The sequence below is a fragment of the Mus caroli genome, chromosome 11 (genome assembly GCF_900094665.2).
Source record: "Mus caroli chromosome 11, CAROLI_EIJ_v1.1, whole genome shotgun sequence".
Classification (NCBI taxonomy): domain Eukaryota; kingdom Metazoa; phylum Chordata; class Mammalia; order Rodentia; family Muridae; genus Mus; species Mus caroli.
Window position 1 is genome coordinate 39,576,650 of NC_034580.1, and position 72,089 is coordinate 39,648,738.

A 72,089-nucleotide genomic window follows, 5' to 3' on the forward strand; every position below is an offset into this window, starting at 1 on the left:
TAGTTTGGATGGACAGACAGGTAGATGGAGCAAAACTCCCCAAGCCAAACAATTCAATCAGCTCCTTTATTTCTGTTCTCTAGTCTTTTTATACCTTCTCAGACAAAAAGCTTTTTAGAAAGTTATCTCAGAAATAAAGTGTTACATAAAATGAGGATTATAGAAGGATATTGATAGTAAGTTCAAAGCAGTGTTTCATTATAAAAATATTCATTTTAAGTTCAAAGCAACAGTTTTTACATGGCCTTGCCTTCTCAAGGCACCTGTGACTTTATCCTTGGACCTAAATGTTTTTCCTTGAACACAAAATTGTCCCATGTCTATTTCTCTTTTTAGTGTGGTTATGAAAACCCATTGTGTTTCTTATTAGGCAGCCCTTACTTGCTATTCTGAAGAGTGGGCACATTCTAGTCTTGATTCTAACTTTATTACATCTTTCTAGCAACTAAGGCCATCTCTAAAAACTTTCTTCCTAAAATTATTTGAATCAAATCAGGAATTCTATAGAATTATTATCTCTTTGTCTATATAGCATCACTACAACATAGTACATCTTTGTAGGTCTGCAGAGATCTGCTCAAAAGGGTTGGCTAATAGCTAGTGCTTGTTATATATGTTTAGTAATAGCATGAAAGGCATATTAATAGCAGGAATCTTTCCCAAAATGGATTTCTTCAAGGCCTTACCTACTGGAGCAAATCTGTTATAGATTTTAATCCAAGGCAGACCCATCTCAGGAAGATCATCTAAAAGTTTTTAGCTTCTCCTATGATAGCTCCGGACAAACCTCCTTTATAAGCTCTTCATTATCATATGTCTCTTTGATTGATATACTGAGGGCTGGTGGCAAAGCTTATATCATTAGGTCTACTAAAGCCCAGGCTCTGACCCCAACAACTTCAGTAACATGTTCTTCTTTTCTCTACAACAACTTTCTGAGAGGGATACTGTTACTACCTCTGTCTTACCGATTGATGTAGAATCTATGGCACAAAAAAGTTAGCCAATTGCCAATGTCAGTCAATATGTGTGAGGTCCAAACTTAGAGCTGAGAAATTACATTTCAGAACTGATGTACCTCACTAGTTACACTGGAGGATGACCTCAAGGAAAGCCTTTTTTGAGAAGATGACATAAAAGTTTAATTGAGGCACACAGGCCAAGGGGACAATTACCTATGAAGAAAAGGAAGCAATGTGTGTCAGTGTACGTGGGAATAAGTGACATGGGAGAGCCTACATGGTCTGTGATCTTTTAGAAGGCCTGGGAAGGTAGGCAGGGTTCTATGTTATTCTTGGTATTCTTTACAAAGCTCCAAGGCACCCTATTTATGCACATCTGATCATTAAACAGCCTGGTAATAGCAACTGAGTGGATGTTATGACCTATATCCTGGAAATGGCATATAATATTTCCAGGAACTTATGAGTGGAGATGAGCCTGGACTGTGTCAAATGTTCTCTCTATTCAGGCTCTCTGCTGAGGGGCAACTTGCCACTTCATTGTCCCTGGGATTAGGCTTTCAAACATATCACTCTGCATCCCCAGACTCTCTTATTTCCCTCTCTGTCCTCTTCCCCTACCCCAAGATGTACTTCTCCAGATGCCTCAACAAGTTCATTCTTAGGGAAGTCTGATAAGCAAGTTTTCCCTCATCCTCTGAAGTGATAAAGCTGTATTGGAACTGTGGCCAACTTGTCTTCACTTCCCTGTAAGAACTTCCAATAGTTTTCCCTTCCTCTACTTGCAAGTCTGCTTCAAGCTGCTAGCCTTGCCTTCTCTGCCAAAGCTGAAGTCATTAGTTGATTAATGGTATGTTCCCAAAGGAATATAGCCACAGTTGGAGCCTGGGGCCCTTGGTGAACAGGTGGAGGTTTTCAGAGGCCAAAAAACAAGCATTGTTCCACCCAGCTAAGTTCTTATCTGTGGAAATGATCTCACTTGCCTTGGAAACCAACTCTAGGAAAGGGGAGCTGTAAACACAGTTTCCCCAGAGCTATCAAGTTCTCAGTGTGAGCTCCAAACACTGCCTTCCTCTCTGCATCAGCTTGTTGCTCTTTGGCTCTGACCTTGGCTTCCACAGCCACCAGAGCCTTCACAGCTCAGAGCTCCCCATGTTATATCAAAGCTCCATGCTACCTTTTTACATTGCAATGCCCTCTCTTCTTCAGCCTGACTCCCTCACAGATGAAACACAACTCAGGCACCACCATCCCGGGAGGCTATCCATGCCTACCCACATCTCACTGGGCCCATTAGACCCTTCTCAGAGTTTCCATAGCTATAGTGAATAATACTCTTTGTGTGTCCACAACACAATAAAACCACTTAACATGGGTGACCCCTCTGCATGGATCATCTCAATCTGGTAACAACTCAACTGGGCAGCATCTAAAATTCTACCCTGTGAGAAAATAAACAGAAGCATAATGTTGCAAAACTTGGAGTCACAGTCTATACCCCCAGGAACTCAAGTTTCACCATCAGTCCTCAAAAAAGCCAATTCGAAACACCCAAATTAATAGCAGAGAACAGGAAAGGAAGATTTGTTCAATATGGCTTGTGGTGGTTTGAATGAGAATACACACACACACACACACACACACACATGCACACTCAGGCTCAGATATTTGATAACTTGGTCTCCAGGTAGGGACACTGCCTGGGGAGGCTGTGGAACCTTTAAAAGGTAGAGCCTTGCTGGAGGAAGCACATCCCTCGGCGTGGATTTTGAGTGTTTATCCCCCACTCCATTTTCAATTCACACTCTCTACCTACTTGCATTGTGAAGATGTGAGTGCCCAGCTTTCTGCTCCTGCCTCTGGGCCTTGTTGCTATGTATGCCTCTCCACCATCAGGAACTCTTGTCTCTCTGAAATGGTAAACCAAGACGTTGCAAGCAACCCTCTCCTCCTTAAATTGCCCTTGGTCATGGTGTTTAATTACAGCAGGAGAAAAGTAACTTAGACATCAGGAAGAGAGATAAAGAAGTCATGTGCCCCTCTTTAATACCTCTTTAAGGGCCCTGAAGAGAGACTGAAGTTTAAATAGAGAACTAAGAATACATACATCTAAGCAGTACTGGTCAAAACGGGGTCCTTCCCACTTTGACCTATCATTGTTCCAAGATGCACATCTGACAAGCTGTCAACACTATGTGGAAACTCTTTCCAGAACACGAGTGTCCTCTCTGACTGACTCCAGGCTCATGGTATTTTCCTCCTCCTAGCAAGAGATGCCTGGGGAAATTCCCATTTTGTTGGGGGTCAATAGTCAGATTGAGAGACGACATGAGTGTCTGTCTGTCTAAATGTCTTCATGCCTGCCAGGGCAGTTTCAAATACGGTGTGTTAATGTTGCAACATCAAGTGCAGCAGGTGAGATTCGAACCCAGGCAGTGTAAGGGTAGGAGGTGTCGAACCATCAGAATTCCCACTATCTGCTGGGTTCCCAGATAAGGAGTGAGTCTCATTAGACACTTCCCGTTTACCTCCCAAAACTCTCGGTCTTCACCACACACTCTCATGGAACTTTCATGAGAATGAGGTGCAATATAGTACTTACATGGCAGCTCTTGCTCTGATCTCCATTTCAGGAGGAGGAGAGAAGAATAATTATTTACAGATTTCACCAAACTGAACTAACACCACTCAGACAAGCTGAGACCGCTCCTCATCTTTTCTTAACATCTACCCCTTTTTTTTTTCTTTTTCATTTTTTAAGATGTATTTTCTTTTAACTTGTGTATATGGGGCACAGAGAGTGTGCATTTGAGTACAGATGCCTATGGAGACCAGAAGAGGTCATCAGATCTTCAGGAGCTGGTGTTACAAGTGGCTGTGAGTCCTTTCATATGAGTGCTGGCAACTGAACCTGTAAGAGCAGTCCCGTGCCCTCCCCAAGCCCCCTGCCTTTTCTCTGTCATAAGAACAAAAACTATGTTGTTGGAGATAATGTGCCCAGCATAAAAAAGAGGGCAAAGTTCAGACAACCTGGACATCTCCCTCCCTTGTAGGTAGATTAGAGGATAAATATCTGTCAGTATTTGTGGGATGGGCTTTTCAAAGAAGTGGTCTGAAATAGATGTGCTCATCTAACACCATTCCGTGCTTGCTCTTCTTTTTCTTCTGACTCAAAATGCAAAATCAGGATCACCAGCAGCCCTTTTAGCCTGGAAGCGAAATTACTGAGCAGAGCAGAAGCAGACTTCCTGGGGACCTCACCAAGCTACCAGCTCAGCTCCGAATTTCAAGGGATGAAGAGTAAAAGAGCTTTTTTAACATCTCTATCCCTTGGACTCTCTTACTTGAAGCTCAACACCATTCTTCACACATTTGCTTTGCTGTAACTGGGGATCATCTCTTCCGTGTATCTCTGAGTTCTTCATCTGGTCTGAGTTGGCATGGATGTCCCTAACATAGCATCTGGTCACCACATTCCTGAAGTAACTCTGACTTGTGACCCTGACTCTCTCACTTTCTACTCCCGTATGAGTGAAGGAGGTTAAGCTAAGAAAGTAAACATCTGCCCTGTAGAAGCTTTAGAAGCAAATGCACAAACATAATGGGAGGATTGAAGGATGATGTAGGAGTGTGGCTCCAATCTGGGCAGGACAATGGGAAGATCCAATGTAGTTAAGTGTGAGAGATGCTCTTGGTTTTCTCTCTCTCTCTCTCTCTCTCTCTCTCTCTCTCTCTCTCTCTCTCTCTCTCTCTCTCTCCTCTCCCCGTTCCCCCTCCCTACCCCCTGCAAGACAGGGAGCCTCTGTCTCAAACAACAGTGGTTTCATCCCTGTGTCTGAAAAGCCAAGAGTCAGGAGTCAATTGAACGTGAAGGGTGAAATCAGCAGACTGCTTGAGCCAGAGCTGGCTTAAAGCTTCTATGAAGCAACCAGCATTGCCATCTGAGAGACTCTGGAAATTGCCTCACACATCTCCTGTTCCTTCCCCACATCTGGATTAGTTCCACAGGGTCATTAAGGCCCTGGAGCTGTCAGGCTTCCCAGGACCAGGCTGTTGGATGAAGACATTGGCTACTGGAGAGAGCAACCTCCTGGAACCTACGCTCCCTCAACTACACAGGAGAATTAACGCTATCATACTCTGCCTCCCAACAGGGGCTGGCAAGAGCATCAAGGGTAAAGATGAACAGGAAAGTCATCTCACAAACGGTCACCCACACCCAAGTCATGTGTGTGTGTTTGTTTTTCTCAGGCCTCTGCTTCCACAAGTGATACAAAGTTCCTTCCAAAGCCAAATGTGTGTATTCACAGATGTCTTTTCAACACTTGGGCATCAGTCACTGATAAAAGGCTGTTTTTCAAAAAAGGCGTTTTCAGACATGGAAAGAGTAGTTAAAGGATGGGGTTCTACAGAATCCTAGGGAATGTACCCAGAGCTGTGGTGGGGAAAGCCATATGCAAGGATCACGAGAAAAGCAGAAAGTGTTTGTCTTTTTTTGGTTTCTTGCTTGCTTAGGTGTGGCTCTTCTAAAGACACTCTACTCCAGCTGCAGGGGCCTTTTTTAGCTTAGATGGCAACTTAACTTACCAATAAATTAACTTAACAGTAAACTAATTTACCAAGAAATTAACTTAACAATAAATAAACTTAGTACTATTTTGGGAGCATTAGGGTGGGGTTGGGAGTAGGCAACACTCTTTTACTTTTTATTCTTTTCTAAGACTTTGGGTGTTTTGGGTTTTTTCCCCCAAAATGTATGTTTATATGTTTGTCAAGAGCTTAAAAATTAGCTATGATGAAAGGTCTTGAAGACTGTTCTAGTTTTTACTGCCCTATTAGTTTATCTTCATTATCATAATGAAGTGCCTGAGGTTGGATAACTTTTAAAAGAAGAGAGGTTTGTTCAGGTCTCAATTTTAGAAACTGAAGGTTCAAGTAACATGGCACAGGCTCTGATGAGGGACTCATGGTTGGTAGTTTCATGATGTAGGAGAAAGAGAGAGACCTCATGATGTAGAAGGAAGGAGGACAGGAGAGACCAATCTTGCTGCTTTTAACTATGGTAGCAGGAACTTACTTAGTACCTTGAATTTTTTAGAACTACCAATAACCTAACTACCTCCCACTAGGCCTCAACTCTTAAAAGGATCCCTCACCTGCTGCACCTTCACACTGGAGACCAAGCTCTCAACAGGTGAATTTTTGAGGGACACACTAAAGTCCTCATCCAACTAATAGCACCCACTGTGCCCCTTGCGAGGCCATCATGAAATTAAGAGATTTGGAGATTTCTGTCCAATAACCAGGCTCTAGCCTTATTGTGGGTGCCATTCTTAGGAAGGTCAGTTGACAGCTCTCATCCAGCCTTGCCCAGGGCCTTATGAAGATCAGGAAACCAGAGGTTGGGTGTGGCTAGAGGACTGCCAAGCACAGTGTGAATTCCCACCGTTTGTCAATCAGAAGGGAAGCAATACTAACCTAATAACATTATGTCACAGAAGGAGTTGCCCATTAGCTAATTTACCCATTAGTAGCAATTAGCTTAGTTGCTTAGCTCATATTCCCACCCACTCCCACCAACAGAAAGAAGAACCGGAAGAGAAGGGAAAAGAAGATTTTGTAGTAGAAAAAAAAGAAGAAAGAAAAAAGTTAATTTCTTGAACATTAGGCTCATAGGAGCTTAAAGGGTGAGCCAGCCAGGGGAGTGAGCACTAAAATGTTCCGACTGTGTTTATTTTGTTTGCTCATTGTGCTGGCTAGTTTTATGTCAACTTGGCACAAGCTAAAGTCATCTGAGAGAAGGAAACCTCAATTAAGAAAATGTCTCCATAAGATGGAGCTGTAGGCAAACTGTAAGGCATTTTCTTAATTAGTGACTGATGTGGGAGGGCCCAGACCATTGTGAGTAAGACCACTCCTGAGCTAGTGGTCCTAGGTTCTATAAGAAAGCAGGCTGAGCAAGCTATGAGGAGCAAGCCAGTGATCAACTCTCTGGATTAGTCAGGGTTCTCTAGAATCACAGAATTTATGGGTAGTCTCTATATAGTAAAGTAATTTGTTGATGACTTAAGGTCTGCAGTCCAACTCCCAACAATGGTCAGCAGCAGCTGTAAATGGAAATCTAAGGATCTAGCAGTTGCTCAGTCCAACTCAGCAAACAGTGGAAGGAGAGAGCCTTCCTTCTTCCAATGTTCTTATGTATGTCTCCAGCAGAAGGTGTAGCCCAGATTAAAGGTATGTGCCATCACACCTTTAATTCCAGATGGTCTTAAACTGTCCTCTTGGGTTCTCCTTGTCTTAATCTTCTGGAATTCATAGCCACTATGCCTCAAGCTCTCCATACCAAGATCCAGGTCAGAAACTTCTATCTCCCAGCCTCCAGATTAGGATCACTGGTGAGCCTTCCTCTGCATCAGCTCTTGACTCCAGATTCCTGCCTTGTTTGAGTTCATCGCCTAGCTTCCTTCAGTGATGAACAGTGATATGGAAGTGTAAGCCAAATAGGCCCCTTCCTTCTCAACCTGATCTTGACTATGATGTTTTATCCTAACTAGGACATCAGTGTACTGATGCTTCCACAGCATCGCCACACAAACACCAATCCTTCTTTTCTCTTTGCTATCAGAGATAGCATTCCACCCTGATTCATTTTTCATCTTGTTCATCTCTAGATGTCAACAGTTAACAATGGTCCAAAATTAAGCAATTCATAAATTTCAAAGAACTTATAGCATATTATTACAACTGCTCTATTATTTATTGTCATAAATTACATTCTGTCATGGATCATTATACATAGGAAAAAGAAGGTGTGTATAGAGCTTACTGACACTGGTGGTTTTAGACATCTGCTGAGGGTCTTGGAATTTATTCCCTGTGGACACGAGGGGACCATTACACCTAACTCCCTTCTTATAATCAGGTTATCTCCTGGGTCCTGGAATGGACCATGCCAGAGATCCAGAACCTTGGTGCCTATTCTGGTGTTCTTGGGTGAGGGGTAAGCATCTAAATCAATTACCACAAGATGTCCTCAAGAAGGAGGGAAAACCTAAGAAAGAAAGGATACTAAATAAATAAATAAATAAATAAATAAATAAATAAATAAATAGGTAGGTAGGTAGATAGATAGATAGATAGATAGATAGATAGATAGATAGATAGATAGATAGATAGAGCAAGCAGTCAAAAGGATTATAGCAGACACGCCTTCTCTTAATCCTGGAAATCTCTGAGCATCTTTTATAAAATGAAGTTGATTATGTCCAGCTCAGAGTTGAGGAACATCTAATGAGAGTGAGCATGTGGTCCAGGATGCCAGAGACCTTTAATGAGCTTCTACTTTTTCCTTCTCAGAAGACTTCCAGATTGTGTGTGTGTGTGTGTGTGTGTGTGTGTGTGTGTGTGTGTGTACACATAGTCTTAAAAGTTCACATCCCAGCCCATGGCTCAGGAAGTCACAGGCTCTATGTGAGAAGCTACTACTGTTGTCTTGCTACATGAACACATCCATCCTCAAGCTCTCTTCTAAATATTTGTGTTTATAGCCTCAGATTAGCTCTGCTCTCTACCTTGGCTTTAGAGTCTTCTCTTTGAAGTGGCCAGCAGTTTATGTGGAGGCCATAGCCAATCAGAATACTTCAAAGAAGTGTCTAGTGAGTGTTCCATCCTAAGTGGGAACATTGAGGAGGAGGGGTGGAGAGAGCAGGGAGAAGTGCTGTGGAATGCTGTCTTCTGGGCAGCACATGGCATTGCAGTCATGAATTCATAGAAGCTATGGTTGGTTACCTGCACAGGACACAGCCAACAGTATCAGTCAACATCCCATCAGGCAGGACTTATTGTCCTCAGTGATTTCACAAAGGCAGCAATAGAGGAGGAGGAAGGGAGATGGAGGGGGAGGGGTTCCTATGGGTTCCTGAGAGGATCAGGAAGTGTGAGTTAGGGATGAATATGATCAAAATACAGTGTTTACATGTATGAAGTTGTAAAAGAAAAAAATATTCTCTCTTTTTCTCTCTCTCTCTTTTTTTAATACAGGCTCTCACTGTGTAGCTCTGGCTGAACTGGAACTCACTATGTAGACGACCAGGCTGGCCTCCAGCTCCCAGATCCACCAACTTTTGTACCCTAAGTGTTGGGACTAAAGTTGGGCACCACTGCACTTAGTAGATTAGTCCATTTTTTAAGTCCACATCCCTTTCCTGAACGAACAGCTAAGTGTTAAATTAAGATCGAGGGGGTTCTCAAGAAGGTGAGTTGCAACAGGGAGCTGTCTATCCTTGCAGCAGTTGCTCCCACACAGTAGCCCTTGCACCCACTCATCCAATAGAGACTCTGAGAGCCATGCAACAGCTCTACCAAACGATGGACAGTGTGTGTGTGGCTGTCATCCCACCCACCTCAGCAACCAATGCATGTCTCAAATGGGACAGTCATGGCAGGGATGCACTGTCACTGACAGACTGACAGCTTTCTCTTTCATTTCTTCTCCCTTCTTTTGGAGAATAAGATATCGCCTAACATGATCCTTGGTTTCTAGGTTACACCCAAGTTTGGACATGATTGGTTTAAGGACCAAGCCAGTCAATCACTTCAGACACTACCCAAAACGTCAGTCATTGGGAAGAAGCCACCATGAGATGGCACAGGAAACTACCAGGCAGGGTATGCAAACAGACAGTGTAGCCTCATAAGCTAGGTGCCTCCAAAAGTTTGACTTGTGCCAGTTGTGGATCCACCTTCAGGGCAGTGGGACCTGGGTCAGTTTTCTGTACCACCTGTGTGATACTGAGCAAGAGGCCATTAAAGGCCATTTTAATCTGATCAAAACAGAAACCTGGGGTCTGGGCTTTGATGAAATCACAGTGTTTTGGTTCCTAACAAGCAGTGAACTTACAGGAGGAACCCTGTCTTCTTCCTTTCCTCCCTTGTGGTATTTTCTTTGTTTGGATTTTCCATGGAGTTTCCTCTCTTAACATTAGATCTTTGGGTTTCTATGGCTCTACACCGATTTCCTCTTTGTCACTAAGCCTTCTTCCTACTCTTCCCTGGGCCTCCGCCTCGTCCACATGACTCCTTCTTCCTCTATTTCCTCCTCTCCATTTCCCTTCTAATTCCTTGAACATGCCTGCCCCTACTGGGAAGTGAAAACCCTGTCAGGGAGAGAAAGTGGAGTGTGTGGGCTTAAAGCAAGAACACTCGTGTCCGCTCTGGACAGGAAGCCAGGACTTGTCCCTGAGTATCCATGGGCTTCAGATACACAGTGAGCTGTAGTTTCCCCACCCCTGGCAAGAACAAGAATGTTAATGGCAAGAAATCGAGTATAACACTGTGTATATAACTGCTCTATCAGGAAAGACCTAGGCTTGATTCCCAACACAACCATGGTGGCTCACAACCTTAACTCCAGCCATAGGGGACCTGATGAACTCTTCTGGCCTTTGGAGGCACCAGGTGTGCACATTGTACACAGACAAAATACCCCTATAACAGATAGAAAGATTAGAAAGCATCAGTGGGGACGGGAGGCTAGCTCACTGGGTAAAAGCTTGCCACCCAAGTCAGACTACCTGCTTTTCATCCCCAGAATCCACATAAAAGGCAGGATGTGGCACATATCTATGACCTCGGCATTCCTATGGAGAGATTGGAAGCTCAGTAGGGAAAATATCTGGAAGATCACTGCCCAGCTAGTTTGGAGGAGAGAGGGCAGTTGCAGCAACAAGAGAGATCTTGCTTCGTAAAAGCAAGGTGGGAGACAAGAGCCAATGTCCAAAAGTTGTCCATGCACACACACACACACACACACACACACACACACACACACACTTTTTTTTCTCTGAATACAAAGAGGGACTTAAACTTGCCCTTCAGACCTTCTCATAAATTAGTTTATTTTTATGGGCCTGACTATCAGATAGTGAAAGACATTCATCAGTCTCTTGGTTTCATTTCAAGAAAGCTGGTTGCACATTTTCTTCACCATCTGAGAAATGTGGTTACACTCAGGATTTCACACACTTACTTGTGGTGGTGAATTGAACCTGTCAGTGTAGTTTCTGTGTTTAGCTGACCTATTTCACAATCCAAATATTTTATGTTTTAAAAAAAAATGAAATACTGACCTTATTAGAGACATATCAGGAAAAAAAAAGGGAGTCTGCATCACTGGTGGCTCCCCAAGGAGACTTTCAAAAAGACATGGCCTCTGTAGGTGGATGCTGACAACCATGTCCACCAAATTCAGTGGGATTCTATTCTGTCACTACCTGCTTGCTGCGAATGCTCCCTGCCATGAATTTTGCTGGAGGAGTCTGGGAAGGTTCTTAGGAAGAAAAATACATTGTGACAACCCTTAACTAGGATAGTTTCTTACCCAGTGTACCTGTTGCCATGAGTGGAAAATGCTGCAAAATCAAGAAAAGGGTGGAGAAACTTCAGACTTAACGTACATAATATCTTCTCAGACAGGTGGTCACGCTGCGTCTGCTGCCAAGAGGTAGAGAGAGATGGGAGCTGGTCCTTGGTTCCCTTTCAAACCCTTTCTACTCTGCCCAGCATCTCTGTCTATGAGATGGTCCTGCTTCAGTCAAACCTTTCAAGTAACACTGTCAACAAAACGCAGAGAGATGCACTTCCATAATGATTCTAAATACAGTCAAGGTGTCCGTTAAGGCTAACATCACAAGGGCTGTGGCTAACAGAATGTGCCTAAAAGATTATTACCATGTCAAAGGTCCATCACTTGCAGCCTGGGTGTCAGTGGCTAGAATGAAACACTAAGCTGACTATCTCAACAGTTTCATTGTACAGGGTTGAGAATCTGGACCATTTCCCAATGTGTTCCATAATTTGGGTACATTCAATTTAAATTTATTACCATTTTTTAAAGATTTATTTATTATATATAAGTACACTGTAGCTGTCTTCAGATACCCCAGAAGAGGGCATCAGATCTCATTACGGATGGTTGTGAGCCATCATGTGGTTGCTGCGATTTGAACTCACGACCTTTGGAAGAGCAGTCAGTGCTCTTAACCACTGAGCCATCTCTCCAGCCCATTTATTACCTTTTTAAATTCTAACATCTATCCTTAGAGGCTGCTCAACTTATTATTAGTACTTTCTAGAAAATTAGTTGAAGAAATAGAGTATCTTAATACATTTTCTGATATATAACAATAGGTGGGGCCTATAACATATAAAGAACAGAATTTAATTTGTCCTCAGAAGTGAGCCTAACATCTGTATCTCAACCTGTGGATCATGGCCCGACAGGGGCCACATACCAGATATCCTGCATATCATACATTTACATTAATAGTCCTAAAAATAGCAAAATTACAGTTATGAGGTACCAACAAAATAATTTTAGGACTTGGGGTCACCACAACACGAGGAACTGTATTTAAGGGTCACAGCATTAGGAAGGTTGAGAACCACTTCCCTAATAGAATATGATGAGATTGAGTGTAGCACCAGTCAAAGCCGGGCTTGTTCACTTCAAATGTCTCATTCTGGCTTTGGGAATGTTCCACTTGGTATCCATTTCATAAAAAGACATTTGCACTGCCCCATCATCATTCGTGGGACACTGAATTAATCCCATCACTCAGGTTAGGTCCTCCATGGATGCCACAGCTATAAGTTCCTCAAGATAGCAGATGCATCTTTGGAGGTCTGTAGCAAGTTGCAGGCCAGCCAGGGCCATGCAGTAAGAATGTGATTGAAAATGAGTTATAAATAAATATGAATATGAATATTTTTTATTTGTAGGAAGATAGAAGAATCTTTTTAAGAGATGAATAAAGCAGAAAACATTACTTTTTTTTAAAAAAGTAGGAGGAGACTTTCACTAAGCATTGGGTCTCATTAGAAACGCAGATCACGACCATGGGTTCATTTACCAAAGTCATCTTTCTGTAAGAGTTAGAGATTTCTTCTCCACACTGAAGGGCCGTAAAGGTTCACTAGAAAGCTGTTGCCAAGGACCCAAGAATACTCACCCAAGATTACGAGGACTCCACAATCCTCAAACTTTCCAGGTCTTCCCAAAAGTGTTCTTGATTTATAGTTTCTAGCAAGAACCACAGTCTAAAGTGAAGCCATTCCAAACCTCATAACTGTACTTTCCAGGAGTGTAGAGATCCACCTGAGGACAATTGTCTTGCCTAATTAGATACTGGTGAGCCCCCAAAACAGTTTCTCCAAAACCTATGAGACACAAGTGGTGGAGTTGCCCATCGCAGTTGATGAAGTCCCCTTTTTGGGTCCCTCATGTGCCTCACAGACCTGTTGCCTCTGGCCCATGGCAGGGGAGCAGTACTGCAGTCCTAACAGGGCTGGGCAAGTAGTCAAAAGGCCTGGCTGAGAAAAACAACCCTCTATAAACTAATCTAGAAGCCAGAACTTGATTTTCAACATAAGACCAGTTTCAACCCTGCTTTGAAAATCCTCTTACCTCCATTTCCTCATCTCTAGGGGAAATGATGCCTGTCAAGAGATACTACATGCAGTGAGGTCATGGGTAAGCAAATGTCAGGTGATTTTTTTTTCTTTGTACCAGTATTTCCCAGTGTGGCACACAAAACATTAGTGATATATCAGATCATTTTCTGTCATAACAGGCTTTTTCACCTTAATACTTATAAACAATTTAAAGGTCATTAGAAAATTGTAATTTAAGCCAAAATAAAAAATAAAGCCAAGATACCTGCTGATAGTTCTTATAAAGCAGGAATTGGAGAAGCAGTGAGGTACCTTCATAGGATATAAACATATAAAACAGCAATAGCTTAAAAGAAAAATTTAAAATATTGAAAATGAAGCATTATTCCAATCTCAATATATTTCACATTTATGTATGTATTTATGTATGTTCATGGGAATGTCAGATCACTTTTTAGTATATTTTTGCATTTATTTATTTACTTACTTACTATCTATCTATCTATGCATTTATTTATTTTGTGGATAGGAGGAAAAAATCGCATGCCACAATGTTCATATGGAGATCAAAAGACAACTTGTGGGGGTCAGTTCTCTCCTCTTCCAGAATGTGGATCCTAGGGTGGAACTCATTAGAATTAGTAGCAAGCCCCTTCACTCACAGGGCCATCTTGCCAGCCCCATGACTACCATGTGAGAAGTAATGCCCCTGGGGTCTCTAGGAAGGAGGCCCTGAGGTCTTACAGTGCTTTCTTTCTAAAAGCCTGGGGACACAGCTTTTCTAGCCATAGCACCAAATACAGTTACCCTTCTCCTAAAGGTTGGCTGCTTTGCCTCAGTCTTAGTAAATCATGTAATAGGTTGGGTTTTCCTATTTGTGTTCACAAGAAAAGCTTGAACACAACTTGACACCCTTGTGCAATATGTATGAATCTGAGTCACACTCATTGTTTATTGGGTTTATCCCGAACTCTATTGCTATTGTTTCCAATTTAATTTCTCTTTTCCTTTGAATTTTATCACATTCCTATATGTTCACAATCTCTCATATTGTCCTGAATTCAGAATATGGGAAAACATGAATTTCTGGGGTCCTAAGTTTCTGTTCTTTTTTATTATTATTATTATTATTTTCTTTTTACTTTCTTAGTGATGTGATTTTTCTAGGTTAAAAGAATGTTCTTAAACTGGAGGGATTTTTTTTATTTGGAATCTTCCTGTGCCCCTAGACTAGTATTATTTGAGTGTGTTTTAGTAAGAGTGAAAGAGCCAGCCCTTTAGTGTCATTTTGAAATAGGTCCTTGTCAAACGCATGCCTTTCAATGTTACATAATTATTTAAAAGATCATTATCATCATTTATCTGGGCAACCCCATGGACTCTAAAGAACAAGAGGAAGTGAGGACTGTGGTAATACTGAACTTCCTTTTTTTTCCTCAAAAGCCTAGGTTTTGCTGACAACAACAATGGGAAAAAAAATCCCAACCCCAAATGATACCAAAATGTGGAATCAAAATGTTCAAAATGCCCTGATGTCAGGGAAGCGCTTTTGTCCCACAATACACTGAGACACCTAAGATAGTGACTTTCTCGTGATGGGCCACCTGTAACAAACAACTTTCTGCCCCAATAACAGAAAGCTATGTGTTTGTTTTGGTCCAACTTCTAATCTTCTTGGAATCTTGGCTTCATTTTTTTCCATAGAGATAATTCTTACTTTATTTATTGCAACATACAGTCCCAGATGATTTGAGGATAGAGTTACATGTGACAAGAGTCAAACTCAAGGGTCCAGAAATCACTCATATGGGTCTGGAAACATAGCTTGCCTCAGCTGAGAAAAGGCCTGAGTTAGATCACTAACCCACATCATGTAAACTGAACATGGTGGTTCACACTTGAAACCCCAGCACTTTGGAAGTGGAGAAAGAAAGATCAGAATTTCAAGATCATCTTCAGCTACATAGGAAGTCCAAGGCTATCTTGGGCTATATGATACCCTGTCTCAAAAGAAGAAAAACAAACAAACAAACAAACAAACCCCAAGTAGTCTTTGGATGAAGAGTGACTAGCCAGAGTAGCGTGTGTAGGGAGACCTGGATGACTCATGAAAGCAGAAACAGCAGCACGGGCAGCTTTGTCTCTCTGACCCTTGCATCATTCTGAACCCATCGACAGTACACAGAAAACTCAAGAGATCAAACATCAAATAAATAAATAAATAAATAAATAACCTAATTAAAAACTGGGGTATAGGTGGCTAACATGCCCGACATCAAAGCACAAGGACCTGAGACAAGATGCCCAGCATTCAATATAGGAAGTCACGTGTTGATGCACACACCTACAATCCCAGTGCTGCCAGGTAGAGACAGGAAAAGTCCCTAGGGTACAGTGACCAGATGATCTGGCCAGTCAACAAGTTCCCAATTCCAATGGAGACCCTGTCACCAAAACTAAAGTGGAGAGTGATAGAAAAAGACCCCCAAGACCAACTTCTGATCTTGACTCTGGCTTCCACAAGTCCACATGTGCATGTGTGGGGAAGGTGTATGTGCATGTGTGGGGCAGGTGCACACATACACACAAACACACACACACACACACACTTTTTAAAAAGAAAGAAAATGCCCAGTGGAACTGAATAGACAATCCTTAAAAGAAGAAATACAAACACCTTATAAATAGTTAAGTGTTCATCCTTAGATGGATCTGAGGGATACAAATGAAATTGAAAAAAAAAAAACTTTAAAGATTCCATCTTGCTCTGGTCAGAATGGTTATTAACAAAAGAATAAATGACAGCAAATGCTAGTGGAGATGTGGGTGGGGAAGGGAAGCCTTTATTCCGTATTAGCGGGGGTTTAAACCAGAGTGAAAGTAAAATTTCTCTAAAAGCTAAAGGTTGAACTACCTTATGCCCAGCTATACCACTCCTAGCCATGTAAGGAGATGATCTCCCATGATAGGGCTGCCTGAGAATCCATCGCACCACTCTTCTTTCCAATGTAGCTAGGAAGTAGAACCACCCTAGGTATCCATCAACTTATGAATGTATGATTAGAATATACTGCATACACATAAAGACAAACAGAATTACAAAATTTTCAGGAGAATGGTTGAAACTGGAAAATAGACTCAGTGGGGTGCTCCCAGGTCAGGAAACACAAACACTGCATCTTCTCAATATGGGAGTCCTCACTTAGAATGTTTACATTTCTGTATGTTTAAGTTGGGGTGATTGTTTGTAGAGGCTAGGAAGCCAAAAATGAACTGTGGGGGAGGGGTGTCTTAAAGAGTAAAACGCTCAAGACCTGAAAATGCAGTGGTAGAACCAAGCCAGCTGGGGATGGACCAGTTTAAACAGGAATGGGCTGAGTGTACTAGAAAATGGGAGAGAGTTAACTGAAACTAAGAGATATGGAAAGGCCATACAGAAACCCCTTGCCACATAAGCTAACTGCACGTATAATTTACAAGAGAAGAATGTTTCAATGGAGGTGTCCTGAACGCGTGGCTAATGTGGCTCCCAGAGTCAAGTCTTTAAGTTAAAACCCCAAAGTCAGACATGAGATATTCCTTGTGAGTGTATGGCCATTTGAAGTCCCCCATGTCCCCAAAATAATACAGTTTATTGTTATTGGGGGTTTTGTTGTTGTTGTTGTTGTTGCCCACCAGAACCAGACAATAAAACCATATTACTGAAGACATCAACCTTGTTTGGTTACGGGACATTAGGAAATCAAACTGGAGCCAGGGTGGAAGCTTCTTCCCCTACTAGCTAGCTTTTATAGTTCTGGGAGATGCTAGAAACCTGGGGGTTGTGGGGAGACATAGCATGACTACAAGCCCTGCATATTAGAATGCGTGTGTCAGCTGGCCACTAGCATAGCTGTAACTGTAGGGCAACTGATCACTGTCTGATTGGGCTTGAGGCCCAATCCACTGGAGGGGATTCATGCCTGGTGTTGCAAACCTGGTTAAAAAAAAATCATAGCTGTAGAGGTCATAGGCCCTGATGTGGAAGCTAGAGTTCTTGTTATGCTAAATTGATATGCTATGTCTGTGCAACTATCTTAAAAGTTCTGGTTATGCCCAGAGATTAGTGTTGCTCAAAGAGGCTTCCCCTTGCAGTGAGAACTGATTACTACATAAGCTCAGAGCTGGTCAGAGAGCTGAGAATAAGTGGCTGTTTAGTGCTCGGGCCTAAACAGGACACCTTGCGTCACCCCTTCCAAGAAGTTTTTATGCGGGGATCCCTGCAAACTCCACAGCCAGCAGAGTGATCCAACTGAGGCAAGAAGGAAGTTTGGTTCACCACTACCTGGTTAGCTAGTGTTGGTTCAAACTCTTTTTTTTTTCAAGAGTTTACTTTAGACATATTTAAGTACATTACAGTCATGGGAAAAAGTTTCCTCATAAGAATGATTTCAATCCCTTGTGTACAATAAAGCCCAAGGAGTGACTGCATTAAAACTCTTTTGCAAAGTGCACATGGCCTCTACCACAAAGGTGGGTTCTATAGCTTAAGGGCTTAAGATCTGGTGTAGCCTTGCTCATGAAGATAGCATAGAGGTTGCCAGCTATAGAGTACCATGTGTGGTTGGGTCCTATTGACTGAGAAACAAAGCTAAGGATAAAAGTCTAGGGAGAGTCTGGAATCAATGTTATGGTCTCCAGGATGAGGGTGAGGCTAGGTCCTAAGGATAACACAGACCACCAGGCTAATAAAACCATCCACCCCCAGCTTTCGGGTGGGAAACGGATATATACATCCCTTCCATTGAAGAGACAAGCCCACGTGCTTAACATTCATGTTTTCCCTAGTGTGTCTCTGTGACCACAAAGACCTCATTCCCTCTACATGTATCTACACATATGTACAGAAATGGATGTATTATAAGACTCATGTGATTATGGAAAATGACAAGTCCCAACATATGCACTTGGCAAGCTGGGGATCCGGGAGACAAGTCTGACATCTGGTCTGTAAGTCAGTGGACGCAATCACCCAGACAAGCCCCATGTAGGACACACTTGGTGTTATGACTCTAATAATTATAATAGCACTGACATCCTGAGGCTATGCAAAGATTAAATGAGATAATAATTTCAAGGCTACCACATATGAGCATTGGCTTTTATAAATGTTAGCCTTTATTATCAGAGAGCCTCAGGGTATTATTCCATTCAGTGTGTAGTCAACCTTGGAAAATCATTTATTTTACTACCATGAAGTTACTCTTAAATTAGTTACAGGGGCTTACACCTATAATCCTAACACATGGGAAGTTTGAAACAGGAGGATCACCATGTATCAAGGCCAGTCTGAAATTCATGAGTTCCAGGCCAGCATAGGAGCCAGAGGTGTTAAGGAGAGTCCCACACTGAGGTGCCCCCATGTGCTCTAACATCATGTGGCCCTTGCCCTTTGGAAAACACTAGACCAGAAGCCCCAGGGGATCTGGTTCCTTTTTCTTGTGCTTTTCACCCATGATGCCAGCTTCTCAGCCGAGGAGTTCAGCAGGGTAGGTGGAGAACCCCTATTCACCTCCCTCCTCTCTTACGGAGGGATTCCAAACGCTTGTATTGACATCACACAATCAAGCCCTGCTTTCTATTTCAAAATGAGTCTCCCCCACAGCTCACAGTTGAAAGTCTTAAGAGAAAACCACATCTGTCTTCTTTCATTTCCTCTCCAGAAGCCCCTCTGTTTTTGCTTACCCAGGAGTGTCTGGCCTCGGAGAGAGGTTAGGTCAGCCTTGCCCTTTGGGCTCATGAGTGAAGTATCAGCAGTGGATACAAAAGAAAGAAGAGAAGGGACAGAAAGGCACATGCCTTGCAGGGGACTTTGTGCTACTCCCTTTCTATCTTTTCTTTCCTTTGGATACATGAGCACCAAGCCACAGGCTGTCGTGAGGGGAATCAGGGAGTCGAGACGGAAAGCTGAGGAGTTTTGAGTGGGGACTCCTAGTCACGAAGATATTGTTTGTTTTTGTTTTGTTTTTTTTTTCCTCTGTCCTGGCTGTCACCAGCTGAACAGGGTGACTGCTCATAGGGACTTGGATATGAAGATATCCACAGAAGAACCTGGCAGCAAGTGTAGACAGACCAGCCCCCTAAACAGAGAGCTGAGAAAGGCTCCCTTTCTGTATTGAAACCGCCAATGCTGACAGTACCCACAGGCAGATAGCAGGCAAATTTTACCATCTCGCCAGCAAGCCCTCTCTCTTGTGATTCCCGAAAAGCCTTAGATAAATGTCCAGGTTACCTCACTGCTCCCAAAGAGCATTAGATCTTACTGCACCCATAGTCTAGAGTGTCCTTCTGCCCCATTCCTTGTGTCAAAGTCTACACCCCTAAAGTCAGTTGTAAATGTGGCCTACCCTGCCAAGCCTATGATAATTCTCCCAGTCAAATAATGATAATATAATTGATTAAAATGTTCTCAATGCTAGCTGTTACTGAGCACTTCCCTAGGCATCCACTTAACTCAAGGCTCACATACATGATGAGCTCAACCACGTCACAGACTAGGTAATATCTTACCATCTCTGCCTAGGCAATTCTTATCGTTGTGATATCAGTCAACTCATGTGTTCTCTCCGCAACTCATCAGACATCAGTGGGGCTCAAACAAACCATTGTAGCCTGGCTGTCCCATGGCATGAAAAGCCTGAAGCAATAGTACCTAAATACATAAGTTATACTCAGTAAGTATTGTGACTTCTTGTGTGAAAGCATATAGATCTATGTTGAGAACAGCTCAATTTTACACGTGAAGAAATTAAGGCAACAGAGAGATATACAGTAGACAGCCCACATTCAGAACAAAGCAGCATTTCACTTCCCTCTTGTTTGGGCTTTGTTTACATTGCCCAACCACCCTTGTCAATATATTGGACGTATGTCTATCTATTGTCTCTCAATTCCTTAGGTAGATATTATGCCCCAGGGCACAACTATTATCTCCCAGACCCTCAACCCTGGATTTTCTTACCTCATCGTTTCCTGCCCATCCATACCCTCACCTTATGATTTTGATATAGTCCAGCCTTCAAATCCATGATGAATATCTCAACCATGGTATCTGCTTTCACCCACCCAACTGGGTGTGTTCTCCTTGTCTCTTAAATTCTCCCAGCACTTATCTGAATGTTCAGCCCTTCTTTACCTGGCCTGTGTCATGGTCTTATGAGTATTTGGTCTCTTTATTCTGCTAAACACTGAAGTTCCTATAGAATGAATTTTCCTTTCAACCAAATATAGTAGCACTATGGACTATTAAGAAAAATGTTTTGGAGTGGCTGTGTTTCTTCCAGTCTGGGCCAGTGCCCTGAGCAGACCTTGGGCATGAACTCCACAGCCAGTCCCAGAACACCCAGAGGAAGTTCCACTTCCAGGTGCCCCAACACGCCCAGGATCACAAAATCACAGAATACTTTTAGTGTTGTTAATGCTTTTGGTGATGGTGGTTATGGGAAGGTTTGTGAGGAAATTTTTAGTTGAAATAAAATAAATAAGTTAATTATTGATGAAATAATTGTAATAAATCATGTGGATGTGTCTAATTGTGGCATGTCACTATGGAGATTTAAGGTCTCTAACTTTAACTTAAAAGGTTAATGCTCTAAGCTCCACGGTGAATTTAAATTATTGAAGCTGATCAATGTTCGAAATATTTTAGTGGTACTATTTTAAGGACAATAGGTATAAAACTATGATTGGAGCCACAGGTTTCAGAGCATTGGCCATAGAATAATCCTGGTCGGTTTGATGTTACCGTTGCTTGATTTAACAGTCCTGGAATTGCTTGGTTACACCAGGATCTCAGGGTCCCAGAGGCAGAATGATTTCCAGAATCCCTGACACACCCAGGATCTCAGGATCCCAGAATCCCAGAATCACAGGATCACAGAGACAGCTGAAATATGAAGGGTTCTAACACAACCAGGATCAAAGGAAGGACAGACTCCAGTCAGATATAGCTAGGGCAGGCAGCACTAGAGATAATCAGATGGCAGGAGGCAAGCATAAGAACATAAGAAACAGATTACTTGGCATCATCAGAACTGAATCCTCCCACCATAGCAAGTCCTGAATACACCATCACACTGGAAAAGCAAGATTTGGATTTAAAATCACTTCTCATAATGGTGATAAAGGACATAAATAATTCCCTTAAAGAAATACAGGAGAACACAGGTTAAACAGCTAGAATCCCTTAAAGAGGAAACACAAAAATCCCTTAAAGAATTATAGGAAAGCACAATCAAACAGGTGAAGGAAATGAACAAAACTATCCAAGATCTAAAAATGGAAATAGAAACAATAAAGAAATCACAAAGGGAGACAACCCTGGAATTAGAAAACCTAGGAAAGAGACCAGGAGTCATAGATGCAAGTATCACCAACAGAATACAAGAGATAGAAGAGAGAATCCCAGGTGCAAAAGATACCATAGAAAACATTGACAAAATAGCCAAAGAAAATGCAAAAAGCAAAAAGCTCCTAGCCCAAAACATCCAGGAAATTGGAGACACAATGAGAAGACAAAACCTAAGGAAAGGTTTAGGTATAGAAGAGAGCTAAGATTCCCATCTTAAAGGGCCAGTAAATATCTTCAACAAAATTATAGAAGAAAACTCCCTAACCTAAAGAAAGAGAAGCCCATGAACATACAAGAAGCCTACAGAACTCCAAACAGACTGGACCAGAAAAGAAATTCCTCCTGACACATAATAATCAGAACAACAAATGCACTAAATAAAAATAGAATATTAAAAGCAGTAAGGGAAAAAGGTCAAGTAACAAAAAAGGTTAAATAACATATAAAGGCAGACCTATCAGAACTACACCAGACTTCTTAGCTGAGACTATGAAAGCTAGAAGATCCTGGGCAGATGTCATGCAGACCCTAAGAAAACACAAATGCCAACCCAGGCTACTATACACATCCAAACTCACAATTGCCATAGATGGAGAAAACAAGATATTCCGTGACGAAACCAAATTCACACAATATCTTTCCATTAATCCATCCCTATAAAGGATAATAGATGGAAAACACCAACACAAGGAGGGAAACTACACCCTAGAAAAAGCAAGAAAGGAATCTTTCAACAAACCAAAAAAAAGATAGCCACACAAATATAATTCCACCTCTAACAACAAAAATGACAGGAAGTAACAATAACTTTTCCTTAATATCTCTTAACATCAATGGACTCAATTCCCCAATAAAAAAAAATATAGACTAACAGACTAGATATGTAAACAGGACCCAGCATTTTGCTGCATACAGGAAATGCACCTCAGTGACAAAGGAAGACACTACCTCAAAGTAAAAGATTGGAAAACAATTTTCCAAGCAAATGGTCCCAAGAAACAAGCTGGAGTAGCCATTCTAATATCAAATGAAATCAACTTTCAACCAAAGGTGATCAAAAAGGGTAAGAACACTTCGTACTGGTCAAAGGAAAAATCCACCAAGATGAACTTTCAATCCTGAACATCTATGCTCCCAATGCAAGGGCACCCACATTCATAAAAGAAACTTTACTAAAGCCCAAAGCATACATCACACCTCACACAATAATAATGGGAGACTTCAACACCCCACTCTCATCAACGGAAACAGAAACTAAACAGAGACACAGTGAAACTAACAGAAGTTATGAAACAAATGGATTTAACAGATATCTACAGAACATTTTATCCTAAAACAAAAGGATATACCTTCTTCTCAGCACCTCATGGTACCTTCTCCAAAATTAACCATATAATTGGTCACAAAACGTCTTCAACAGATACAAGAAGACTGAAACAATCCCATGCATCCTATCAGATCATGACAGACTAAGGCTGGTCTTAAATACTAACAAAAACAACAGAAAGCACACATACACATCAAAGCTGAACAACACTCTTCTCAATGATAACTTGGTCAAGGAAGAAATAAAGAAAGAAACTAAAGGCTTGTTACAATTTAATGAAAATGAAGACACATCACACCAAAACTTATAGGACACAATGCAAGCAGTCCTAAGAGGAAAACTCATAGCTCTGGGTGCCTCCAAAAAGAAACTAGAGAGAGCTTACACTAGCAGCTTGACAGCACACCTGAAAGCTCTAGAACAAAAAGAAGCAAATACACCCAAGAGGAATAGAAGGCAGAAAATAATCAAACCCAGAGCTGAAATCAACCAAATAGAAACAAAAAGAACTATACAAAGTATCAATAAAACCAGGAGCTGTTTCTTTGGGAAAAACCAGCGAGATAGATAAACCCTTAGCCAGACTAACCAGAAGGCACAGAGACAGCATCCAAATTAATAAAATCAGAATTGAAAAGGGAGACACAACAATGAAATATATCTTAAAATAATTTTTCTGTCTGTTGAATATCAACAGTTGAAAATATTCAAATCATGTTCTACAACCATCATAGAAAATTATTGATAACTTTTCTTACTGTGCTGAAAATTAGCATTTCCTCGATGTTTAACTTCAAAGAGTATTTTGCTATTTTTGAAATTTTTAAAATACACTTACTGATAAAATAGTTTCTCTCCTAGAAACACTGGTAACCTTTTAAAAGTAAACTGATTGTTAGACAATGTACACAGATTATATAATGAATTTTAAACAATATCTCACTATGTCAAGTGGTATCATATAAGGGAATATATGTCTTAATGATTCATTTGTAATATTCTATGCTCTTTTACCATGCTTAATTCCCAAAGAATATTTTGTATGTTTTGAAACAATTTAGTATGCAACATTAGATATAGGATCCTTAGTTATGGATAGTATTAAATATTCATTAGTGATATTTTTAGGGTATGAAAGGATATGAATATAAAAGTTGAACAATTTTAAATTTATTATTTGATTCTCAAAACACTCAATATTATTAATATGTTTGATGTATGAAATGCATTTAGGTGATAGCAATTTAAGAAAAAAAATAAAATAAAATAAAAATGTTTTGGGTAAATAGATGAACCAAATCATTTGTTTCTTTCTTTTTAGATTTCTGGCCTCCCAATTGTGTGTGTGTGTGTGTGTGTGCGTGTGCGTGTGTGTGTGTGTGTGTATAATGTACATATAAATATAGGATATATATCTTTATATGTATTTATACTTATATATGAATAAGGAATATAAATATAACTTGGATACACCAGTCAGCGCCCTCTCATTCAACTCACAAACATGTTTACTTAGTGAGCACAGTGCTTTTTTAAACAGTTTCTGAATTAGAGTGCATTCACATGGGATGTGACTTCCTGCTATTCCTCCAGGGCCACTTTGTGTCAGAGACATCACCCTTCTTACATTTCCCAACTTCTAAAGGGCTGGAGATTTGCCGTCCCTGTAAATTTATCGTAATAAAGAGTCTTTACTTCAAGTCTTAGTTCAAGAAATTGAAGAATTTGAGTAGAAGAACATTCAGTCCAAATACAATAATTTTGAGGGGATATAGAAGAAAATGATATCTATGCACCTGGAATTGTAATTGCATTTGCCCCCCACACACACACACACACTTCTGTGTATACGCACAGAAATAAACCTTTATAATCATCAAGGACACTGAGGTCACAGCTTTCAGAAATGCCTGAGTATTCAAGCATAATAGTCTCTCAAGTATTTTAATCAATAGAGCATTTCCTTAGTACCAACATTGCTCCAGACACTGAGGACAAGATAGCAATGAAAAAAAAGGAGACTCAGGTGCAAAGAAACTTACAACCTATTCATTCTGGAGAACAGAAATACTTATGACAAGAGTGTGTCTGTGGGAGTGTGTCTGTGTGTCTTGGAAATAGCTCTTTGTTGTGGGGCCACCTCTTTAACACAAAGAAAAGGCAGCATCAAATGATTGAGAGTCTTACCCAACCTTCTATAAGCGATACACGACAGAGTTGTATTTAAGCATCTGGGCTATTGGAAACCTTTATATTTAAGTGTGCTCTACATGTACCTGAAAAGCTGGCATCTATACCTAGTCAGGAAATGAAATCCAGTTGTTATTTACCCATTCACTACAGTACTTTCATTGACTGTCTAGTGTATGATTGTATGTGGTTGTGAGCAAACTTCCTCAGACAGGAGTTTTCAGCTCAGCCAAAAAAACAAGGCAAAAACTCAGAAGACATTAAGCCAGACAGGGTAAGAGAGCTGTCCTGACTCGGGGATGAAATGACTAGCTCACTTATATAACACCATTTCCCATCAACACACACATACACACACACAATCAAATGTTCTTTTACCGCAGGGGTTAATCATCGCAGCCAATTCCTTCATGGCTTTGTATGGTAAAATTAAGTGGTACCAGACGGCCATACCTTTCAAAGAGAACTCAAATCATTCCACTGTGATATGTGCTAAGTTTCTAGGTTGAAGATTTTTTTTCCTCCCTTAAAGAAATGCCTCTCACTTTGGTCATCTGCAAGGCAGGTTGTCTTAAGGCCACCTGGTAGCTCACCCTCATTCAGGGCATGATCAGAGCATCATCCTTGTGCCTGCAGTATTGACCAATGAGCATATACCTTACATTTGAGTGATGGACTTCTCCATCCCATCACCCAGAGCAAGCCACGATCATGATGATGTAAGAAAAATGTCCCTCCGGTTTCACCAGTGACTCCAGCAGCCAGGAGGATTTGCATAAATTATGTCACACAGAAAGAAAAAGTTGAATGGCCTTAAAGTCGACTAGTTGTACCAGCCATGGTCCTTTGAGACTGTGGTTGTCACATTGCATCATGACAGTGGGGTATTCCATCAGACAGAGGACTGATTACTAACCCGCACACTTTCTCTCACCAAGAATGGGAAGCAGCTGAGGAAGCAAATGAGAACAGCCAAAGGAATGTGCTGAAGGGGCTGGGTGTTAGATTTCCTCTGTGCATTGAACTCTCCTCCTCTTTAATTTCCTCCCGACAGGATGTTCCTAATCACTAGGGCAACGCCTGTACTTTACCAGCTTAACTTCAGGCCTGACCAAAAGCTAACCTTAGAATTGCAGCGTGTTACATAGTCATTTCCTCTTGGCTCCACCAGATGTGCTTGCATGCTGTTGCTAGAGGGTTGTCAGCTTTCTTACCCTCTTCTCCATCCAACTGAACCGGATTGAGCCTAGCACTCACTGCTGATCTTGAATCGACCGGGGGACAATTTCAAAGGGAGTGATGACTAGGGCTGGAGACACAGCTCAGTCAGTTTAGGGTTTGCTTACCTTGTAAGAATGAAGAGTCAACTTTGATACTCAGAGCCCACATTAAAACCCACATCAAAAAAACCTGGGTAGTGTGTCTTATGATCTCTGCCTGTAGAGGCAAGACTCTAGGTAACTGGGGATTTGAGAATGAAGTTTTTTTTTTTTAATTCTTTCAAAAAGCTACTAAGATGGTTTACAACACCAGGGTGTTTTGTTTTGTTTTGTTTTGTTTGTTGTTTTGTTTTGTTTTGTTTTGTTTTTTGAGATAAAGCTTCTCTGTGTAGCCCTGGTTACGTGTCTATATTTGTGTGGCCATCTGTCTGTCTGTCTGTGTGCCCATGGATATGTCAGTTCTGTGTGTTTCCTGTCTTCCCATGCTGTGTGCCTGCTTCACATCTCTGCATTGCCTGCCTCAGTCTCCCTGAGCTTCATCCTCTCTGATCTGCTCGCACACACTGGCCCCATTTCAGATCCTCAAACGCCCCAAGCCCTTTCCCAACAGAGCTTCTTGCTGATTCTTATCCTAGTCTACCTTTAGGTCTGACCTCTGATGTCACCTCATCAGAGAGTGGCATCTCTGCCTGCTTCTCAAAGACTGACTGCTCTTGTAGTTCTGACATTCTCTGAATGGTGGGGTCTCACTCATTTCTTTCATAGGACTACCTTCTGAGCATGCACCTGACCCTCAGCATGGAGGTCGGGGGAACTCTCCTCCCCAAGGATGCACAGATGTTCCAGCCCCTAATAAGTGTTTGCATATAATTTATACCCATCTCCTGAACACTAAATCATCTCGGGGTGGCATACTACACCAAATATAATCTAAGTGGCACCCAAAATTTAGGAACTTGGTACTAAGTGGTACTATAATTTTAGGAATAAATGGCCTCTCAGAAAAATCTGCACATGTCCAGCCAATGTTTGCTTCCCCCCCTCCCCCAGTATAACTCATACCATTCTAATTCGAGATAGTTCAACAATCCCATACTGGCTGGATTTTTGAGTGGGGATCTAGAGATACAGAGACCTTTTTTAAAAGAGAGAGAGAGAGAGATGGGGTTGCTCTATTTGCAGTTGTATTCACAGAACCTTACTTCTGTGCCCAGTGCACAACCATTGAAGGGGGGGGGGGGCAAAAGAAGAAGAAACTCAGGACAAGTGGCTGTGGTTATGTCTGTTAGCACAACAAAGCACATGCTGCCCCCGCCCCCAGGCTCTCTCAGGTCACAAGTACCTATTAAAGGGTCAATACTGGCACCCTGGCTCCTCCCAGCTCTTCTTATCGCACCTATACCTTAAATTTCTCCAGCTCCTGGGCTTCCCTTCCCCCAGCTTCTCATTCCTATAAAAGTCTACCATTTCTGCCATTCAATCTCTTGGTTGTTTGTTCTTTCTTCTCTCTCTCTCTTGTCTTGCTCCCTCCCTCCCTCCCTCCCTCTCTGTCTCTCTCCTTACTGCTTGGTTCAATCTATATGCCATATTCAGAGTACTATTTTCTCCCCAGCTCTGACTCTTCCAGTTGCCTCAGGCTGTGCTCTCCCTCGTATCTACAGTAAAAACCTTCCCTTCAACTGTACCTTGGAGCAGTCATGTCCTCACTTTAGCTAGATAGTAACTCTTAGGGCTGGAGACCGGAGCAGTGGTAGAGCGTTGGCCTAGCATATGTGAACTCTGGGTCTGATCACTAGCATCAGAGGGGGAAAAAAAAAAGCCTAATTCTTCTTTTTAAGCCCCACCAAGTTCAGGGCATCTCTACCTTCTCTGTGTGTCCTTGCTGTAAAGGGTGGCTATGGGATCTAACTGTTACGGTCTTAGGCACAGTCTGGCAAGATACAAACATTCTGAATATGTCAGCCGCTGTGATTAGGACAGTCTTCTAGGCCTGACCCCTTTGTGCCCATGTGCCACTCTTAGGGGAAGTTTCTGCCTCAGAAACTGACAGAGCCATGTGACCTTTGCTAACTTTAGAATGCAAGGCTTACTACAAAGAGTAGTACTACCGGGTGAGGAGCCCCAGGCCTATCTGTGTTACAGGCTCAAGCCTGAAGAACCTAAAGGCCTCTGCTTTGCCCAGGTAGGACTTTGATTGCCCAAGTGCACTAAAGAAATGTTGGACAGTGTTAGACTGTTGCCAATTTGTTTAAATCACTTGCCCATGGCTACAGCGGTAGGAGTCCTTTATGGAACCTCTACCCTATCAACACTTTGCCCCCCTTTCAGTCAGACCTCTTTTGGTTTTGACTTATAAGCAGCTCAGTCCACCCTGGTGTCTTTCTGTTAGTATATGGGTAGCCCAGGCCCTAACATCATTCAGGGTTGGAAAGAAGAAAGGCCATGTGGCTCCCCTCTACAATGGGAAGAACTCATCTGTCCACACCAGACTATGTCACACCCTTTCCTGCTTCTCAAACAACATTCCAGCCAATATCTCTTTCCACCTCTAGGCCTCAGGTTTCCTGTGCTGTGGTTTAGCTACCAGCATTCCCGATTCATTAACATAACAAAAAAATGGCCTCTTGTGACAAATGGTGTGGAGGGGTTTGTAAACACAGGCTGTGAGACAGTCCAGGCTTCTCTGTTGGCTAGCTACATTTTCTGGAGCAAGCTGATTGATTTTTTACACTCCCAAGCCTTCCGATGCCTTAGTGTATAAAGTGAGCAGGATTGCATCTAGCTCATGGCTGAATCGTGAGGACTGGGTGAGACAATCTACACAAAGCACGTGCATTGGCCCTGTCTGTGGGAAGCATACTTTATAAAGCTAGCTATTGAGTTCTCTCGTACAGGCACCTCATCTGTCATTTCAGCTTAGACATCTCTCCAGTGCTTCCCCGACCACATTCCCCTCAAAGAAACCTGTTTCTTTACAGCGCCCAAAGGTCACAGTGCAGGGTCACTGTGTGGTCTCTGTGTGGTGTCCTGGTGTTCTGAGCGCAACACTGACAGAGACTGTATTCCTTCTCTGTTACACAGCAAGTAATCCCTAAAACTCTCATCAACTGAGAAAAATCACTTAGTTAAACAGACAAGCAAATTAAGTCAAGCTAGTTATTACAATGTTGCTATGAGACCAAGAATGGTGGTCAATGCTAAGGAGGCTGAGGCACAAGGATGAAGAGTTTGAGGCTAGCCTGAGCTACATAGAAAAACCATGTATCAAAGAAACCAAGCAAAAACTCTCCCTGTGTTGACACCATAGACTCACTGTGTGCAACCAACTGCACACAATTTTATGTTAGTTAATCTTAGTAAGCATTAATACATACTTACCTTTTATATGAAATACAAAGTGATTATTCTACCTACTCCCTGAAGTGGAGATGCTTAGAGTCTCATTTTACATCATAGGAAACAGAACAAGAGAAGTGAGGTCATTTATCTATGATAACATAGGTGTTGGATCAAGCAGGGAACCAAACCCAAGTCTGAACACACTGCTGACTCCTGATAGAACTGAGGATTCAAAATTTCCCTTTTGCTAAATTTCTCCAGCCTCTCGAATATTCCCATGTATCATTTCATGGTCACCATTGTTGTTCATATGCCAAACACACTGAGCTTAGAAAAACCTCATATCCCTGTATCCAAGAAACTGAACCCATAAAAAAATATTACCGCATTAACATTATAGACAAACACTAAACTCATGGGTCACTGATCACACTCTACCTTACCTTGGACTTCCTTGGCTTCCATACATCACCCCAGCTAACTGTAACCTCTTGGTGGTTGTGTCTAAGTTTCGAGATTTTTCTATCACCTGAGATCAAAGAGGGATATCTTTTCTCTTATTGAGCAATGTAAATAAGGTGTGTGCCAACTGGCTGTAACATATTCAAGTCAAGGCATGAGATCCCTATAAAAGTACCATCAAGAACAGATGAAAAGGCTGTTGGGATGGCAATTGCCTGTAATCCCATCTATTGCAGAGATGGAGGCAGGAAGAGCTTGAGTTCAAAACCAGTCTGAACTACAAGGAAAGCTCACGCCAGCCTAAAATATATAGTGAGGCTGTCTCAAAATAAAACTTAAAAGATCTGGGAATCCAGCCGGATGTGGTGGCACACGCCTTTAATCCCAGCCCTTGGGAGGCAGAGGCAGGAAGATTTCTGAGTTCAAGGCCAGCCTGGTCTACAGAGTGAGTTCCAGGACAGCCAGGGCTACATAGAGAAACCCTGTCTCGAAAAAACAAAACAAAACAAAAAACAAAAAAACAAAAAAAGAAAGAAAAAGAAAAAAGAAAAAGATCTGGGAATCCAGTAGTAAGGTCCTTGCCTAGCAGGTACAAGATCCAGAACTTAGGACCACGGTGATGATGATGATGATGATCAACAGATAATAATACATACATACAGATAGGATTTTTCAGAGCAATATGTAATAAAGTCAAATGGGACTTTATCAAATTTGAGAGAAGCAGACTCAAATGTGCACGCAACACCATCTGTCAGGAGAGAAGATGCTTGTGTTGTAGGCCCTGATGTGGAGTGAAGCCGTTTCTCCCATGGAGAATCCTCTGGGTACCAGGACAGTGAAGTATTCTGTTTAGATGATTGTTTAATATCCCATAAACACAGGCACACAGATGAGTGTTTAACCAGAGTGTGTCGTGTGGATGAGAAGTAGAAAGGAGAACTTCAGACAATCCAGGAGAGGTCTGTGGGAGCAGCCCCATCCACCTGCGGACTTAGCATGGTTCAACCCAGACCAACTGTTCCCACACACCTCCCTTAGTAACAGCATTTCTACGCCTCAGCAGATAGAGAACCTAGGACACACCCACTTCCTTCCGGTTCCCACTACACCCATCCCTTTCACTAGGAGTAACCTAGAGAGGGACACACTAAGGTTTCCATGTGCACACAGCAGCAGCCATGTCCATTTGGAACATCAACTTCACCCTGCAGTCAGTCCAGTTGAGCAGGCCCAGGTACCCATTGAGATGATGAAACAGTCCTGGCTTAATGCCACACCCTCTGCCTTCCTATCACGGGCCAAGGGAGGAAGTATGGCAGGAGAGAAATATCCTCAGAGTCTCTGTCAGGAGATGTTGAAGACATCTTGGTCCCTTTAAGAATGAAGCTAATTCTACCTATCAGTCAAAGCATTGAAGGAGCAGGCATAGGGAAGAACACTTGAAAATGTGAGTGAATTCATGTCAGACAACACGGGCTTCTCCATACCCACTGTACATCTCAGTAACAATTTGATGACTTGTATGGCCAGAAATGTTCTACACAGGAGTGCGCTGAATTACAAATTGAAGTAGAATCATGATCTGATCCTAAACCTGCCTCTGAAGTCTAAATTCCTAATCACTACCATTTCTATGTGACTCTTTCAGACGTGTTTTTAAATGAGGAACAAGATATATGGGACTGGGGAGACGCTTCCGTGGGTAAAGGGGGTAAGAGGTTGGCACAACAAAATGTGCCAGTAATTGTGGTATTGGGGAGGTGCAGTTGGGAGGGTCCCGAGGTCCAATGGCCTGACAGTCCAAATCCATCAGCTCCAGGTTATAAAGCTAGGATGGTGAACTAATGAGATGCCTCAGTAAATAAATGTGCCTACCTCCAAGTCTAACGACTTAAGTTCAATCCCTGGGAGCCACACAGTAGGAGAGAACCAACTGCTACATGCTGTTCACACAAGTGTGCATAAACACATACACATATGCACGTGCACACATGTGCGCACACACAAACCCACTAAAACAATATGATTTAAATTTTAAAAAAACCACTAAGATGAAGAGCAATCAAGGAAACCATCCCACATCAATCCTGGCCACAGTACAAGCCCTCGGTCGCACACATGGATGTACACAGCATATGAACTTATATAAAAAGAAACCAAAGCTGAGCGTGGTGGCACACGCCTTTAATCCCAGTACTTGGGAGGCAGAGGCAGGCGGATTTCTGAGTTCAAGGCCAGCCTGGTCTACAAAATGAATCCCAGGACAGCCAGGGCTATACAGAGAAACCCAGTCTCAAAAAACCAAAACAAAAAACAAAAAACAAAAAAACAAAAAAAGAAGAAACCAAATATTTTTTTAAGAATGATACATGTTAGTTGTAGACATTTTGGGGAAAATAGGAAGCCAAGCCATTGAAAATAAATGCATAAACAAACAAACAAACCCCGAAAATCATCTAGTCACACACTGCCTGACAGATGCACTTGGGGTGTTTTCCCTATCCGAGCTTCTGTAAGGAAGCAGGCAGGAGCAACAACCATAGCCTGCGGGCAGACACGTCTTTTGTAAATGATGGACGAAGAAGGAAGATTTATTTCTCGTGGTCTGATTACCTGATTTCTTCCTTCTATGTCAGCACTAACCACCAGACTTACCTGGCCAATACCTATGATTCCCGATTGCTCACCTATGGCCTCCTAGTTGGTATATCCATTCCTCTGTGATCAGGATTCTGTGCCCAGCTCAGCTTTCAGTCACTGTAAGTACATTCTCCTCGGAAGGGAAGACTAGATTCCAGTTGTCCAGGGGACTGGAAGAAAAAGTTCTGGGAGCTTCTAAGACAACTTTGCTCTTAGGAGAGATGCACAAGATAAAAGCTGTCTCCTCTCTTTTCTCTCTCACTCCTTCCTTTACTCCTTCCCTCCCTCCCTCTCTCCCTTTCTTCATTTCTTTCTGAAACACAGACACACACACACAGACACACACACACACATACACACACACACTGAATGTCATCCTGGATTATCTGTTATCTGGAAATATGGAGTCATCTGGAGAGAGAAGCTAGTTGGAAGACTAACTCAAGTCTCTAACTGATCCAGATGTGGAATCTATTCTGCTAGGTCCAGCAAGAGACCAAAGTCGTGGATACACTCATTAAAGGCTGCTGAAGGGCTGCTGAAGGGCTGCAGAGATAACTGAGTGGTAAAGCTATCGACTAACATGTGGAAAATGTGTGTTCATAGAAACTCTTGTGACTGTTTTTGAAACTTGGATCGTGACATAATTCAGGCCTGTTCATTTCCCAACCACTACATAAAAGGAATTTTCAGAATCATCATATAACAAGATCCTACTTAGACAACCAAATATATACAGGGGGCACAGGCGGCTCAGAGGAACACACATCAAAGCACAGGTAATGTCTACTGCCAGGAGTCTCCATATCAAAGCTTCAGCTTCTTATTCAAGGTGTATTTTGGTTTGGAATTTTTGACAATAGCAAGGATGCATGTTTTGCTTTGCATTGTCTAAAAACGAATGTTTTAAAGCACACATGATTTATATTGTATTTGAAAAGTATACTAAAGGCTTATAGCCATCTTCTGATAAGGGAAGGGGCCTTTTGGTATTATATACATACATGCATACATACATACATATGTACGTACATGTGTGTGTTGGGGGGGGGGGTTCATCCACAGTCAAGTATGGTTATGAGCCACACTGTTATTCTGCACATCACTCCCTTGTGTCTTGTATTCCTCTACCTGTTTTTGACCTAGCCCCAAGAGCTACCTCAAGCTCCTCTCCCCCACCCCCACCCCTGCCAGCCCTCCCTCCAGCTCCAAATATGCCCATGGAGCTATTCTTCAGCCCCATATTGCTTTGTTCGGTTTTCCTCGTGAAATCGCTTACGTTGTCACAGCTTGTCTAAGCTCAGGGGGCATTTGCATGAACTTTGCATGTACGTTGTCACAGCTTGTCTAAGCTCAGGGGACATTTACAACCCTGCACTGCAGCAGTGAGGCTAAGAGGAGTTATGTACCTTGCCAAGATCCAGTTCTTCGAGAGGCCAGAGATGGTGCTCTAAGGAGCTCCCGATCTGTCCTTGGGAGAGATGGGCAGAGGTGACCATGAGCTTTGCATGTAGGATCAGTCTGACCAGCAATCTTAGTCACGGAGATTATGGCTGTCCTCAGAGATTCCCTATAGCCAGCACATTAATTTTTACTGCGATTTCACTATGCAGCGAACCTACTTTGTTCACTTAAGAATGATCTTGTGTGCAAAACCAGTTTCACTCGAAGCCTAGGAGTACAGGGATGCCACTAGCTAGCTTGCTGTGACTGATGTCTCCACCCTCAGTTTGAAGCCGATCAGGACCAAAGAGGGATTGCAGCTGGGCTGCTGGAGTGAGGAAGTGTGTGGCTGGGAAGCTCCGCAGTTCTCGCCCCTTCCCCGCGCCCCAGGCAGACTGACACTTGGAAGAAAGTTGGGCCGGAAATCTACACCGCCCGAAACCTGACAGGGTCCAACCTCAGCCCTAGGAACTTCCCAGGAGGCGGGAACCCAGGCCAGGGTCAGGAATGGAGAAGCGGCGGCTTGTGTCCCGTGCGTCCCAACCACGAGGATGTCCTCGCTCCGCGCCCTCTATCGGCGGCTCTGAGAGTGGCTCTCATCTGTATGCGAACTGGATGTGCAAGAAGAGCTAATGTTTCTGAGCACGGATGAGGAAGGGAGGTACCATCAACTTACAGGATTGCACACCTCTTTGCAATTTTAAACTCCTCAAGAAGAGAAACTACACAGGGTTTCTAGGACCACAGACACGTTATTACTGAAGTGAGAATATAGTATGGGTACCCAAAAGAGTGACCTTTGAATCATCTGTACGCTTGCCTATGTCTAGCTCAGTTCATGTTGCTATCAATCCATGAGTAAGGACCTATAAGCATAAGAGACACCCTCAAAACACTATGACTTTTATTAGTTGTTCACCTCCCCAGAGCTGTCCCTGGATACATTCAACATAGGTATGAGGGTATGAGGTGGGGGGGGGGGGGGGGGGGGACGTGGAGCCAAACAGGAAGTAATACCTTCTGAATTTAGATGCTAACAAGAAAACATGGGGAAAAGTGGCCCAGATACACTAGGCCCTTTATTCTTTGGGCCTGTAACACCTACTTGTTTGATTGTGGCATGAACCATGAACTTGGTTTGGGGCAAGTCCTTCCTTTTTCTGCAGTCTGTGGAATCGGGAGAGGTTAGCCATTGCCGCCTCTATTCACCTTAGGCATGATGTAAACAGAAATTAGTATCTCTGCCTCCTTCCTTTTTCCACACCCCGAAGTCATTTCCTCTTAACCTGGGATTTCAATGTCTATATTCCCTCTGTATGATAGATGCACTCAGGGAGGCAAGAAGGGGGGGTGGGGGGGAGGAACTTCTTAAAATTCCCCCAGAATGTTTTGACACTAGTTTTCAGTGTTGCAATTGAGACTAGTCAGTTTCTAGTTTGGGTTTCCATCAGAAAGTTCTGTAGGAGTAGAGTATATAAGCACCAGGAGCAGCCAAGGCAGTAGAAGGAACAGTGGGTGTCCAGGCACATCAGACCAGGCAGCTCACAGCAAAGCAAGGTAAGTTCTCTCCTCTGCCCTGTCGCTAACTCCCTGCATCTAGAGGCTGTGTAGATTCAGGCTCCAGGGGACAGGTTACCCCTGAACCAGGCAGCGTGGGAGTGGGGTACGTGGATTCTGGAAGCATCTCAGATAGCTTAACCGCTGGTGGAAACCAGGTGCTTTGACGACAGGGGCTTCAAATAGTCATTTTAAAAAGTCAGCTAATTACAGATGTGATGGCGCACACCTGTAATCTCCAAATTTGGGAGGTGGGAAACAGAATGAGCAGGAGTTTAAGGCCAGATTCAGCTGTGTAATGAGTTTGAGACTGTCTCAAAAAAAAAAAAAAGAGCTATTAATAATATGTGCCAAACCTTGTGGACAGATGTATATTTCACAGGAAGGTTTGCTTTGTCTATATAGACACATACACTATGTGCATGTTCTTAAGTATTAACGTATATGTGTTAAGGAGTGTTGTTAAAATTCTGTTCTTACCTTAATAGTGAAACTTTAAAAAAAAAAAACAAAAGCCTTTCATGAACCCCTTCAAGTTTAAGCTCATCGCTGAATGTCCTACCTGTGGTGGCCTTTAGAATCGGCTATGATAATCAAAGTGGAGAGCTGGGTTTGCGGGTTCCTTTGGATTTTAACTAACTTTGCCACCTCTTCAAAACTGGAAAGCCCAAGGCATGTTCCAAACTATTTCCTAAAGGGTTCTAAAATCTGTGAGAAAGGGAAGGATAATCTTCATGGGTTGGCTTCTTCTGCTTGCCCAGGTGAAATCGTGAGCACCAGATGGGGCAGGGTGATGGGGCAGGGTGACATCTTGCCTTCACCCAGGGATCACTGAGCCTCAGCTGAGGGCTCCGTTTGTTCAAGCAAGGCATTTCAAGATGAAGTTAGGTCACCCCCAAGAATTCATTTTGCTGAGATCTGAAATCCATGGACTCTCTCTAGGCTAGAGTCTGGATATAAGACTAGACAGATATGACCCCTGTCACACACCTCGGTGTGGGAAAGGGGGGACAGACATTAAAGACGTAATCAAATGATTGCCATTTCAGTGATGCTGAAGGGGAAGAGTAGCTACTTGGGGTCCTGTTTTCATTTGGGGCTCAAGCTGGCACTTTCTATAGATCATTTCATGAACTCCTATCCTGACAGAGTTATTTTTAATCTAGGAGTACAGGCTTCACAAAGTCAACACAACTTGTCAAGGTTACATAACTAGCAAGTGGCAGACTGAGGTCTGTTTGGCTGTAGAACCAAGGCCTTTTGCCCGTGCCCTCCTTGCCATCCCTGACAGCCACGCCATCTATACTGTGCATTGTTGTTTCTGGGCATTTTTATTTTTACATATCATTTCTCTTTTTAATTAAAGAATAACAGAATGAAACTTGCAAAAGGGATGTCCACTCAGGTACCGGCTGGCAGCAATGTTGGAAGCATTTGCATGTTCTAGGGAGCTAGAGTGTCCACCCCAGGGTTCCTGTGCTCTTTGCACAAGACTTTCGGGACTTAAGAAAACTAATGAAATCACATGAAAACAAACAAACAAACAAAAAACCAGAATTGTTAAAACATAGCATATGGAAGAATTGTGGAGTGAGAGGGAAACAGCTCCCAGCATCTGCCAATCAGCCAGAAAGCCAAAGCCTGGCTACATACCACACACTTTTTTGCTTGTGCGGATTTGATTAAGAGGCGACCTGCCACCATCTCCACCCTTTGCTGGTCTTCTATGATCTAAGATGTAGGTGATGCCGAAATGAAGATTGTTCCTTGGACCATTGCCAGGGCTCCCTTCAGCCTGAAATATGGTTCATGTGTGATGCTCAAGTGCATCTGAGGCTGACAGAGGAAATGCTTGGCATGTAGCCAAAGGGGAAATCCCTGTGTTGAGCGCATATGAAGAGATCACCAGGAGATGCCAGGAATCTCTGCCTTTTTCCCTGCCCAGAGTCCTACCATCTGGGTTTCACAGCCGTGTATAATTGCATCACCTTCTCTGGGCATTTCTCTCTACAACCTGGCAGATTTTTATTTTTCAACCCAGTGTGCAAAAAACAAAAAGAATTTCAATTTTTTCCTTAGCTTTTTACTAGTGCAAGGTATTATACAATGTCATCTCACTGCATGCCCAACAGCTCTTTAAGATCACATAAGCCTTATGTCTTTTTATATGAAGGCAGTCGGGCTCAGAGGAACTAAACCAACACCAAACAGCTACTGAGTAGTAGGGCCAGAATCCAAGCCCATGTCTGCTTGACTCCAAGCCTATGAGTGTAGCAACCAGCACCATTTCGGCTTCTACTTGTCTTGGCTATATGATAATTTGAACCTAGACATGTCCTGACTCCTAGTCCTGTCTCTGTCATGAAAGAGGAATCACAGCAAGGTCCTCAGAGGTTAGCAGTACTTCTGTTCTCTCAAAGGTCGTGATTTCTGACCAAGGCCTGTTCATTTTTAAGGCATTTGCCTATGACATTTAAACCTTAATTCATATGGGTTAGACCTGTGGCCTCTCAAATCTTGTTCCTGATGGGCGGTGGCACCCTCCAGGATAGATGAAAAGTATTTCTGAAGGGAATTAGTAGTTATCTACTCGAATTATCTCAACCACATTTATGAGTGAGGTATAATCTTTACAGTCTAAAGGTTTGTGTTGCTCTGGTGTTAATCTAGACTGGGTTACAATACAAGATGGTCACTGATTTATCGATTTCATGGTTGGTCAATCAATATGGTACAGTCTTCTGCCAAAGAACACCTTGAATTTTAGGAGTTCTGGGCTCTCAAACCTGGCTAGCACATTTGCCCTCACAATGTGTTTAATGGACCATAACATCAGCTTTCGGCACCTCCAAGACATGTTAAGTCAGACACTCTGTTCTGGGCTGAGACCCAACAGTCTCAGTAAGCCCAGGTTATACACACACCCAAGCTTAAAAAATGCTGCATTTTGTTGTGAGGGAAAGAATTATTTTAGAATTTGGAGTAATTTCTGCCTAGGTTTAAAAAAAACCTAATCCACTACAGGTCCTTGTCAGAACTTGAAAGTTTACCCTGTGTCACCTTTCCTACACCTAAGCTGGTCCTCTAGCCTGGGGCATCCCAGTGCCTACTGCACAGCAGGGTGATTTGGATGCCCAGGACACTGTTCTCGTCAGTACTGGCAGCATGGCAGTACTTTCCCATTCTGTTCAAAGCTCTTTGGGTATTATGTTACTATTACAATCATAACTAAGTAAATATCTGATGACTGTGGACCTGGGAAGCCATGGTCATCTCTAAGCTTATGTTTCTGAACCTTAAAAAAAAAAAATAAGATGGGTGTGGTGGCTCTCGCCTTTAATCCCAGCACTCAGGAAGCAGAGGCAGGTGGATCCCTGTGAGTTTGGGGTCAGCCTTATCTACATAGAGTTCCAGGACAATGAAGGCTGAAAGTCTGTCTTAAGAAGAGGGAGGGAGGGAGGAGATGATTGTGGGTATCAGGAAGACACTTCAGCAGGTCCTATTACTTCTGCACAAGCCTGGTGACCTGAGTTTGAACCCTGAACCCATAGTGAAAGGAGACAGTCAACTCCCAAAAGTTGTCCTCTGACCTCCACACATGCACACATACAATAGTCATACATCAATATATTTTTAAAAACCAAATAGTATCAGGTAGCTGGGGCCTATGATTATTTAAGCTCCAGGTAGCCTCTAGTTCTTTATTTGGAGATGTTTTTACCCAAAGCTAGAACAGACCTCCTATAATCCTGGTCCAACAGAGTGAAAAGAAAGGGGGAAAAAATCAGTATTTGGAAGGCAGATAAGCTGTTGATCGGGTTAATTGGATAACAGTTGACATTCTCTCTCCCATTTCCCCGCCTTTTCCTTCTCCTCTGCTCCCTTTCTTCCTCCCTCCTGCCCCTCCTCCACACAGATGTGTCCTCAGAAGCTAACCATCTCCTGGTTTGCCATGGTTTTGCTGGTGTCTCCACTCATGGCCATGTGGGAGCTGGAGAAAGATGGTAAGCAGTCTTTTCCCTATTTTCTTTGGAGCGCCAGCACCTAAGCTTGATCTCCAGGCAGCCTGCTGGGAAGGGATAGTGAAGTCTGAAGTAGGCAGTCGTGCATGGGATTTTCTCAGGAAAAATCCTCAGGGAAGATGGAGGGTTAGCGTCTCTTCCTCCACCTATCTCTCTCCCTTGTTTGGTTTCCATGTTGGATGACAGGAAAGGAGTTTCAGGTGAACTATGGTGGTGTGTGTGGGATATGATCTTGGCCTTAGATACCAGAAAATGACTCTTCTAAACAATTGAAATTCCCTAATACAGAATTTGTAAAGTAGCGAGATTGTCTTCTGCCCTCTCCTGTCTTGCATATTACAACGTGCTCTCAGTGGGCACCGTGATGGTTGTCCTCTGGCTATTTTGGGATTGACATTCACACTGACTTGGTTTCAGGTCATGGTTCTGCCAGGTATTGATACTGAACCTTTGAGGCTGGGTAGTCTTGTGACCTCAGTTTTCTTTCCTTTTTTTATCCCCCCCAGACAGGGTTTCTCTATATAGCCTTGGCTGTCCTGGAACTCACTCTGTAGACCAGGCTGGCCTTAAACTCAGAAATCTGCCTGCCTCTGCCTCCCAAGTGCTGGGATTAAAGGAATGCACCACCACTGCCCGGCTGACCTCAGTTTTCTTAATTGGGTGTTCAGTATAGCACAGCCCACGTGGACTATTGAATATGTTAATAAATACAGAAAATAACATATGGTAGAGTGAGCAAGCACTATCATTTAAAACAAAAAGTCTCTGAACTTTTCATTATCCCAATGGCAATAAGATTATTAGTAGACAAATAATGAAGACATAGAAGGGGGTGCTCTCTGTCCTCTGTCCTTGTACCATGTCACAGTTAGCAAATGTCCATCAACTCAGTCCTCAGATGATCCTCACAGGATCTCAAATGTTTCATGGAATACAAGGTAATCATGTCAGGAATTTCTGCTTTTATAGCTACACTTTAGTAATAATTAATATTTATTTAACACTCACTTAATTTCGCAACAACCATGTAAAGTAGGAGCTATCTGTATTCCATTTTACAGATGGTAAAACTGAGGTTCAAGAGGTTAAGTAACTTTCCCACAAGGTCCAGAATAGAACTTGATCCCAGTTTAGTCTCACTTCAGAGCCTGTGTGCTTAAATGCTAGATTGTACAAGTAAGAAAGGCCTGAAGCAACTATTTCCTGTGGCCATAAAGAGGAAATGGGTGTAAATTATAAATGAAAAGATTTCCCAGCTGCTGATTAGAAATAATCTTCTGAGAATCCAGGAAAAAAAAAGGTGAGCCTTTTTTTCATTCTGAAGATTCACAAGAGTTTGAACGATATTCACAGGTAAAGGTGCTTGCCACCAAGTCCGATGACCTAGACTTAATCACTGGGATGGAAGGAGAGGATCGAGTTCTCTAAATTGCCCTCTGCTCTCAAGACATGAGCTGTGACACCTGTGCACACACACACATGAAGGAATTAAATGTAACTTTAAAAAGAGTAATCTCCAGTCTGGCCACCCACCCCAACAGAATTTTGGATGCTTTCCTAAGTAAAGCCTTTGCCACAGCCAGATGTACAACTCAGGCCCTGGCAGAGTTAACCCCCTAGTTACTTCTGACCTGATAAACCACAGAAATTTCAGAAAAGCAACAGGAGAAACACAGGGGGAGCTTGTGTTGGAGTCACAATGGTGGCCCGAAGCCCAGCAGATATCTAAGCTCTGATTCCAACATGCCCAAGAAGTTCTTTCCCTGCCCTGGGGCTAAGGTCTTCTAGGGTTTCTGAGTTCAGGTTCTAAAAGGAAAATAATAGACAGCCTGTTTCAAGGCCTAGGGGACAAAGGGAAACTGGGAGCCAAAGAGTCCTGTGCACTGGAATCAGCTCAGGCTAACGATTTCTGAAGAGCTTGGCCTCAAGTGATTTGTACCTCTTATCTTTGCTCCCCATTCAGCAGTGACAAATCCCACTGATGTAAAAGTAAGAACTTAGTGTTTCACAAGGCTTTAAGCTCCAATGCCAATCACAAAGCCACCATTCACAGGGCACTTAAGGGAACTGTCTTAAGCTTGCATACAAATTAGTTTAGATGTTACCTTCTAAAGAAAGCACTAATATTTTGCTTTCTTTTTTCTTTTTTTTTTTTAAAGAATGACATCAGACTAGGGCATGGTAGTTCATGCCTGCAATCCCTGAACTTGATAGGTCAAGACAAGAAGAAAGCCCGATTTTGTGGCCAGCCGGGGCTATGAAGTAAAATTCTAAGTAGCTGGCTGTCTCTTCCCACCCCCGAGGCCATGGCTCTCTGAAAGCCCTTTGCTGGCTCTGCTCCATAGCTGTGCTATTCCAAAATCCAGGCTCTTCACCACTATGCCTTCCATATTCAATCAGGCATCAGATGACTGGGGCCATCCCGACATTTCTGACTCAGCAACCAAGAACAAACCTCACTGATGGGTTTTCAGGCGATGCTGATGATGGAGGTTGAAAGACGACCCTGCTTTACGGGCCACTGCATTAAGCTAGTCTTTCGATTAATAATTGATATGTAGGTAACCTTTGAAGCTTTGTCACATGAGGCTTTGGTGTGACCCACTCCAGAATACCTTGTGGAGATATTCTGGAGGCTCCTTCAGAAACTAGCATCAGATATCCATTGCACAACACTGGAGACAAAAGATCCGAACGACAGCATTTGTTACCCTTCACACTTGATGGGACCTCGCTTAGCCCTTGGCCATCAGTAAAAACAGTTCCTTCAAAAACTGAGACAATCATCTACTGCTTTGTAAGAGTGTAAAATAGCTTTTAAAAACAAGTAGTTAATGGCAATCTCCATCCACAAATTTCACGCAGAAGAGACAAAAAAAAAACCTAAATCTTTCTAGATAATTTTAAGGGTCTTTCAGTGCATTTGCCTAGCTCTTTGGCCTGTGCATGACAATGATGATGGTGGTGGTTTTAAAAGGCTAGCACAGGGTTATGCTGCAGTGACCTTAGCTGTGCTAAGGTGCATGCATTTTTACCATCTATCCTCACAGCTAATCCTATTAGCATAGACAATATTGTTCTTATCATTTTGTGAGGACTCTGAGGCTACTGGTGGTTCAGGACCTTGCTCAAAATCTCCTTTGCAATTAGAGAAGATAGGATTTCCACATCTTTCTTCCTCCACACCTATGCTTTAAGCCACTATGTTATTCTGCTCAATACTCTGCCCTGTGTATTCCCTGTGAACTACAACTAGAAGCTTACTCCCCCTCATCTCCATCCCCAACACACACACACACACACACACACACACACACACACACACTCAAGTGGCTTCTGACAAGGAATCTTGTGCTGTTTGCATCTTTTCTTGTTTCAAGGTCTTCCCTTCCTAATCAGAGACCGATTATTACTGGCCACCTGCCAGTTAAATGACTCGGTGGCAGCTATAGAACTGCTTCTCTGTTCTATCCCTATGCCCTGAGATCTCTCAGCAAGCACTTGCCAAACTCCTGTGAACTATGATATTCCAAGGGCCATGGGCGTGTCAAGACACTAAGTGAAACCCAGTTCTGGGGTTTGTGAGGCTCCTGGTCCAGGTCCTCACTGCTGGTGCTCTCCAGTTTATGTTGTAGAGGTGGACTGGACTCCCGATGCTCCTGGAGAAACAGTGAACCTCACCTGTGACACACCTGAAGAAGATGACATCACCTGGACCTCAGACCAGAGACGTGGAGTCATAGGCTCTGGAAAGACCCTAACCATCACTGTCAAAGAGTTTCTAGATGCTGGCCAGTACACCTGCCACAAAGGAGGCGAGACTCTGAGCCACTCACATCTGCTGCTCCACAAGAAGGAAAATGGAATTTGGTCCACTGAAATTTTAAAAAGTAATTCCATCCCCTTTGGCAGTATCTTTTCTTCTACCCCTCCTTAAAAAGTAATAATTGCAAGTGTGTGTGTGTGTGTGTGTGTGTGTGTGTGTGTGCTCTGAGGCTCAGAAATGTTTCTCATCTCCTTTGAAACAGGAACTCTCATTGGCCCATAGCTCACCAATAAGCTTTCTTGGCTGGCCAGTAACATCCAGAGACCTTGTCTCAAAAAAAAAAAAAAAAAAAAAAAATTAAACAACAACAAAAACAAATTTCTTTATTAAAAGAAAACTCCTAAATATTTCATATTTTTTCTTTTCAAATGCAGATTTCAAAAACAAGACTTTCCTGAAGTGTGAAGCACCAAATTACTCTGGACGGTTCACGTGCTCATGGCTGGTGCAAAGAAACATTGACTTGAAGTTCAACATCAAGAGCAGGTAAGGGAGCTATCATGATTTCTCAAGGTTTTGTGAGATCTACTTCATAACAAAGAGACGTACAAACTGCCCAGGGATTATCAATGACTGGTAATGGAACAGCAAAGTCAATTCTGTATTTTTTTTTTCAACTTCCCTCTGCTCGCCTAAGGAAATAGCATGGAGCTTTAAACCAGCATTCTGAGACTAGTTGGCTGGGGAGTTAGAATTCACTCATCCGAATTGCCTGGCTGTGCTTCATTAAGGCTCACAGCACCATGGGGAGGAATTAAAAAGAAGCCACAGCTACAAATAACTGGCCAGAGCACGACCTTGTGTCAAAAGCAGAATTGAGTGCTCCAGGGCCTTGCTGTTGGAAGCCCTGGAAGAGATTCCAGAACCCTCTGAGGCCTTTCGAGATTTTCCTAGAGCCTTTTCAACTTCTTTCTACCCCTCCAAGACTGTTATTCTGAAGTTCAGTTTCCCCAATGCACTTGGGCTTTCCCTAAAAACATCATCTCCCAGGGCTACAGAGCGGGTGTGTCAGACTGCTCTACAGCTGATTTCAGTCAGCAACTAAATCCCTGAGCCATGTGGAGGGCAGGGAGTGAGCGCCCCGGCTCTCCCACTATTTAAAAGAATAAACAGGGGGTGGGGGACTCCCTTTTCCATCTTTAGCATGAATTTGCTATGACTTAACTTAGCTAAGGAAAGTAACAGTTCAGGGTGACATCAGAGTCCTTGTTGCTTATATGAGAAATTTCTGAGCTGGTAAAGGTGGCCCCAAAGGAGACCCCTGTAGATTGCAGATGCTTACCTATAGTAACATGCTTGTCTAAAAAAATTAGACAAGCAGGATACATTTTCTTGCTAGAGAAATCTTACATGTGTTCCTGAAGAACCTAGTACATGGATAAGGGACAGTGGAATATTTTGCATAATTAGCAAAAGCATGCGCAAATGGAACATTAATGTGCATCTGTTGAAATAAATAACTCATAAATAACTTTCATGTTCTGTTTAGAGAACTCCCCCACAATACTTTCAGAGAGGAAAAAGATGTTACAAACTCATGCATATATATTTTTCATTTGTCTTTAAAGTTGTGCTACTCTTTGGATAAACTACATATGGACATATGTGTGTGTGTGTGTACATGTCTATCTTAAATATTCATTTGGAAAAACTCTAGAAGTAACAAACTGTGAACAATGTCTATATGTGGGACTCAGATTTGAGTAAAAAGGAGAATTGTGGCGACATGCATGTTTTCTTTATAATCATCTTTGTTGTTATAATTCTTTATAATTCAGCAGTTTCTCTTGCATTACAACATTTTCAGATTCATTTAGGCCAGAGATGCAAGTTTCAGTCTCTTACAGCTAAGCTTCCACTCTGGAAAGGGCTGGGGTGTTTTTATTTGGTTTTGTTTTTGTTGTTTTATTCCACTGGAGAAATCCAACCAGCTGGACAGACTGGCCTTGGACTGTAGACACCGGGAACTCTATCTCTGATCTATAATACAGAATTCATTCTGTCTTTGCCATCAGTTCCCCTGACTCTCGGGCAGTGACATGTGGAACGGCGTCTCTGTCTGCAGAGAAGGTCACACTGGACCAAAGGGACTATGAGAAGTATTCAGTGTCCTGCCAGGAGGATGTCACCTGCCCAACTGCCGAGGAGACCCTGCCCATTGAACTGGCGTTGGAAGCACGGCAACAGAATAAATATGAGAACTACAGCACCAGCTTCTTCATCAGGGACATCAGTGAGTTTTGCCTGGGAGCAGGTGCTTGGGAAGCAAAGACGCTGTCTGCCACATGTCCATGATACCCTGGAGCATAGGATTTGCCTGCATTCTTTTCCATTCTCCTAAAAAGCATTATACAGACACTACCCTCTTCATCTTACAGATGAGGAAATTAAAGGGTTAAGTTAACCTTTTTCCAGATCTCAAATCTCACAGACAGCAGACCAGACCCAGACCTGCCCCAAAGGTGGCACCTAATGGATTATGGGTTAACTACATGCTTAGTGTAAAGCAGAAACCAAGCACAGGGAGGGTTCCCTGACTGCTGAGCCCAGATATGAGACTCTATTAAGCAGAATGACTCAATCAGTAGGGACTTCCAGTCTGTGCAGTGAAGAAAGGGTTCTAAAATGTAGAATATGGCCAATAATGGTGACTTCCTCGAGTGGAAGGACCACTCTCAAGCAGATCCCTCACAGGTGCTGCCCTGATGCTCAGAGAAGTGAAAGAGCTATTCCAGAGACTAGAAGGTGGAGGGCTTCGTCAGCCAAGCTCAGGAGCCTAAGCCCTAGCTCCAAAGCCCGGCCAGGATAATAAAGGATGTTTCATCCCTGTGTATATGTATTTAACATACCAACATGCTTATCTTCTCCTGCAGTCAAACCAGACCCGCCCAAGAACTTGCAGATGAAGCCTTTGAAGAACTCACAGGTGGAGGTCAGCTGGGAGTACCCTGACTCCTGGAGCACTCCCCATTCCTACTTCTCCCTCAAGTTCTTTGTTCGAATCCAGCGCAAGAAAGAAAAGATGAAGGAGACAGAGGAGGGGTGTAACCAGGTAGGATTTATGCAGCCCATATTGGGGCCATTGGAAAGATCCTGACAACTAGGTGCTTGCCTCAGGACCAGAACTGTGTTAAGGGCTCTCCATGTGTATGACACACAACCTACACAAAGTCCCAAAGGCAGCCAGTATTGCTGTCACCTCTCCACAGAGGACAGAGAAGCTCAGAGAGGCTATGTCTTGCCCACGTTCTTCCAGCTAGAGCAGTGGCAGAACCAGGACCCAGCAATGGTTTGATGGAGACAGAGACGGTTAGCCCAACCACTTCAATTCCTCCAGTATAGTCGATTGTCAATCCTCAACCAAAGTTGTTCATGATATAGAAACCTGGGATCCAGGAGCCTACAATGATTGTTTAAACTGAGTAAATATAGTAAATGCTAAAACATTGGTGCTGGGACCCACCAAATAAGGATAATCTCTACTTCCTTAATATACAGTGCAATCATTTCACCTTACAAGATGCCCACCCTTACTGGGCTAATATGGTGACTTTCTACCTTTCGGGTCCTTAGCACAGTGATCTCTTGCAAGGTTTGAGGAACAGTTTTACGAGCATTTAAGTCACAGAGCAAAGGATTCTTCCTACCTAGCATTGAGAATGTGGTAGCAATTCAGCTCAGAGATTCAACCACTCCCTAAAAGCAGGAGCAAAAAAAAAAAAATGGGATTATTTTGAAACAGATTTTAACTGCTACCTAAAGTCTTGCTAAGTTTCATCCCTGTGTGTATGTATTTAATATACCAATCTTAAGTGGGTAATGTCTAATGCTTTCTACTTGCTAGACGCTTTCTCCGCATTTTTACATAAATGTTGTATTTAGCTGCTGCAATTCTTAGAGGCAGGCATTATCATGGGACCTACTCATGAATAAGGAGAGACACAGAGAGCCAGAGATATTTTCCTGAAGCACCACAGCTGTTTAGTAGCATTGCCAGGATTTGAAGTCACTTTTGTAAGCTGACAGGCATGGTATTTCTTGACGTCAAGACAGCTAAAGAAAGCTGGTCTCAGTCCCAACAGCAGCTTCATATGGGAGTGGTTACCCATGGGACCTTGGGGCAATGCTGCTACTCCAAGAGGCAAAAGCGGGAGCAAGCCATTTCTGTTGGAGTTTACTAAATAGAAAAGTGAGAATGGGGTGGTGGATGAGTCATGCTGGAATATGAAGACCTGAATTTTAACCCCCAGAACCTCTGGAAAACTGATTAGTAATGCCTGCAACCTGGGCTCTGGAAAGAGGTGGGACACACACACACACACACACACACACACACACACACCTCTGATTATATCTTCTACCAGCAGGTGGTGCAAGGGGAGCGGCCATGCCAGCCTGCCTTATATTGCCCTTACTTAAATTTTCCTCTCCTTTGCAGAAAGGTGCGTTCCTCGTAGAGAAGACATCTACCGAAGTCCAATGCAAAGGCGGGAATGTCTGCGTGCAAGCTCAGGATCGCTATTACAATTCCTCGTGCAGCAAGTGGGCATGTGTGCCCTGCAGGTGTGTGAGCAGGATGGTGAAGCCCAACCACACCTGCACATTTAGTGGTCCGGGCGGAGGACAACAGGAGGCTTGTGAGGGAGGTGGGGGTGGAGTTCCTGGCATAGGGATTCCAGAGTCAGAAACACATTTGTTCATCGGCGGATAACTTGATGTTTATGTTAGGCCATGCACTATGCTGGGCCAAGGATATTGCAATAAAGAGAACAAGCATGGGTCCTACCCTTGTATGGAGAAAGGCAAGAAGGACAGGATTGGGAGGAAATCATGACTCAGAATATGGAGAACTTGGAAGTGGACAGAAGTTGGAACCTATCTTAGGGGTTCTGGGGAACCACTGAAGTCTTTTTAATAAGGAAATATCCCAATCAAAGTTCTTTTAAGAAAAATCTCTCAAGAGAGTCCCTGGCAAGCATGAGACCAGCTGAAGTCTGAGCCCTGTAAGGAAGGGTTGGGCCATCTCACACAGAAATCCTCAAGACCCAATGTCTGGGGATAATAATATGTGCTGTGAAATAGGAGGGCATTGAGGCTATAACTCTGACCAATATGGACTTACCTACCCACATTCCTTTACAGGGTCCGATCCTAGGATGCAACGTTGGAAGGAAAGAAAAGTGGAAGACATTAGGGAAGAAAAATTTAAACTCAGGATGAAAGAGTCCCCCAAAAGCTGTCTTCTGCTTGGATGGCTTTTTCCAGTTTTTCTAAGTTCATCATGACACCTTTGCTGTATTTCTACCTGTAAATGTTAAATGCCCACAGAGACAGTGAGCTAATGTATGCATAGATATTCTAGCATTCCACTTGGCCTTATTGCTGTTGAAATATTTAAGTAATTTATGTATTTATTAATTTATTTCTGCATTTCACATTTGTATACCAAGATGTATTGAATATTTCATGTGCTTGTGGCCTGATCCACTGGGACCAGGCCCTATTATGCAAATTGTGAGCTTGTTATCTTCTTCAACAGCTCTTCAATCAGGGCTGCGTAGGTACATTAGCTTTTGTGACAACCAATAAGAACATAATATTCTGACACAAGCAGTGTTACATATTTGTAACCAGTAAAGACATAGGTGGTGTTTGGAGACATGAAGAAGCTGTAAAGTTGACTCTGAAGAGTTTAGCACTAGTTTCAACACCAAGGAAGACTTTTTAGAAGTGAGATTGATAAGAAACCAGGGCCTTCTTTAGAAAGGAAACCTTTGGGTACCTAAATTTAAAAGAATTTTGAAAGGCCAGTATCAGTGGTATATGCTTTAAATCCCAGGGGACTCAGGAGACTAAGGCAGGCAGATCTCTGTGAGTTTGAGGACAGCCTGGTGTACAGAGGGAGTTCCAGCCCAGACAGGGCCACACAGAAATTCTGTCTCAAAAACAATTTAAAAAAATAACTAGAAATTGGAATTCAGGTTTGGGTCTGTAGCTCAGACGGCAGTGTGCTTGCCTAACATTCATGAGGAGCTGGCTTTTGTCCTCAGCACTGCATAAACTAAGTGTAGTGGTACATGCCTTAATTCCAGCACTGGGGTGAGAGAGGCAGAGAACTCACAAGTTCAGTGTCATCCTTAGCTATATAACAAGGCCGGGCTGGACTACATGATAGCATGATATAATATCTCAAAAAGAAAGGAAGGTAATAGGGGTGGGGAGAGTTGGTTGCTTACCTCCTTGGCAGGCCCCACCTCCCACACTCATAAGACATGGGAGCAGAGACATCCTGGCTGTCTGAAAGAACAGAAGCTTTTGGAATTTGAGGGAAAATATAGTGTAGCTGTGACGAAAGGGCATAAAATCCAGGGTGACTTAATCGCCACACAAATGGATGCAAAGAAAACCACCCAGGTTCGCCATGTCATCAGCCTGAGTGAACCTAAGGTACAGATATGACCAGGCAAGATCCATCGTGCCATGAAGATACTACGGCTACATCAGGACACAATGGCCACGCTCCTTGTAGTGACTTGCGTATGTTTTTCATGTGTTGGTTTATTTGTTTGTGCCTTCTGAGATGAAATAAATAAAAAATCTTCTTTGCAGTCATGGTTTCTGTACTTGCTCAGCAGAGTCAGGTGTTCTGTTTCGGAGCCTATTTGGGTGCATCCCCTCCCCCGCCCCCAGCCCCATCATCTAAGAACTGCTTCTCCTTGCAGTGATGTCATTTCCAATTGTGCAGAGTTGACCCTTCTTCCCTTTATAGTATTTCCAGCATCAGCATCTTGCTGAGCTCAGGGAAGGTCCCTGAAGCCTTCCCAGCAGGGACTCCACCAGGGCACAAAACTGCACCAGTGCCCTCTTTAAGGGCTTGCTACTCCAGCATCAATCCTGAAATGATCCTCTGATCCCCCCTTGACTTAGTTTGCTCTTATTACTGTGCAAAAACATCCCAACCAAAAGCAATCCAGGGAAGAAAGGGTTTATTATCATTTACAGCTTGTAATCCCATTGAGAAGGGAAGTCAGAGTAGGAACTCAAGACAGGAACTGGAGTAGTCTGGGCCTTTCACATCAACCATCAACCAAGAAAACACCCTGCAGGCTTGCCTATAGGCCAATGGGACTGGGAAATTCTGGGTTTCTAAGACTCTAGCAAGTTGACAAAAGCTAAGCAACACACCCTACATCATTAAATAAAACTCTCAATGTCTGGACAGGCATTAGCCCTTCACGTTTGGGGTTTCTAATGACTCCCATGCTGTTTTCCCCTCAAAGAGAGCTCATCCTTGACATTGCTTATAAAATAAGACTGAACGCATTTAACCCCATTAAGTACTAAGATGCTCACTGTATATGATGTCCTAAGATCTCATCAAAAAGATCACTTTGCTTTTTTTCAGATCATGGGCAGGGCCTGTTGTGTCCTCCTAGTGGCTCCTATGTGCTGAACTTTGAGAGAATGGAGAGCAGCATCAACTCTCTGCTATTCTGAAAACCCAACAGGGCACATCTGAGCCTTCTTGCAATGGCAGGATGATTTTTTTGGTAGAGTTACTTGCTTAGAGCTCTGGTTGTGCTTTCAAGAAGGATAGGAGGAAGTTTCTATCATCAGATGCAAGCCTTTGGAGCACAACAGCCTGTTATGAGCCCACACTTGGGAACAGGGAATGGCTTCTAACAACTGTCAATCTTCCCATAAAGTCTTTCATCTAGTGATAGCAAAACATTTAGTAGGTACGAAATGAACAGTCCTAGTAAGGAAAAGAATAATCACATTTTATAAGCACAAAGACCTAGGACTGTTTTGCCAAACTTCCAGCAAGCTTAGGGCCACCTTAACTGTTCTGGCCCTCACCATACAGTGTCTTTTCTGCTATGACCTCTTAACATTTGATTGACTTCAGTGCACGCGAGATAGAGTTTCTCTATTTAAGGGACAGATTTTCTTAAAAGTCAAGTCACTGGATGAAGTAATGACACTGGGTGCCAGCCACCAGGCCCTGGTGTTGTTTCTACCTGCTCCAAGCCCTAAGATCTGCTATTACCATCCTGCTGAGGACAAGGTATGGCAGGCGAAGATGCTTCCAGTAGTGGACACAACAGGGTTCTTTGTGCTGGTGGGGCACCACCAGCATCACCAACAGACCATGAAGCACTCTGAGATTAGAGTTCATTCTTGAGGTATAGAAAATGCAGAAGCCCAAGGCTGCATTCAGAAGCCTGAGGCTGCATTCCTAGTGGAGCATAAGGCACAAGAGGGCACCAATGAGCACTGGAAGCTGAGGCCTGGAATTGGGTGGGGAGCCAGTAGCTACTGCAATAGATGAGTTGAAGCAGGAAGCAGTAACAAGAGAAATGGCAAGCCCACCCGACCAGGAGGAGCAGGCTTGGGCGCAACTGAAGGAGAAAACACTGTAACCACGGGAGTTCTTTGACACATTTCTCTCTATGAAGTGAGGACCAGTGCTTCATGTCATACTCAGCGAAACCAAGGAGGCCAGTTGTGCCCAAAGAGAAGTAAGAAAACCCGACTAGAGAGATGCTGAGACACCTTGGTCTTCCTGACCAAAGATAGAGCTATGAGCATCTTTGCTTAACATCTTCAAGACCCAGCTTTCTCACCCTTTTAATGGGATCATTGTAATACCTGCCTCATAGGGAAGTTGTAAGGATAACAGGCTATGGGAGCTAAAAAGTAGATGCCTCCTATACCCAACCACAGGAGTCATGCCAATTTCCCCATAGACAAGGCAAGTTAACATGGGAAAAAGAGCACCAACTTCATTGAATTAAACCATTTTGAAAATGAACACAGGCTCAGAGCTCCAGAGGAAAGCGCTCTATGCTTTGCTTGGGCTGACAGCAGATAGACATAGGATCCGGTGAAAGGGTCTGGTCTAATGGTGAGAGACTGGGGACAGGACCCCAGCAAAGCCTGTGTGTTCTTCTTCTTCATCATCTCTTTGTGCAGCAGTCCTTGCTCCCAGAAATGGAGCAGGATACTTCCAGTATGAGGGTTCTCCAAAAGTGAAGGAAGAGGGAGCAAGGCCGAGCTCATTCTCCAGGCTTTGTAGCTCGCTTGGGTGTGCCTCTAGCTTCTATAATCTATCATGGAGAATGCAATTTTATTTTATGTGAGTTGCTCTGGTGACAGAGAAAAAGAGGTGGGAGATGTAGAGAACAATGGAACTAAGTGGCAGATTCCAACAAAGTTGCAACATGCAACAGGTCTCACCTGGGAGGTTTTTTAAGAGGGAGGGGGAAGGGGACAGAGGCTGCTTCTGGGAGGAGGAAAGAAGAAGGAAAGGGGAAAGAAAAACTCCCGGCAGCTTTTTAGTCAGCCCTAGGTGCATGTGCAGGAGGATATGTGACAAGGCCCACAGTGGGAATGTGTCACCTCTGCACAGCTGGTGATGACACATCTTGTTGTAATGTTGAGTCCCTGAGGACTCAGGAAGGTGCCTGGTTGCTAACACTGCTCGCTTTGCACTGGCTGGGGAGGTGCCTGATTCCTAACCTTCCTCTTTTTATCATAAAAAGGAGAACTAAAAGGTGGGCGAAAGTGAGGCGGGGATTGGAGCATCGGATCTCTTAAACTACTTCCTGCTGTCCACAGGAGTCATCAGTTTCAGGGTGTAGTTGATCCTCACCATCAGGACACATTTGGGAGTTGGTGGCATCAGGATCCTCTGTGGCCAGTACTTGGTAATCCTGTAAGAGGGAATGGTTAATCTGTTTGGTTAATTTTTTTTTTTGATTTGTCATTGGAGGAATGCTGAGAAGAGGTTGATGAAACAGGGTTCAAACAGTAAACACAGAAAAATGAGAGGGGGGAGTCAGGAAGAGCAGTATCATTTCCATGTGGGGGTTTTAACGTAGAAGCATTTTTCTTGGAGAAAAAGGCAAAGGCCACTCTCTTTAGCTGTAAAGATGTCGAGTCCCTGTCAGTTTTGAAGTACCGCTGCTGCCAGAGAATCGATCTGTCCTTGGAGAGTAAGTATGCTTTGGGCCACCTGTTGAAGATCTTAGATGAACTGGAAAGAGGACTGAAGGTATAAGGTTAGGGAGGTGGCCAGTCCTGCTGTTCTGGGGGCTACACCCGAGGTTATTCCTGAAACAGCCAGGAGGGGCAGGATTAGAATTGCCCTTCTGTTATGCCGGGCAGATGGCTATTGAGTCCACAACTGGGATTGCTGGGGGCTTTTCTGTGTGGATCTCCTCTAATTTAGGGAAAAGAAATACTAGTGTACAATCTCCTGACCAGCTGACAGGTAGACAGTGATATGCCTGAGTACCACCAAGAATTGGCATCTTCTAGACTATAGGGCTTTGCAGTAGAGACAAGGTATCTAGTTATGGTCTTGCATCAGTCTAGGGAACTTAATGTTCCTACGGGATGTATCCTGGATGCCTTAAAACAGTCTGCCACACCAAAGAGGATGATATAGAAAAGGTAGGGGGTCGTGGCAACACCAGAGTCAGGGAAATTGATGAAAGGCAAAGCAAGGCTGTTAGTCAGGGTCACTGGAGAAGCCGTAAGTGACAGTTGTGAGCTGTTTCCAGGGGGACACACACGGTCAGCAGTCTCCAAAGTGTCCAGGTTGGCAGATATTAAAGAGCTGATAGGCTGAAATTAGAGTCTGGAGCAGAAGGCAAAGTGATAGGTTTGTATTATTTAGAAGAGGGGATGTCAAAGAAATAATGACCTTGGCAAAGTATATAATGACTTCTCCTGCTTCTCTTCTCTCAAGATATAAATTGTGCTTACCAGGAGCCCAGATTTGTTAGTGCAGTAGAGTTTGCCAACAAAGCCCATTTCCCACCTAGGATTCCATGGGTCCTAAATATAGAAGAAGAGGGTCTGGCATAGTAGATAGAAAAGGTAATTGGTCTGTGATGTTGGCATGTGTAACTGGCAAGACCAATATGGGCAGCCCCCATATCTGTCTGGCCATTCCTTAAATTAATCCTTTGACTGGTCAAAAAAGAAACAAACAAAAAGGTCGTACTACTTAAAAGGAATAGTGAGCATAAGGGTAGTGATAGGAATTCTGATTGGCTCCTAGCTTTCGGCTATAGAGCAATTCTCTGATCCTATTTGGAGATTGTTTGTCGTGGATGAGGGTTTCTCAAACGTTGGAGATACATAAGGGTTACCCTGGATAGAAACAAACAGGAGGGGGAGGAGGAGAAACCCATGTATGATCCAGTAGGGTGGGACGCAGCTGCCAGAGTGGAGTCTCATTCTTCTGAACTGGGGACAAGGTAGTTCAGGGTCTTCTGAAGCTTAAGGGAGCAGGGTCCTGTTGGGATCGATGTGTAAGAAGAGTTATTTTGAGGTAGAGGGGTAAAAGACTTGAGGTGAGACAGGTGAATCCAATGAGAGTCCTTCTGTGGGGATCATCAGAATTACATTTGAAGCAGTCCTGCCATTTAGAGGAAAGAGGTGAAGGGTGATGGATGGTCTGGAGGGGAGAGGACCTGATCTCCAGTGTTGATAGGGAGTGGACAGGAGTTAGTATGTGGCCATGGTAGATGGTGGTCAGTAAAGTTCCATAGGAGGAAGCAGAGATGACAGAGTAAGGGAGTGAGTGGTGATCAGGGAGAGGCGAGGCTTTGGGTGAAGGGCTGGGAGTCAGAACTGGTCCAAACATGAGCTCAAAGGGTGATATGAGAAGAGGTTGCTTGGGGAAAGCCTGTAGCCTGAAAAGAGCCAGGGGTAGGAGTTTTACCCAATCAAGGTGAAGTTCCTGTGACAGGGTGACAAGAGTGATTTTTAAGGAGCAGAGCAGTTAGACTATTCTATCTTTCTTGAGGACTGGGGCTGGTACAGAGTATGAAAGTACCAAGGGAAGTTGAGGGCTTTAGATATGGTTTGAGAAACTTGGGGGTGGGGTGAATTCAGGACCATTGTCTGACCGGAGGGAGGCTGGGATTCCAAATCGAGGGATGATCTCACCGGAGGAGGAGATCAGAGACTGTCTGATCCCTTTTGCTGGTGGTGGGGAATGCTTCCACCCACCCTGAGAAGGTGTCCATCAAGGCCAGGAGGTCCTTGGCATATTTAACAGTAGGGATGTGGGTAAAGTCCCAGAGTTGGGGGTCTATTGTGGGGGTCCACCTGGGTGGATGGCAAAGGAAATGATGTGTTAGAGCCAGTAGATTGGGTAGCTAGAAAGAGGAGAGGGGCTACTGGTGAGCTTTACTTTAGGCAAAAAGGAGGAGCAAAAGAAATAAAGGCTCCCACTTTGGCTAGAAGATCCCTTCCGATAAGGGGACAGGACACATTGGCCCTACAAGAAAAGAATGCATGAGAGAAACACCCCTAAAAACTCGGTTGACTGGTATGATCGGGTGAGGTTGGCAAAGTTGTACCCCTACCCCAACAGTAGGGAAATGAAAAGGAAAGGTAGATCCCCCAAACTCCGTTGGGACTCAGTAAGTGGCCCCATTGTCCAAAAGGAAGGAGATGTGTCTCCCCGATACCGTGATGACTATCCAGTCTCCCCGATACCGTGATGACTATCCAGGGCTTCTTGTTAGCGATGGTAGTGGTTGGTTCAAGGAAGCTCGGGCTCCCTCAGCTGCCAATGACCAGGCCTAAGGGATCAGCTGGAAGGCAATCTAGGAGTGACGTCCCTGTGCCATATGTGACATGAGGACAATCGGCAGCCCAATGTCCCTCTTGATGACACTTTGGATGTGGCAGGCCTATGCCCAGTGACCCTGCTGACCACATTTGTAGCAGGGACCTGGTGGTTCCTGGGTTTCAGGAGGCCAGGGAGACCAGGCACTTGCGCAGGCTGGTTGAACGGCTCTGGCCAGCATACGGTATTTATGGTTGCAGGACTGTTCATCTCTCCCAGGGTACACCGTAAAGGCCAGCACTAAGACTTCTGCCTGTGGAGTTAGGGATCTTCTCTCCAAGTGTTTAAGCTTGGCCTTAATATTGGGTTAGCTTTGGGAAAAGAAATGGGCCATCAGAAGTCGTCGACCTGGGTTTTCAGGGTCTAGATTAGTATATTGTAAGAGGACCTTTTTAACACACTCTAAAAATTGAGATGAGTTTCCATGTTTGTCTTGGATGACTTCTTGGAGTTTTTCGTAATTTACTGATTTAAGGGCAACCTTATAGACACCAACCAGGAGGCAAGTTATAAATTGACCTCTAGCAAAAATGCCACCTGAGGTATTATAATTCCACTGGGGATCCTGGTTGGGCACTGCCTCAGACCCAATGGGATGTGCTGTGTTGGTTTTAGTGTATTTTATCTGCATGTGCTCTAGTCTGTTCCCTAATTCACCTGCGCTCCTCGGGGCGTAGACTGTTAATTATGATTATATTTATGACCACATGGGACCTGGTGGTATATACACACACATATATATACATATATACAATAAATACATAAATATATTAACTATAGTAATTATTTTATAATTATATATAATTATATCAATCATATTATATAGTTATAATTATATAATGTATATAATTATAATTGTATATAATTTTAATTATAGTAATTATATTAACATAATGTGATAATATATCATATATGTATATATTTATAGAAATTCAGACTGTAAGATTTAGTGATATACTGAAATGCTTTAATAAAGGGGTGGAGGAATTAAAACCATAGGATCCCAGTCTTTTTTTTCTATTCAAGAAAGTTCACTTAATAAAAAAGGGGACATGTACCCTAATTAGACCACGCACCCCAGCAACTTCCCACAAAGGAAGAAGAGAGGCCTTGTTAGGCTGGGTAGGGAAAGAAGGAGGGGATTTGGCTGCAGAGTGAGCTGGTAGCAGTAGCCGGAGGGCTAAAAACTGTAGGTGGGGTGAGAGTCAGTGCTAGCATGGGATTTAGGCTTAGAGCTGGTGATGAAGGGGAGGAGTCTGGAGAAGACAGGCCAGGAGAGGAAGCTGAAGAGGCCAGGTGAGTAGAGGAATGTGAAGAAACAAGGGGAGCAGAGGAGACTGAAGAAGCCAGTAAGAACTGCAAAGAGGGGGCTCATTAGCTGGATCAAAGATAGCGGAAGTTTCATCAGGTTGATTTGTCATAGCTAGTAGGAGCTGAGTTGGGAAATAGGAAGAACAAAAAGAAGGTTTAAAGCAAAGGTTTAAAAAAAAAAAAAAGCCTAAACGTAGGAAACCTTCCATTTTCCGGATCGCTGGCAATAGTTGTAAAGTTCTCTTAAATAATAGGATCAAAAGTGCCATTAAGTGGCCATTTAGAGTCATTATCTAGTGGATATTGGAGCAAAGTTTGATTGCAAAGACATATGAGTCGAGAAAACTTTAAACCAGGCACTGTTTAGAGGTTTGAGGTTTTCCAGGAAGCATCCCAGGGGGGAGCCTGCAGGAAGGGGCAAAGGGGTGAGGAAAAAGGTTATTTTCTACCCGGAGCAGCACCCCGAAGACAGGGAAAATAATAACAGGACACGGGCGGGACAAACTGGCTGAACAAGCCATCACGTGACAGCCAGGGACCAATGGCAGATGCCTGGAAAAGCACAGCCCTAGTACCAGGATTTTTGGGAGAAAGGGAAGGAGCTGTGCCTCAGAAAGAAAAAAAAAATCTCACCCAAAGGAAAAGGTCCTATGGTGGAAAGGGTCAACAAGTGCCAGTCGTAGCTGTGAGGACAGTGGCTGGGGGTTCCTCCATCCCAAAGGACACCAGAGTTGCTGGGAGCTCAGCAGTCGATCCCTTGTGTCTAGGGTGTGTGGGGTGAGTGGGTGGGGGAACATGGCTTTTTATAGGGGCTGTGGTGTATGCGCAGGACATGTGACAGGGCAACAATTAGAATATGTCCCCTCTGGGCAGCTAGTGATGACGTTTCTTCTTGTCCTCCCAGGTCCTCTGGGACTAGCCAGGAAGGTGTCTGGTTGATAACATTGTTGCCGAGTGATTGCAAAGAGGGAGATTTTGTATTCAAGACCCCCTTCCAGTGTCCTTTTGCTTAAACAACTCCATGTGCCAAAATGTCACTCTGGACTTGCCTATCCCAAGCCCCAATGATGCTTAGGAGGCTAATTTTCACTAGACTTAATGTGTGAGCTACATTTGTACTGCTGCAACAAAATACCTGACAGAAACCACTTATGGAGAGAGGGTTTCTTTTAAGTCAGGTCTAAGACTGATATTGTAACAGGGAAAGCACCCGGGAGTATCCTTTTGGCCACAGGAGAATGCTGGGAGATGTTTCACCTGGTCCTAGTTCAGGAAGAAGAGAGTGAATGAAGAACCCAGAAGGCTGACTTTTCAGGGAGCATCTCTACGGACTTATTTCCACCCGCCAACCCCCACCTCCTAAGACTTGACAGCCTTCAAAATAGTGCCACAAGCTGGGGGCCGAGTGTTGAAAACATGAAGCCACGGGTATGGCTGGGATTCAAACCACAGTCAGCTTACACTGCTTCAGAGAAAGCATTCTGATTCAGGACTGAGCTCTGGGCAGGGGTAGGGGTGGAAGGCCAGCTGCTGAAGTCTCTGAGAGCTAGCTTGGGACGGAGGATCATTCATCAACAGGAGAGTGGGGAGGAGATAATTTGGCTCAGAATCTTTTCTCTTACAATCAATCTGCAACACCCACCCCCATGTGGAGCTATCAAGATGCAGTGATTCCAGCCGCTGACATCAGAGATCTTACAGTCTGTTAAGAGAGCATTTAGCACACCGCTAAAGTGAGTGAATTAAAACATAAGCCAACTCAGAGAAAGGTATTTGCACCATAAATGTTTCCCTTCCAGGGGTTTCTAGCTCCTGGGAGGAGCTCTTTCTTTGTCATCTTCCCAGAATATAGTAATTTAGCACCAACCTACCAATTCGCCTTGCCTCTAAATCAGACTCTGAGCATGTCCTTCTTCTATTCAGTACAGCCCTTCTTCCAGGATAGCATTTGTGAGGAAAATGTCTTTGGACAAGACTTTCTCCAGAGGGTTGTATTATACCAAGGAAATTAATTCCCTCTTTCAGGCTCATAAAATGCAAAACGAAAATCAGCATTCCAGCTGAAGGCTGAGGGGACCAGGAGCGCATACTGAAAACCCTCCTCCTGCGGGAAGCATGCTGCAGGGGCTCATTAGCATTTACCTTCACACAGGCCTGGCTTCTGCAGAGCCAGGCACTCTGGCTGCCTGCCCTCTGTGGCTTGGTATGGCTTCTCCACTGATGGATGCCATGGCAGGATGGCTGAGCTTTAGAGCTCCACAGCTGCTCTTTGAACTCCCATCTTGCCTCACAAAGCACACAGACCACCTTGAAACTCCCCTTTACCCCAGTCCACGTGGAACCTCCCCCGGGTGCTGGTAGAAGGCATTAACTGAAGAATGAGAGAGGACAGGGTCATGAGTACCAGGACACCAGGTGTCCTCCAGTGGCCTTGGGTTTGAGGGGGAGGGAAGCACAAAGAATGTCTACTGTGGTTGCTGGTCTTCTAAGGTCAGACCCAGGAGATCCTAAACCCTCTCTTCTTTCCTCCTCATGGTTTGGACCATGTTCTCATCCAAAGCTATGTTCTGCCACTTACCAGGCTCATGGCCATAACAGGGCTCTCAAATCACAGTACCCAAAGCAATGGCCTGCTTCAAACATCCATGTAATTGGGGACTTTTTGGATAGCATTGGAAATGTAATTGGGGAAAATACCTAATTAAAAAAAAATCCATGTAAAATAGTTCCGTAGAACCTTCTAAAACATTCTTCTTCCTTCAGTTGTAGCTTGGTGAAATCCACCCACCCACCCAGTCTCACACACACACACACACACACACACACACACACACACACACATGTCCTTAGAGGTTCCCAGCCAGAAGTTGTCTAGCTGGTTTGTGCCAGGGTCTCTCTGTTCAATCTGGGCATCTTAGGTGATGTGCCAGCACACAGTGATTTAGCAGGGGGACCACAAAGGAGCATCTACTGCACCCGAGAGGCTCTAGTTGCTTTTAAGCAGAATGTATTAGTTTCTTTCTTGTGTTGTTAAACTTTAAACTTTGTGTCCTCTCATATGAGAAGCAGACAAAAGCAGAATTGTCCCACGCTAGGCCCCCAAGTCTTATTCACCACAGAGAGCCCTGGGCCTCTCCACACTCCCACAGCTTTGCAGGGCACAACTGAAGAATGTCTGGCCCTGTAAGAGGAGAAAAATGAAGGCAGCCTGCCGCCCTGCCCAAGGACTAGAGCCTGATTGATGTCAGTGCTCAAACTTGAACTTGGATCTCTGGACTCCCACTTTGCCCAGCCCTCGTAATGAGTCATAATTCCCAGGAGATTGGCATTAATATGACCAGTCTGTCGCCAGAGTGAGACAGCACGTTAAAATTTACTATCTCCTACAAGCACGCTCTAGTGCTAATTACCTTCTCAAAATAGTGTCTGTCTCCTTGGATCATGGCGTTCAGAACCTGGAGAGTAGCTTCCATTCCACCCTGTGATACGGTGGAAAAACACCAGCAAACCGTGGGACTCTGTACGGCAGCTTTTCTCCATTGTCTCCTTGGATCATCATGGAACCAAAGTCCTGAGCATGTCTGGGCTTCTAAATTGGGTTTCCTGAGTCGGGAAGACCCACCCTGTGTAAATGATACCCTCATGGACTGGGATGGCAGACGGGACCAAAATGTGCAAAGAAGCTGAGGGCGAGCGTTCATCTCTCTCTGCTTCCTGACTGCAGAATGCAGTGTGTCCTGCTGCCTAAACCTCCCGACACTGGAACTTCCCTCCCATGACAGACTGTACTCTCCGACTGTCAATCAAAATGAACTGTTCTTTGTCCAGAAGTCACTTTTGTCAGATACTTTGTCAAAGCAACAAGATAAGTAACCTGCGTGGCTTATCAACATGGAAAGGTCATGGCTCGGCTTGCCCTGCACTGCCTGCTGCAAGCCTTCAGCAGCCCTGTGCTAATTAGGTCATGTGCCTGCTGCAGGCACCCAGTGTCCTGTCAGCCCATGTGATTTGGTAGCAGAGAGCTCGATTATAGCCCTCACTTGATTCATTAGTCATCCATACACAATAAAAAAAAAAAGTTGGTACTGGGAGAAATTGAAGAAGGGAGAGTTTCATTCTGTTGTCTATTTCTTCTTTCATTTAGCAAATAGTTACACTGCCTGCCTCTGTATGCGGTGCAAAAGAAAACACATTAACTCGGTAGCCAGAACGATTGCCTTTTAAGAACCTCCACCCTAGACAGGACAGAAGACAGTGTGGTGAGTGCTTATATAGGTGAGGAGTTATAAGTTGGGATACTTTGAACTGCAAGTAAAAGAACCTATATTAAAATTGACTTGACCAAGTAAAAGGTATGAAGGATAAAAATGCTAGGAATTCTGGGAGGAAGATGTAGCAATTAATTAATCCAGCAGTTCAATGACATCATTTGCAAGCTCCGGTCTTTTCCATCAGCCTTAATGTTTTTTTTTTTTTCTTCCTACAAGATGGCTGCTACATTGCCAACCAACATGCTGCCGTGTTATCATGCATCAAAACTGGAAGGGCAGTTCTCTTCTAAAAGAGGGTTGTTGTTGTTGTTGTTGCTTTGGGTGTGTTTGTTAGTTTGGTTTTTTTTTTTCCTTCAACTAGGAAAGACATTTTTCCCCAGAGTCCCATAGCACATAGCCACATTTTAACTGTACCGGGAGCTTAAACAAAAAGAGAATCTGGTCTGTCCACCCACTGAGGGCAGGAAGGAGCTGAGAATGGGAAAGACTGTGGGCAGTGCCTGCTTCCAGAGCATAGAGGAGGAACATGAAACCCAGAGATGGGGCTGGAGAGATGACTCAGCAGTTTAGAGCACTGACTGCTCTTCCAGAGGTCCTGAGTTCAATTCCTGGCAACCACATGGTGGCTCACAATCATCCATAATGGGATCCGATACCCTCTTCTGGTATGCATGAAGAGAGTGACAGTGTACTCACATAAATAAATAAATAAAATTGAAAAAAATTGAAGAAAGAAAGAAAGAAAGAAAGAAAGAAAGAAAGAAAGAAAGAAAGAAAGAAAGAAAGAAAGAAAGAAAGAAAGAAAGAAAGAAAAGGAACCCAGATATAGATGTGTGAACTCCTGGAAGAGAAACATTGGTCCTGTATGATATCGACCCTAGCTCCATTTCTGATGCTGTGATGAATCTGGCAAAAAAAAAAAAAAGAAGCAAGTTAGGAGAGAAAGAAAGGGGTTTGTTTTAGCTCACAATCCCAAGTTGCAGTCCATTGAGAAATCAAGATGGCAGGGACAATGGATACACCACACCTGCGGTCGTGAAGAGAGAGGAGAGAGAGTATGCAGCCTGCATGCTCAGGGCAAGGTGGAACTGACAGGATCTATTGAGGGTACATGAAGGGTGAAGGGGAAGAAATGAGAACAAGGCAAATTCATTCATCCCTTGATTGTTAGTACTCTCCAAAGACAGATAGACATAGACACTCGGGCAAGACAGACATCATCTCTATTCACAGAACTTAAAGATGTCTCACTGCTCAGCCTGGTCCCTGGAGTCAGTTTTCACTGCAGGAAGGAGAGCAGGATTGAGCGGAGGAAGGAGCAAAGAGGGTGAACCACTGCCCACTTCATTCGGATGTTCATGGCTCAATCAATGGTGGGATCCTCCAAGACTGGAATAATGCATTCAGGACTCTATGTGAGATCTGGCCTGGGTGGCAAGGCCTTGGGATCACCAGAATATACAAGGCAGTGATGTTGACTCATTCTGATGGTGGGCGTGTAGCTCAGTGATCAAGTGTATACTTATAGCTCAGTGATCAAATGTATGCTTACCTTGCAGAAGGATCCACCCTGAATGAGAGACCCACTGAGTACTAGGACTGACTTCTTCCAGGAGTGCTCAGAACAGATAATTGAATGAGGGAGTGACTGAGAGGGGCAAATGAATAAAACCCAATAGACAATTCTCTCTCATACTGCTTTACATAACAGAGAGGAAAGCCTTGCTCTCGCCTTTTCTAAAAGGCATTGCATGGCCCCAGAATATCCTCCCTTGTGGTTTAGATGTTGAGCTAAGTCTCTAGTTTCCATTTAGATCAGTTGGTGCTCTCAAAATGGATCCTCTCCCTGGATGACTCGAGCATTCCCTTGGGAGGAATCAACAAGCTGGGTGACTAATGCACTCACTCCCTTGAGAGAACTCACAAACCTGACTTTCAATGTTTCCAGAAAAGCAGATATTTCATTTCACAAGGCCGAGATGGTTAAAGCAAGGGTGGGCAATAGTGAAACTGGATGTGGTACCCATGTGTGCAGTTCACTGTTTTCCAACCTTTGGAATTATATATGGTGTATGCCAAGAAATTGACAGGCAACTGTGGTCATTTGAATAAGAGATAACTCCCATCATCTTGGGAGTTTAAGCACTCAGTCCCCAGTTAGTGGCTTGGGGAGATTTAGCTTGTCTAGCCTTGTAGGAGGAAGTATGTCACTGGGGCCTAGGTTTGAAAGTAAAAAGCTTTGCCTGCCTATATGTTTTGTGCTCTCTCTTTCATGGTTCGACTCAACATGTGAGCACCCAGCTTCCTGCTTATACTTGCTCTACCATTATAAATCTCACATTCTAGGACTATAAGCCCAAAGCAACTTTTTCTTCCCTATGTTGTCTTGGGCTTGGTGTTTTATCACAACAACAGAAAAGTAATTAATCCAGCAACCATCTCGAATACTGTAAGAAGTCTTTGGGATTAGAATCCAGGAGAAGGAAACCGTTGCACAGGTGATTAGGAAGGCGTTTGCTGATGTCAGGTACAGAGGCTAAAACCCTGTTCTTCCACATACCAACGGTGCAACTACAAGATGGTCGGCTTACCTACTCCATGCACCAATTCCCTCAACAGTAGGGAGCACTAACAAGTGTGGACACTATGCCCCTTCTTAGAATTGGGAACAAAACACCCATGGAAGGAGTTACAGAGACAAAGTTTGGAGCTGTGACGAAAGGATGGACTGTCTAGAGACTGCCATATCCAGGGATCCATCCCATAATCAGCTTCCAAATGCTGACACCATTGCATACACTAGCAAGATTTTGCTGAAAGGACCCAGATATGGCTGTCTCTTGTGAGACTATGCCGGGGCCTAGCAAACACAAAGTGGATGCTCACAGTCAGCTATTGGATGGATCACAGGGCCCCCAATGGAAGAGCTAGAGAAAGTACCCAAGGAGCTAAAGGGATCCGCAACTCTATAGGTGGAACATCATTATGAACTAACCAGTACCCCGGAGCTCTTGACTCTAGCTGCATATGTATCAAAAGATGGCCTAGTCGGCCATCAGTGGAAAGAGAGGCCCATTGGACTTGCAAACTTTATATGCCCCAGTACAGGGGAACGCCAGGGCCAAAAAGTGGGAGTGGGTGGGTAGGGGAATGGCGGGGGAGGGTATGGGGAACTTTTGGGATAGCATTGGAAATGTAAATGAGGAAAATACCTAATAAAAAATATTTTTAAAAAAAAGAGGCTGAAAGAAAGAGCTCGCTATGGGCGATTAATATTGGAGTTGCAGAACATGTTACCCAGTGTATCAGTTTCCCAAGGCTCCTGTTACAAATGACCAGGTAGCTTAGACAATAGGCTGGCAATTAGTGAGGGCTATGAGGGATGGTTCTGCACTGAGCCTGTCCTTAGTTCTCGCTGCTTTGCTGACAATCCTACTGCCCCTCAACTTCCTTGCACGACTCCTAAGAAGGTCTGGCTATACCATCTTAAGATATCTCCTTGTGTTCCCGTGTATGTCTAAAGTTCTACTTTTAATGAGGAAACAAGAAATATTGGATTAGGGATGCATCCTACTGCCCTAGGACCCCATCTTAATAATGACATATGTGGAAGCCTACATCTAATACATGTGAAAACACCAAGTTGCAGTTTCCTATATATGAATTTTACAGAAACATATCCCAACCTTAACAGCTAGGCATCTAGCTTCTAGCATTATTGCCATACTCATGCCAGATTGCCAAGTAAAGATATATATTTTTCTTTTTACCCTTTCAGCTTTTGTTTATTTGAGGATTTATAATATTTGTTGGTATTTCCTATTCCCAACACCAGATTTTCCCTAATGTTAACATAATTGCACTATAATTATCTAAACCTGGAATTAATATTTGCACAATACTATTGTCTTACTCCTACGTCTCAATTCAGATCTGTCCATTAATGTCCTCATGGTGATGTAGGATCAACTCCAGAATTCAATGCATTTAGTTTCCTACCACCACATCAACTCTAGGAACGTTCCTGGTCTTCCTCACTCGAACATTGCCCTGACACCTGTGAAGAACAGTGGCCAGTTTGTTGGTAATTGTCTCTCAGAGTTGTCTATTTCCTCCTGGTTAAATCCAGTTCTTCTTCTTTTTCCTCTTCTCCTTCTCCTTCTCCTTCCTCCCTCCCTCTCCCCCTCGCCCTCTCCCCCTCTCCCCCTCTCCCCCTCCTCTTCTCCCTCTCCCCCTCCCCCTTCTCTTCTTCTTCTTCCTCTTCCTCCTCCTCCTTCTTCTGTAATGCCACACTGATAATCTTATTTTTTTTATTTATTTACTTCTTTTTTTCTGTATACTGGAGGAGGGGGCTGAGCATGCCCCAGCAGGATGTAGAAGTCAGAGAACAACTTCCAGTCCAAGGTGATTTTGTTCTTCCATCCTGTGAATCCCAGGAACTGAACTTGGGTTGTTGGGCTTGGCTGCAAGCACTTTTATTCCACAGAGCCATTGCCTTGGTCCCTCACACCAGCCATCTTGTGCCTGGTTCAGCGAGTCCTCTCAGGGGGCTGACAGTGTCAGGGTTGGCGATGTTAACTTTGGCCACATGTTTTGGGTGGTGCCCTCAGTGGTTCTCTCCTGTGCAGACTCTTGTCTCTGTGGGATGAATGTACCTCTGGAGGTACACTACGAGACCCTGCTTATGATCACACTTACACACAAGAATATTATCACATATTGCTAATACTTGCTTGTAAGAATCATCCTTTAATGATGATTTCTTTTTCTTTTTCTTTTTTCCAGAGCTGAGGACCGAACCCAGGGCCTTGCGCTTGCTAAGCAAGCGTTCTACCACTGAACTAAATCCCCAACCCCTAATGATTATTTCTTATTTCCAGACATTATCAACCTGCATTCCACTGTAATTTATGTTACGATATGTAAGAAGAATCTATATACTCTTCTCATTACTATCATTTTTGTTTTAACTAAAGCCTCTCTCTAACTTTATATACTATCAGAAGTCATTCTGTGGCCGCCCTAAGACTCAATTCTTGAGTCTGCCCACATATTACACAAAGGGAAAAAAAAATCCTTCTTTATTTTGCATTTAAACCTTGTGACTTCCCATTAATAGAATCTTTGAAGGTCCCGTGTGCCAACTGCTTCTTGGGGCAAAGAGAATGTTTAAATTATTCAAGAGAACTGTTTTTATACAACTGGATATACACATAAAAATTAATGCTAATTACATACAATTTCCAGCTATTCATTAAAACAAACCCCAAGGCATTCCAGAAGTCCTTAGTTAGCCTAATGTTATTCTGGGTGCTTGAAAACAAATCAGCCTTTCTTTAGAAAGGAAAATTCTAAGTTGTGCTTCACACACACACACACACACACACAAACAAAAAAACAAAATGTGTATCCGCACTAGCGAGCACACCCTGCTCCCATTGGCTAGGTCTCCTTATTGCTTTCTCCCAGGTATCCATTCCACAGCCATGTTTGAAAACCTACTGTGTGCCAGCCAGTTGTCTACATGCTAGGTTGAAAGAAGTGAGCAAATAAATCACAAAACCAGTGACTCCAGGTTCCAGTTTCATGGGAAACGATCCTGTCTGTAGCAGCTGCTTGGTGAAAGCCTTAACCACGGAGGCACAGCAAGGTGACACAGGACAGAGAAGACTCTGTAGTTGGATGACCTGAACATGCCTCAGATGACACAGAAGAAGTCAAGTGGCGCAGAGGCCTGAAAAAAGGGGTCAGAAAGTGCTGTGACTTTAGGGGAAGGACAATCCAGGAGGGGGAGACCAGGGCAGAACAGTAATGGGCTACACTGGATAACGGGCAAGGTGGAGGCGGGATTGTCCTCCTACCAGCCACCTACTTTCTTCTGGCTAGGTTTTAAGCTTCCTTCCTCCACTTGATATTTCTGAATAGTCTTGAATATATTTCCTTTTCTAGAAAGCCAGTAAGTATATATATTATATTGCTGGACAGAAGTGGAGAGAGATTAATATAATACTCCTTTCTCTATATTTCTTCATATTATTGTTTAAATAGTTATATTATGTGTGTATTTGTGCACGAGCAGAGATTTGGGGCAACTTTCAGGAGTCACTCACTCACCACGTGGAGTGCAGGGATCAAGCACAGGTCATTAGGTTTAGGAATGAGTTCCTTTATCTGCTGAGTCATCTCATCTCTTTCTGTCATAGTTACTGTGTTTGATGCCAGGTCCCACCACCCTCTTAGCTTCTACTTCCACATTCAGACCTGGGTGAGCTGCTAAGAAAACTAGGAATGCTTCTCTAAATATCCCAATCCCAGGGAAGAAAACCACAGCCACCTATACCGCCCTGTGCAGACAGGCACTAGCACTTGGACTAGGGTAAGAGAACCTGTACCAGTAAAGGACACTCAGGGTTAGTGTAAGAGAATGTAAAATGACTCACTAATACCATCTGAGTTGGCTGTCTATTATAGTCATATCTTTTTTTATATTAATTTAAAGCATTGTTAACCTTTATGTCACCTCTCTGTTAAATGGAAGTACAAGAAAATTTTAAGTTATAGGAATGATTCATATTTGCTGTTCTCTCTTTACTTCTTTTAGATGGCATTCACCTATGCCAAAGTACTAATAGTGTTATGTCAGTCTTTTTGAATTCCTTCTTTGGGCATTTGTAGAATCTTTAAGTGTTATTTAAAACTGGAAAGATAAGTAGGAGAAATGACTCAGTGGTTAAGAATGTTGATGCTCTTGAGAGGACTCTGGGCGTGCATGTGATGCCCAGAGGCAAGCAGGAACACAAGTGTAAATGTAAGTAAAAATAAATACATAATTTTCAAATTAATGACAGCATTTCCTGGAGCTGTTATCATTAGTGAGGAAGAGGCTATGACCTGCCAAAAACTTCATAGGTAGAAACCATTTTTCAATCAGCCATGATTCTAAAACTGATGCCTACCTCCAAATGACTGTTCAGTTAAGTGAACAAAGACTGTGCCCGTACCTTGAATCCTACATAATAAACTAGAACCTATTTTTTTTTTTTTTTTTTGTCAAACGAATAGCTGAGTCTCAGCCAGCAGCAACACCCAAGCTTCAGACTATCACAGCCTGCCAGACCAACAGACTATACCCTAGTAAGGCAAAGGCCCCACTTCAGGGAAACAATCTCCTCTGCCCTGCACCCCACCCCCTTTCCTGTCCTTAAAGTTTCCCTGCCCTAACAGCAGGATAGTCACTGGGAGTTGCTAGTGTGGGCTGCCATGCTGGTGAGATGTGCTTCAGGATCAACTAAGATCTATCAAACTTATTATGTCTAAAGTTTCAACAGCATCCATACACCCCAAGGGACAAACAGCTTGGGGAAAATTACAGCAGTGGTGACATTAGAATCTAGAAATGCATTGATGTGCCTTGGCTTGTAAACCTTGGCTCCATATTTCAGGGCAGATATCATAGAAACCCCAATGTATGATGGAAAACGCACTGTATGATGGGAAATCCACTATATGATGGACGTCGACATTTCTAGGTGACTCTGTAGAGTACACACTGTGGTCTCTTTTAAAGAAAGTTTCTGTTTTCTAGACCCTTGTCCATAAATCAGCAGGACCAAGTTTGTTAGGACAGGCATGGACCAGCCTGCTTTGCAGGACGATGTTTTGAAACAAATTGTACAAACTAAGTCATGCAGAAACGTTATTGTGTTAAAGAGGTTAGAATTTAGAACATGCTTGGCGGATTCAGAAATTGTGCTTAATTAATTACTGCTGATTCTGATGAGCCGAAAAGAATCCATCTCTGATATTTAGTCAGTAATTTATGCCAAAGGAATGAATGCTCTGAGAATGCATAGTGTGGGGGAGGGAGTGAAAAATCAAGTGGATTTATTTGGATTATTGTGTAAAAACTGCTGAGGGGGCTGTAGAAGTGGCTCAGTGGGATAGCTGCTTGTTGCACAAGCATGAAGACCTGAGTTCAAATCCCAGCCAGCCTGGCACCTACAGTAGAAAATAGCAGAGACCCTGCCTCAAACAATGTAGGAGAGAGCTGAAATTTAGTTGTCCTCTGACTTCCACATGCTCCCCATAGCATATGTGAGCCTGTACACACACTAACACACACATACACACACACACACACACAACCACATATACACATACAACCACATACACACACACAACCACAACCACAAATGTCTTAGCACTTTTCAAGAGAAAAATGCAATGCTTTAAAATGATTTTTAAATTTATTTGATTATGTTTTGAAACAAACCAGAGTAATTCTAATTTCACTAGGTAAAAGAAATTATTAGCTCCTAACTCTTCATTGACAAATATACACACAAAAAGTAAATCCGTGAGTTTGTATTTAACCCATGGTTCACAAAAAGAAAGCATTTTTACTTCTAAATAGTAGAAAAATCACTCAAAATAGAGAAATCCATATATGTGATTTTACACTTCCAATTACAACTTGAAATTATCATTAAGCTTTATACTTTAAACTCAAAGCTATAATTTTAAGGTTGATTTTCAGTGTGTGTGTTTGTGTAAATATATGCCATATGTGTGCAGTGCTCACAGAGGCCAGAAGAGGAAATTGGGTATCCTGGAGCTCCGGTTACAGGCACTTGTGAGGCACCTGATGTGAGTGCTGAGAACTGAACTCTCGTCCACTGGAGGGACAGTATGGGCTGCTTACAGTAGACCCATCTCTCCAGCACTTAGTAAAGACCTTTATAACAAACAAATAGATAAATAACAGCAGACATTAATTAATGTATGTTGGGAAATAATGTACTTGGAAACTACACACAGAAAATAAAATGAGCAGTTCTCAAGAAGAAATCCCTTACATGTATGTCTTAGTCTCTTCAGGCTGATGACACAGAATGCTGCAGGCTAGGTTCATAATAAACCAGAATTTGTCTCATGAAGATTTCAAAGTCCAAAATCAAAGAGCTCCATCTAGCAAGGACCCTCTTGCTGTATCATAACTCAGTGGAAGGCATAGCCATTACCTGGTTGGGAAGCCAGACAGGGCTGGACTGGCTTTTATGTATTTATGTACTTATATATTTATGTATTTGTTTATGAACTGGCTTTTATGATAAACCCAATCCATCAATAAAAGCATTAGTTGATCCATGAAGGTAGAGACTTCTTGAGATCAACTCTCCTCTCACAGGTTCTTGCTCTGAGCCCTGTAGCTTTTGCCATTTCATTTTCAAGGCACAGGCTTTAACAGACATGTTGAAACCATAGCAAGATGGCAAAAGTGTCATCAGTTGCATGTACCAGGGTATGAGAACAATTTGACTTTTGACATGATGGCCAGGAAAAGCACCTGAATCAAGGTTACAGTTTATTGCAGGTCAAGCCAGTGCCTTCTCCATTGAGAAACGTTTCCTGTGATCTGTCTTATTGGGCTCATTTAATGGTACAGACATTAGAATGAAGGGCCTCCCCCATGCTAGTCCAGAGCATTATATACCACTGAGCTATGCCAGCTCTTCCAGTCACCCTGTTTCCTGGTACAGGGAACAAGCTGTCTTACATGTTTGTTTCTTATCCACACAGGCAGCTTCTCACCCCTATTCAGTCATCTATTGCCCAAAGGAATGGCTCAGAGTAAAGTGGAGAACAGAATGTCTGATTATTGGCTTTTGAGTCTCAGAAGCAAGGCAGTGAATTTAAGTAGATATTATGGTTCAAACCAAGCTTCCTGGTCTTCTTCAACCAATGAAATTAAATTCTTCTGTACTGAATGACTGCAAATACAGGAGAGGAAAATCAGCCTGTCAGGGCAGCCTAAAAGAATTCTGTTAGTCAGTGTTGTGACTTGACTGTAAAACACACCCAAAGGCTCATGTGTCCCAATAGGTGATTCCAACTGGTGGTACTTTGGGAAGACTGTGGAAACTTTAGGAGGTGGAGCCTTCTTGGAGGAAGTAGGTCACTAGGGGTGGGACTTAAGGCTTTATAGCCCTGCCCCACTTTTGGTTCAATTTGTACTTCCCACTTGC

At 43.3% G+C, this 72,089-nt stretch overlaps 1 protein-coding gene across 1 annotated transcript; it reads left to right on the top strand.

Moving 5' to 3' along the window:
- Window positions 1-39,898: 39,898 nt before the first annotated feature.
- Window positions 39,899-49,053, top strand: Il12b (interleukin 12B). Its single transcript, XM_021175902.2, has 8 exons — window positions 39,899-39,986; window positions 43,628-43,894; window positions 44,205-44,316; window positions 45,016-45,021; window positions 45,846-46,063; window positions 46,704-46,882; window positions 48,269-48,393; window positions 48,973-49,053. Exons 1-8 carry the CDS (start codon window positions 39,899-39,901, stop codon window positions 48,983-48,985), a joined length of 1,008 nt encoding a protein of 335 aa, XP_021031561.2. The 3' UTR covers window positions 48,986-49,053.
- Window positions 49,054-72,089: the final 23,036 nt, after the last annotated feature.

Coding starts and splice junctions, on each gene's coding strand:
- Il12b (XM_021175902.2), top strand. CDS start 39,899: ATGTGTCCTCAGAAGCTAACCATCTCCTGGTTTGCCATGGTTTTGCTG. Junction 39,987..43,627: donor GTGGGAGCTGGAGAAAGATG/GTAAGCAGTCTT, acceptor GGTGCTCTCCAG/TTTATGTTGTAGAGGTGGAC. Junction 46,064..46,703: donor CTTCTTCATCAGGGACATCA/GTGAGTTTTGCC, acceptor CTTCTCCTGCAG/TCAAACCAGACCCGCCCAAG.